The sequence below is a fragment of the Macrosteles quadrilineatus genome, unplaced genomic scaffold (genome assembly GCF_028750875.1).
Source record: "Macrosteles quadrilineatus isolate MER2022 unplaced genomic scaffold, UCM_ALF_1.0 Scaffold_8__2_contigs__length_117827958, whole genome shotgun sequence".
In the NCBI taxonomy this organism is placed as follows: Eukaryota; Metazoa; Arthropoda; class Insecta; order Hemiptera; family Cicadellidae; genus Macrosteles; species Macrosteles quadrilineatus.
The window spans coordinates 16,352,731-16,424,819 of NW_026542601.1; the positions used below are offsets into that span (position 1 = coordinate 16,352,731).

The following is a 72,089-nucleotide window of genomic DNA, read 5'->3' on the forward strand; positions in this document are numbered from 1 at the left end:
CTTTTTATAATATATAGCCTATTTACTAATAGTTAAAAGTTGCACATAATACCTGACCCATCCAAGCTCAACCTACTATTATTTATTGAAATGCTCAACCATATTATACATGTGAGAACTTCCATGCCAAAATTAACCAAATACACACTGTATACAACAAAACAATTGGAATAAAGCTTTTAAATTATTCATAAATTGGTAATCGAATAAGCTGTAACCACCATTGGCAGGACTCAAGATGACATTTGAATTAGAAAACTTTATTTAGTGAAAAATTGTTGTTTTTTTTTACTTTCAATGACGTTTTAATGATCACTGGACAAAAGATTTAATTGCAATTTATAATATAATATTTTATTTGCTACTACTATTTTACGCTACTATTTTATTTTGTGACAGCTAACTTTATTTTCTTTGATTAGTTACAGTCCTTTAATTGATCAAATTTGCTACTTTTTTCCACACAATTCTATTGGTAAAAGAGCACTGAATTTTCTTTAGAGTTTTTAAGTGCTTTTTACTTGGTTTTTTACTGATAGTAGTACTGCAGACTATAAAGTAAACCAATACCAATACCAACCATTACAATACTCAATAGTCGGTGGTAATATTGTAATCATTTCTTGCTAATCAGGTAGAATGTAATTAGAAGTACTAGGGATTTCGTTCAAATGAACCTTCCCAGCAAGGAAAACCTGACATGATCTTCTCTTAAAAATGGGTAGGACACGTATCCAAGATCGAAATTCGTTGTTAGTCTTCTAAATTATGAGAACGACTTATATTTATGTGCCTGTTTATTGTGTCAATTCAGTGCATTCCTATGTTTACAATTTTGGGAGGAGGATTTTGAGATACTACTCTGTAGTGCTGTTTATGGTAATATTATCAAGAGTTTGATGGATTCAATTTACTTCGAGATCTCATCTGCTTCCTATTATGGTCTCCCCTAAATACTCCTAAGGTACTCGCACTGTAGCTAAGTACCAAGGCAACAATACGCTCTTGTAGAAGTAGCTAATGGAGCAATAATGGAGGCATGTAAGATGTAAATGTTAATTGTAGTCTCTTATCCGACAACTAACTGTCAATCAATAAACAACATGTCAACCTTAATGTTTCAACGGTTTGGAGTTTTAATGTAAAATTACGTGACCTATTCAATTTTTATTATTTTTTAATTATTTAAATTATTTTTATTTATATTTTTTTATTAGTGGTAAATCCCATTAAATACAAAAGATAGAAATATTGGTACAGTAATAAACAATACAATACAGGCGTTTTTAAATCAATTTGGTATTAATTAATTCTTACTAGAGTTTACCACATCATTGATATTTGTTAGTGACTAAATATTAATAGTAGTATTAAGTTTTAACTAATAAAAAAGTAATAAATTGTTGTGATAAGTCAACCAAATTTCTCACCAGAAACTAAAATGAAAATAAAGTCTGTGCTGCCAATGAAAAAGGCGATTGAATGCCATGTTTAATGTTTAACCAAACTTACTTATCACTATGATAATGCTTTATTAGATCTTCTATAAAATGGTTACGCCTATATTGATACAGTAAACTGTTATGTAATACAAATAAATTCGAATAATTAACAGGGGTCACTTACTTTTTTTATTGAATAGGAATACAGTATTTAACTTGATACTATCATATTTTCAATTTGAAATGTAAAATTCCTTTGAAATCTATTTTGTAAAACAATAGCCATTGGTTCTTGATTGTCGCTTTTTTACCTTGGTATAATGATTATCATATTTTAATAAAAATGAATATGCAGATGCAAAATTAAAGAGCGAAAAAGAAGGAAAATTAGTTTGGACACAATGCAAAACAAGATTATTATTTGGGAATTAACTTTCTTGGCTTTAGGAACAACTATTCGTGAATTGCTTCGTCTTGAATAGCACAAAAATGATTATCAAACACACAAAACATAACCACATATTATTGACTAATCCTAATAGTATGAAGTTAATGATTTAAATTTCCTTCGCATTTCATTCATAAAATCCATACGAGATGACCAAAAAGTGTACCTATGTTGTTTGTATGTGAAGAACACGAAGGATAAATTGTTATTTTTGTAGCCACTTAGCTAAGGTGCAATGTCATTCACATTTACCAGTTTGTTAATTTCATACAATTTATGACTTACTGCCATATGTCATATTGACATAACTAGTTAAGTATACTTAGAGTAATTTGATTGTAGCCTCTAAGGTAACATGCACGCCATCTTATTATTCGAATGGTATGTAATGATATATTCCTGACTGTTATCCATCATCAATGTAATTTGGCTTTCCATTTTAGTCGTGTATGTAGTTTAGAGGTTATTTCTGTATTATTTGTGACCACCAACAACAATTTTGACATGTTAGTGTTATAATTTAATGTCCTTTTTGGGAGTTTTAAGGGTTATTTAGAAGGTTAAAAGGTTTGTAATTCTTATGTTGCCTGTTACTACCATCATTTTGACATATAAGTGTAAGTGGTTCATAGTTTAGAGGATGGTTCATCATGCAATTTAAGTTTTTTAAGAGTTTATTTATTTATTAATTCTGTGGCCACCATCAAAATTTCCATATTTTAGCGTGCGTGGTTGGAGCCTCAGAAAAATATGGGATATACAGAGATTATTTAGTATGTTATACAGTAGTGAGGTATATAATAATATGCTTCAGCCGTATGATGATTTACCCTTTATATTTCCTACGCTACATTATAGTAATATAAACCCGTAAATAATTACAGTCTTGCATACAACTGAATAAATTACGTACACATTTGTAAATCTGCTTACGTAGGTACTTTTAGCAAAGTTAAAACGTTATTTTTTTTCTTAATACATTTTCAAAAGTATTTGACCAATAATTTATTTTGATATTAAACTTTGAAAACTGTTTTTACAATCGTAAAAATGTATATCATGCAAAAGGAATATTTTCCCCACATTAAGGAGCAACCCACTAAAATTTACGTTAAGTTTTATTGCATTTATATATTTTATTTCTCGACAGCTCAATCAAGATACCAAGTAAGCTATTTTATTTGAACAGTTCTTTCTGTTACAATTTTAGGAAACATGACTTGAGAAGTTCAATGGATTTAATATTGAAACCTTTTAAACGTACTACCATCTTATAAATACAATAGAATTTTCACACGTCAAGGACTGCGAAACTATGAAGGTTAAATAGCAAAGTCATTATTTATATAAAACGTAGACACAGCCAAAAATTGTATTATCTTTTAAACTACTATATTATATACATTTTCCCTCTCCAATATACCCCGTCAAATGAACAAAAAGTCATCATTACTGTATTAAAGTATGGCTACAGAAAAAAAATTACCTATGTAGGGCTTAGTTTATTCAAAGATCTTTAATTTTGTTGGTCTTTTCGGATATTTAAAGATATTTATAAAAAAGATCAACCTAACACCTATTTTATTATTTACATTTGGTTATACAGGGTTAGGCAAAAGTCTGGAACCCCCCCTGTTAACTTTTTAACGCGTTGCAGTAGGAAAACCAAACTCGGCACATATTTACAACATAAGAAATTGCACTTTTTCATCAAAGTTACAACTTTGCCCCAGTCCCCAAAAGGGGGTATTTTGGGGAAGCCCCAAATTTTCAAATGTAAACACCTATCATGTGGTTTGCGCCATTCAATTTCTTTTGATAAACGCTTTAAAATGAGGAGACCCCCTGCTGCCTTGAAATGATAGTTGTGTTTTTTAAATATTGAATGGTGCTCAAAAGCTTTACATTTTCTTCAGTTTTTGCCAACATCTGAAAGGTTTACTCAAGACGGTAGTGGTTGTTCTTGGAAACGGACCAAGAAAAACTTAAAAGTATCAACTCCGGACCAAGAACTTATGTGAAAGTTCCTTATTCATGGATCAGTACTCTCGGGCATTGCTTTTGCTCAGTGCTCTTAAACCGTACACATTAATTGACTTTATCAAGAAAATACTTAGATACATCTACCCAACAAGCCTTTCAAAATTGAATTAAATTGGTTCCAAAGAAATACAAATTAAATGCTTACCAGCATGAATAAAGCCAATGCAAGTTCAACGTTCAGTTTGCAAAATATTTTTTAAATCAGTATTCTATAGGGTCATGCATTTAGAATTTATACTTTGATACAAATCAATGTGTAAGTGTTTATATTTCCTACTACGTTTGTTTTTTGTTAAAATATGGAAAGTAATTTACAGCAATGTTCCATAAATATATTTTTGGTGACAATATTTTATTTACAGGGACACGACAGAAACGCTTTTAGTTTACACCAAGTAAAAATATCAGCGAGTTTAAAACAGTGCCGACAACTGCCAACGCAAATATTCCCTTTGACGCTAACAGGTTGGCAAACTCTGACCGTCACTTATCCCTCTACATTTATCAATGTTGACTCAAATATATTGTGATGTTGGACTTTCGAATGACACTAGTGGTTTGAAAAAAAAAAATACTAAAAGAGATTTAATGCGATTGTTGGTTACTTTGGCAATGATATGGTTTAGTTTAGAGTTTAAACAAACATATACAAAGTTCTCGTCGTAAATTGTACATGTAATACACACACACACACACACACACACACACATACACACCAATACATTTACTCACAAAGACGCCCATATGTCTACCAGCATCTCCTTTACTCAGTATAGTTACTGTTGAACTACAAACAGTCTTTGATCCGACAAACAGCATAATACGCTTCAGCATCTGACCTCAGAATCGATAGAATATGTTTTTAATTATCTTAAGATCACGATAGTTGGATTAGTGTAAAGTATTAAGAAATTGATACTATTCTATAAGCAAAAACAATGTGTACCTCTCTTTACAACCAAAGTGGATTTTTTCTCAAACCCCAATAATAAGCTGTTTGTTAAGCATACACATTTGGTATTAAAGTTCAACGAAAAGATATTTCTTTGTATATTTTGAATTGCATACCAATTATAGCTGTTTGCTACGTATAAAAAAAAACGTGAGGAAATTTTTTAGAATGTAAAAACCGTACGTGAACTAAGCTAGAGATTAGCTAGGACTTAAGTACATTCTACAATAAACAATATAGGAGGATGGATTTCGAGATGTTTAATGACACTCAATCAAAGTATCAATCATATTAGACTATTTTTAGACATCAATGTACACCTACTCCAAAATAGGTAGAAAAATACAGATTTTTGAAATTAGTTTTTTTAGCAGTGTATAATTAGTTTTTTTTTTAAATGGTTGTATCAATATGGATATCAACATGCAATAAAAAGGCTACCACTTTGATCTGGAGAAGAACAAAATTACTTTGATAATTTGAAAATCAATCCGGCTGTTTATATAATCAGGCTTTTAGTAAATGGTCGTTGCTAAAGAAAGAGCGTTTTTTTTCAGTAACAAAGCTACACAAGACATATCATTCTACTCCACAGTTAAGTTTAATGTATAATCTTATACCTTCAGGTAATCTAAAGTTGGCAGCATTTATTTATAAATATTAAATGCTATGGTGAGAAACAGTAGTTTATTAAGAATCTATAACCATTTATCAAAATAAAAAGATAGTTCCTTTCTTTACCTTTGAGACATCAGTCAACACATTTTTGAAATGAAACCAACATTGTTTAAATAATCTCGATGACTATACTTTTTGTATTAACATTCTAAATGCACTTTTCATTTGATATATGAAACTTCTTCAAAAGTTCAGTATTTCATTATTGGATATTGGAAAATTTTGATAAGGTTATGGAACAATCTAATCCCGAGACGTTTGAAGAAATGTCAACTTCAAAAGTTCAGCTTTGGTTTAGTGTCACAGAGGAATTTAAGGTGAGGCTTTTATACAGTTTTTCATTCTACACCTTTTATTGTAATAAAAAAATATGTAAAATATAATAGGTAAACATATATTATTTTTAAGATGCCAATAATTTATTTCTGTTTGCAGTTTACTACATTGTTTACAACTTAAGTTACTTTTTGGATTGAATTTTAGCAAAACATATTAACCTAAAGTAAATCAGTAACAATAACCTTTATCATTGAATTAAATAAGATGTTAACAAAAAAACCTACACTTATCATTGGATTAAATATTTTATGATCAGGTCAATGTACAACAAAAAAAGGTTTATAGCAAAATATATGAATAACAAAGAAAAAATATTTGTAATTCTGTAAAACTTATTTACATATAATGGAAAAATAGCTTTGGGATTGAATACCAGTTGTATAAACAAGAGCGAATGGAATAATAAAATTATGCTGAATATTTCAACAATATGGCTGACCAAATAATTTATTGGTAACACAAACTATACGCAACAAACTCAAAATAGCACATATTCATTATTTGTATGTAGTACTCTTATATGCTTACTAAACAGCTTCAGTGAGTTAATACGAGTATATTAGTCTTATACAACAGTAATAAAATATTTTACCGTGGGATGAAATATTATATCAATAATAATAATGTTTAAATATTATATGACCAATAATGAAGATTACCTAAGAAACTTCATATTAATAAACTATTACTACAACTCAAAAAGACAACCATAATTAAACAGATTATCACCTACGATAAACGTTTTTGGCACGAAATATTAGTAATAGATGTAATTCACTACAATAAAAGGGACCGCTAGGGAAAAAGCGATTTGATTACACGAAGTATTACACGCCGATTATTGGGAATGAATGATGGGAAAATAATCAAATGAACGCCCGATTCATAGTAATTGAATTCCATCTGATTAAAGCCGATGGAGTGCGGACAATTAAACAAACATTTAATGCATATTTGATCTTATGCACACTGCTATTGTGTAATTTGTAAATATACCTCAGCAACTTCATACTTACGTCCTTTAACGTATAAAACATGGGATTGAAAATATATAAATTATTCAAATTTATATAAAATATAGATGTCGAAAAAACGTGTAGTGGTGAAACAGTAATAAAAAATTAAACTATACCAACCTTCGCCCAATTCAATGTCAAGATTGAAATTTCATTAATTAAAACAACAGAACAGGTATTGCCATCCGCAACCGATTTTGATACATGCTAAGGAATTGATGATATGTTAACGTTTCATGATACACAGTATTCGGTTAATTAACACAAGGGTGATGCAAGTTTCGTTAAATTATTAGTTTTTAAATAAATTTCAAAAAGTGCACTTTTGCTGATTTACTTTATCCACATTATTTTTGATTATTATTAACTGATAATAACAGCTTATAATAATATATCAAAGATTTTTTTAGCAATATATAATTTGTGTACAAAATTAACACATATTTTTTTAAGAAGTGTAAAAACAAAAAAATATTTTTTTAAGCTATGTGGAACAGAATACAACTAATTTCTCAGACAAAGCTTTACCAAAAATCAAAGAAAATTATATGTAAGATATTTTTTACATTAAGTTATATGAATGTCATCATTTAGTTCTCAGCTTTCATTTAAGAATTTCTGCTGACTCCTAGCGGGCCATCCCCCTGTGGAGGTAGCGCATCACTGAATAATGTGTTAAAACTGGGTACCAAGTTTTGAAACTCTACCTTTGTTACTTTTGGAAATATTTAACTGTCCTAGGACTTTTTCCCACCCAGTATACATCGTTCTCATCCTCCTGCTCAAACGTATAATCCAGCTTACAACGTAATGTAACAGCATTGACACATTCAACGTTTTGGAGATGCTTCAATGCCTTATAAATAAATTCATAAACATGTTAATGGTGGTTACTTGGATGTTACATGCCAATGCACAACCATAAAACTTACTGTTGCATAAAACCATAAACTGTTACATGCAAAACAGAAAACTCCCTTGGGTCCGTCCCAGTTTGATTAAAACTAAATTCAAGGTGTAAATTATGGCTGGCAAGGGAGAGGTTTGGTTTGACAGCAGTTAGGACTCATGGGAAATAATCAATCGGTTGTGGTTTGAATGGTGAATATGTAAATGAGATTTATCAACACTTTGGCTTGAAAGTAGAATTGTTTAGTACCAAGCATTTATTTTATGACACACAAATTATATAATATTATTTTAAAGGCATACACCTGAATTAAGGTAATTTTAAATCACAATTAACATCACAAATTCTTTTCATTAACTGTATATAAAGGACAGTTAAAGTGTAAAAAAAGTAAAATTATAAATTTTAAGAAAAAAATCCATTATGCTTTCACCAGTGTCTTGAAACAAACACAACTGTTCCAACCAAAACTGTATATAAATCAATTGATACTTAGGAAACCTAATAATCTGCTCAGGATAGAATTTTGTATTGAGACTGTATAAAAAATAAATTCGACCAAAACATACATCCACTCTATAGACCTTGCGCGGAACGACGCCAATGTACGCTATTTAATGACTGGTTTGCCCATAAACAAGATAAATGATATTATTAATGGCAGTATTATTCACAAATATTTGTATTTTTTACTACACAGTATATCTCATTCTAACCCGTTTAACATTTCTTTAAGCTCTTTAAAGTACATCTTTTTGGGGTTATCTTTGGGTACAAGCCCTCAACGGTTGGAAATACAATAATTCAAACTTGTGTTACTGCCGTATTAATTAAACATTATTAGGGTTGCGTCGTTAAGGAAGTGTTTGGCAAGGTTATCATTCAAGCGAGTTAAATTTTGAATTATAATGACATTAGTATGACGATTTTGAAACAGTATTATCCTAAGTGGCTTAGTTTAGTTTAATTTTTTAAGAAAGAAACGGATATGTACAGATGAAATACTAGTCAATTCTATTGAATAACTTCTTGATCAGCATTGTACACATGTCGTACAACACCTGTTACAAAATGGTGACTCACTAGGAATAATGGAGGATAGTCTAGATATTTTAAAGAATCGTAAGAGGGATATGTAATCAATGCTTTGGAAGAATTTTATATTTATAAGGAGAAATGTAAAAAGAAATAAGTTGATTAATGAACAAATACATTTTGATTCTAGTTGTACTTATAAAAATGTATGGGCCGGTGCTTCCGGTAGCCAATAGGGTATAAGTAGGGACGCCATTCAAGATTCTTGTCATTCGCCTAATGGATCTTATGATGACTGGAGTGTCCAATCGAAATCGAACACCACTTACAATCTTTTTTGTATATTTACCATCTTGTGAGTAACAGTATAAGCGTAAATATATGTTTTAAGTGTTATAAGACGTTTCGTTTATTTACTTTCCGTAACTCTATTGAGTTTAAAATTTCAATCTTCAAAACCAAAATCAAAATACCCCCGCCGCAGCAAACCTGCAGACCAAGCGAATTTCAATTTTCCTGGCTGGATTTCTACTAAAATATTTCCTAAAAATCGTTAGATGTATTTACTATTTAAAAAACATTAATTTTATTGTGTACGTAGGTTTGATGCTACAGGAAAGATATTGGGGTGTATTTTTTTATTGTAATGTTGATAGCTTAGTGTGAAATAAACAAAAATTTCAAATTTGGTTAAAATATATCCATAAACAAGCAAACTATAACAGTTAATTTATTCTCCATAACAATAACATCGGGATTTTTAATAAACAACATTTTAAATAATTATCTCCGTAAACGTTGGGCATACAACAACGCTTCAATATACAAAAATATTTCTTTTTTAAGCTTAACAAAATTATTTGGAGATAAATTATAAAAATGTTGTGTTTTTAGTGTAAAAAAGGGAAAAATTAACTTTAACCCAATAAAACCCTATAAACCCAAGTTCCCATAGTCTGATTATGCTGGTTCGTGAACTCGTTCGAATAAACGTAGATTTGAATAAAACCTTAATCTTAAATATGGTCCCAATTTATAATAAAGATTGACCTGTAATAGATACAAGACAAACATCCATTTGTGTCCCAAGGTCTCAGAACGATCCCTGCAATAGGAGACAAGGAAAATGGATATATCAATTTCATGCTTAAAGGAGGAGGGATTTGAATGTTACACTTGCATATCTAATATTTATATAAAGCTAGGTTTAATGACGTTTCATCAACTTGCCCATGCCAACAGAACAATGAGAAGATGGAGACCAACACACGGTAACACTGGACTAGAATGGTGGACATTACACAAGCAAGATTGTACGTATTTTGCACACAATAATGTTCGTCAAGTGAAACTATAAAATAAAATCCGTTAAAGAAATATAATTTATTCTTAAAAACATTAAACTATGCGTCACATTCAGTCGGCAAGCTGTCAGGCTATCTTTGGTGGCTCCGGTTTCCTTTTGCTTTTTCATAGCGTCAACCACTCTCCAGTTTTCTCGGTAGCTCTTGAAGCAGACGATGATAGAGTGATGTCGATGTCTTCTCCCGTCAAATGCTGGTTCATGCTACCTCTTGACTCCTTGCGATCTGCACAAGATGGTTTGGTTAGCTTCTCGTCCAATCTTTGCAGATCTTCATGAACAGCTGATCCGTGTTTTCTTCTGCAGTATCTTTGGCGCCAAATATTCTTTGACAATGTTGCTGCACCGCTCCATCCAGCCCATCCGTCCTTTCCTCCAAACATGCCTCCTCGACCTGCAGCTTGCCAGAAAGTTCGGCTACCTCACTGCGCAGACAAGGTAGTTCTTCATTGGCTGATATGGCGGCTTTGCTTGCACTGATGATCCGACCACTTCCTTCATCTTGTCGTTCAGCTTAGTGATGAGAGTGATGAGAACACTTACTGCTTAGGAGGTAGCCGGTGACGCAGATCTGACACATTAATTTTGATAATTTCAATCATATTCATCTTTAGGAATCCCCTCCTTTTCTGAGAAGGGAAGGTTCCAGACCACCAGCGGTTTGTGTTCCCAAGGCCCAGCGTACCTAAGGGATCTTTTCAGCTTGGGGCGGGGTGCTGGGGGCTTTTGGGTAGACGCATGCCAAACACCATACCCAATCCCGCCCACAACGGCTCCTACGTATGCAAAAATGCCAAGTTTTTGGAACAGTGTCAACTTGCACATTTTTATTTTTGTATGAAAAATAAGTTGGTTACTAGGTAATTTTAAATATAACCACTAATTTTAAATTTATTTTTTAAGTTTTCAATTTCTTTAATCTCTAAGGTTACCGACTCAACTTATTCGTTCATAGTTAATAGTATAAATTATAAATGTCACTATCCGTATTTTTTCATAAATCTAAATACTTAACAGCATCAATTTACCAGTATTTTGCTAGTTAATAACGAATTTTTATGAATAAATAGGAATGTGTTTCCTGTGGTGTTTTCCCTGGGATATGATGTTGTATACTTCGGGTTTTATCTGTTTATATTTGTAAATAAATACATTTTAAACCTACTAATAGTCAAGATCTCAGATGTTTAACGTCCATTTTTTCATAAAAGACAAATAAAATAACCAATTTACAGCATATCACATTTGTGTTACATATTTACAAATGCATAACCAGAAACTCCACAATACAATTGAGTCAATTCCAGTTTCAGTGAAACTAAATTCAAGGCATATATTTTGGCTGGTGAGGGAGAGATTTGCTTTGTCAACAGTTAGGACTTTTGGGAAATATGCCATTGGTTGTGGTTTGAATAGTTATTATGTACTAGATATTTACTAACGCTTTGTGTTTGAAAACTAAATGGATTGCTAAGTAATTCATGCATTTCTTTTAGTTTGGCACTTCCACTTACATTTGAGGACATATTGAATAGAAGTTACAATTTGAATTATAAGTTATAGTTTTAATAAACTGATTATAATGTTTTATTAACATTTTATCATAATTTTGTTTGCTTTGTATTTGATTTTTTATTTTAAAATCACAATCTTTTTGTTTTGTGTCTCCCTACACCAATGGCAAAAAAATCTGATTATAAAAAACGATTTACCTTATATAGTAAAAAGCATCCAATAAAAAGTATTGGAATGGGAAAATGTTATTGAGCTTGTCTTTGAAGTTGGCTAGAGGACTAAGACATTTGAAAACTATATTTTGTAACTATATTATGTTAAGTAGTATAGAACATGCTTAATTAAAAAGAAATAAATGTAGCATTTTTATTAATATGCATTACGTAAGCTGGATTTCTAGTTTAGTCTATTAAAGTTAAAATTACAAATTACAATTTTAAGAACTAAAAGATAACAACTCAGAATAAAGGTTGATGCTTATGGTTCCTCCATTAAGTATTAGTCGTCTGCATTTTTGACAAATTCTTTATAAAAGTTAGTTTAAAGGACTGAAGAAAACAGAGAATGACAGCAGAGCCCCAACTCAGAAACTTTGCCTGGAATTCTACTTAAAAGCAAGTTTCAGAAGCATGATGTGCTTAACTAATCCTTATTTTTTGAGCACATAATAAACCTTTTTTAAAACATAAAGTATATTATAAGAAGATACTGATGACCTTCATAATACTTAAGCCTGCTCTGGAAGTAGTTTTTATAATATACAGTTTTCTGTACCTCAAATATTCATTTTTAATTGATGGGTAGACTTGAAAGCTAAAGTCGCTTTCGAACTACTAAGATATGTGATTGAAATGTTTTCCTAACATTATTTATTTGTTACTAACATTATATGAGCCAAGGCTTTATGCTCATTGGAATATGCCTTGGTAAATTTCTAATATAATGTTACGATGAATTACATACTTACTCCATCAAATCGTTGATAATTCAAGCTACCACCCACCGTGAGTAAATCTACATGTTCTATAGAGCGTCAATAACTTGGTTACTAGCATATCGCACCAACGCAATAAAATTAATAATCAATAACAATCATTTGAGAGAATGTTTGCAAATTCATTTAGATTCTATTGGGCATCGTTAGCTGTTGCATAAAAAATGTTTTGGTTCAATTTTATTCGTACTATAAAGTGAAGTTAAACACTGTCAAACAAAGTAATTTGTATTCACGTGTACTAAGATTCAGCCACTAGCTGGCTTTATTATATAGTTGTGCACAATTATTAAACATATTGAAGTAAACCACTTTGGATGGAACAAGTAACAACTCATAATGTAACCAATTGTGACACCTATAACTGATTATTTCCAGGAATTGGACATCACATAATATATGACAAAAATTGACGTGTGAACACAATTAACACAACAAGTTGTAAAATCATATTAAATTAGGTTTTCCATACACACCCTACAACATGGATAGATACCATTATGAATTGAAAAATTACATAGATGAAATATGAGAGCATTCTAAGTTGAGTATATTAAATCAAAGGAAAAATTAAAATCAGTAAATATTCATCCATTCTATGTTGTTTTATTTTATATGAAACCCAGTATCTCAGAGAGCTAAAATTGCTTTAGATAATTCAACTGAACCAAGCACAATGGTAGATTGCATTCCTTGTTTATTGTTCTTATTGATGTCAAGTCTACCGTATATTTGAGATACAAATTTGAAATTTAATATTGTTTTTGCGTAGGCTACAACAAAAATATAGCTGCTGCCACAAATTTTGTTCAATATAATCTTACAATGTGTATGACTACTACATTTTATTGTTGTTGTATCGTAAAAAATGTATTGTAATTAATAGTTTGCACATTTTAAATGGCAGAATACGGCAGAACGAAAATAAAATCAAGATAAAATATAATTTATTTCATTAAAATTCGTTTTACAATTGGGTGGATAAGACGAGATATAATGTAGGATTGACTTGATACTTTGAAAGTCAATGATTGGAGTGATAAGAATGGCAAGCATTTTTGGTATCTTGATTTAGTGCTTCTTTTCAAACTTCACAGTTTCCATTTCATTCTATTAATGGCTTCGTTTAAAAAAAAAAGGTTTTATAGCATTTATTGTTTTTTGGCATCGTTATTAACGTAACAGGGATTCAGTTACAGGCCTACGTAATTTTAACTAAACAAACAGGTGGAAAAGGATAACAGGTTACAAGAAGCAAAGTGCGTAAAGAAGAGAATAGATTGGGACGTAAAACTGTAAACCCTAGTGATAGCTGACTTTGATATTGTATACGTGGTAAACGAGATGCTTTAAAGAAATATATTTATCAGAAACAAATGTAGTTTTCCTTCAAAATTTAAAATATTGCTAAATATATAAAGAATGAATTGTAATTTGATTTGTGTGTATTTTCCATTTTGAATTGTACGGGTTGAGACTGATTCATAATGGAAATTTTCTTGCTGCATTCTATAACGATAAATATGTATTTTTGTAGTTAAGTTCTGAATAATTAAAACTTAGAGATGTTAAAAATACATTAAAAAGTTATAATTATTATTTCTTTGTTAAATTCAGTTCAGGGAAACGATCATAGCTTATACATTCTGTAACTATGAATTTGGAGAAAAAATTAAGTAGCACTTATTGCATAGTTATTGTATATTTTGAAATGAAATAAAATTTACATTATAATCAACTCAAAACAGTGAACAACATTGCCTTGGTGAGTTCTTAGCTTGACGATCTTACGACGAAAACTAAGAATATACTTGATTAAAATGTAAATTTCAGTTATGATGTAAAGAGAATTGTCGACTTTATCTCTTTTAAACAAAAAAAATATTTAAGGCAAATACTTATGTAATAAAATATGTGATGTATGATACTGTTTATATTAATTATATATTTTCTTATGTATACATAATAAATTATGTTTATTATAAGTTCATACGAACTATTAAATAGGCCTCAGATTAGGCCTGACGACCTTAGTAAAGATAAATCACCATTAAAACACATTTTATGCTTTTAACCGCCTTAGATTTTCACAGTATAGTTTTTTGGGTGGATCAAAAAGTGTTAGAAGGCGAAGATTTGTCAGTAAAGGTTTTTTGTTAACAGCCTGGATATGACTGCCTGCATAAAATGTGATACTACCTCTTCTTATTACTGTCGCATGTGAAGCATCGTATTCGAAGGAGTCGTTGTATAGTCTGTGTTATAACTATTTAGGAAACTTAACTATGATATTTAAAAAAATACAGTAATCACTAAAGTTGCATTAATGTTGGAACCGTAATTTTTACAGCATTGAAGATATACAATTTTGTTTAGAGTTAAAGAATCATAACATACTAAATTTAATTTGATCGTTCGAACAATTTTTTATGAAAATCCGAATCTATTTTATGGGTTTTATGGGCAAATAACCGTAACAATCAAAATTTACCAAATATAAAACATCGGGAAAATAATGTACGGACAGAACAGATGTCTTTAAATAGTTATCTGGAATCAGCATCTGTTCAATTTCTTAAATAATTAGGGATTTATCGAGATTGACGTTATTATATTGCTCGACGGTTATAAGTCCAATACATTTAAGTCGCTTCATATAAAGATGACCACATAACCGCAAGAAGATAACATATCCGCATGGCTAAAAGAAATTCATAAACACGTTCTTATAACTCAATACAAATAGCTTACCTCCTGTTGCATTGTAGAGTATTTTTTGACCTAGGACGCTAGGCTCCAGCTAGAGATTGTTTCCCACATTACTTCAGGACAGTACCAGGGATTGTGGCATTATTACTTGTAGATAATATGCATTGGTGATTAACGGGATTTGAACCCGGGACCTCAGCAATGATGCCCAGCGTTCTACCACTAAACCAGTTCCCCCGAGCTAAAGTAGTAAGGTAAGTCATCTCATTCCTCATTCATTGAATGCGATAACCAATTTCCAACATACAAAATAAAAACCCTTAAATAAGCAGGGTATTAACAAAGTCAACTTGATTATAAAAGTAGTTTATAAGGGGCTTCACGATGCATAATATTTAATGTAATAACATTGTAATTACAGGGTACACAGAAGGCTGTTTGTTCAGTGTCTTATAACACACATATATTGCTGAACGTTATCATCTTGTGCGAACAATGGAACTTACGCTTACATAATAACTAATTTTGGTTGACAATACACTAAATCTAACATTTAATTATTTTAGCCGTATACAAACTTTAATATGTATTACAAAACTAACGAGGATTGTCTATATTAACCTATTTTTTACCACATACACTGAGTATAAACGTTTTAAAGATAAATATTTAAATTTTGTTTATTAGACGCAGCTTCAGCAATATGCTGCTATTTTACTGTTTTAGTTTAAATAGTGTTTAAATTTGTGCTCTTATTCTATTAAGTCGTTAGTTTCTGACAGTTTAGAAGTAAAACGAACTAATATTTTACAGGAAACGAATCAAAATATTTAGATTTTAGCCTGCATTAAATAAATTATTGGTTGTTCATCAGAATTTTTACTACATTTACCGTTTACCGTTTGTATTTTTGATATACTCTTAATAAAAGTTAGTTTGAAGGACAGCCGGAAACTAAGTAAGACAGCTGAGACCAAACTCTAAAACTTGGCTTAGAAGTTACTTAAAAGACGCTTTCAGATGCTTAACTTATAAACAACGTCCTGTTATTTGCCTTCTTCAAACCATAACAAACCTCTCAAAACGAAGTATTTAACAAACTACTATTTTATCCATAAAAAACAATAATACGTTAAAAATATTGTTAAATTCTATGGCATTTACTGATTGAAATTTTGCTAAGTAAAAGAGCTCTCTTCCATTAGGAGACATATATTTATTCTGATTGTTGAATCTATAAGCTAAAGTTGGATTTCAAACTACGGAAACATTTCATTACTAATAGCTATTTTACCGAGGCATCTAGTGTACAGTAGTTAAATAAATGTTTTCATGTTTAGAATACGCCCTCGTTAAGTTTCGAGTCCCGATTTTAGATAATGTATCCCGTTTATTCTTTAAAATTTCAAATCACTACTCATTGAGAGAAGACTTACATTATACTTGTAAATAATATTTGTAAATAATAATTTTATTGAGCGCTACTTTAGCTCATCATCTGGAGAATTCTCCTGAAACTATGAAGGATGCGGCAAATAAATTGAAAGTCTTTCTACGTTGATAACTGTGTAACAAGTGTAGAGGGTGAATATGAACTTCATCGATTTGTAGAAGAATCTCACATTTTTTGTCAAAAGCCATGTTTGAGCTTCATAGTTGGGCATATAACGTTTCGCTGCCAGAAAAAAATATACAAGTCTGAAGAAAAGAATATATATCTCTCAGACAACTCTGTACCTGTCTAGGATTAATGTGGGATGTAAAATCAGACGAGATTTACTGTAATGTGAATTATGTAAGCATTTTTGATAAACCAATCATAAAAAGAAGTTTATTGCCGTTATCTCATCGTATATTTGATCCAATAGGATTCACTTGTTCATTTATGTAATTTGATCCCCAAGATTTTACTACAAAAGGTTTGGAAGTTAAAACTGAGTTGGGATGATCAACTACCGTATGATATCTTGGAGCAGTTTAAGTGGATAAAAGACCTGCACTATTTGTCAAGTTGTAGGATTCCTGGAAGGTCCTTAATTGTACATAAGTCTCCATACATTCTGTGACGCGAGTAAAATATCATACGCAGCATGCATCTTTATAAGAGTTGAAGTAGGTGAACTTGTCACAATCCAACTTGTTGAAGCCAAATCCAGGTTGGGACCTGCAAAATCTCTGACTATTCCACGTTTAGAAATAACAGCAGCACTGATAGCGGGAAGATTATTTGTTTCTATCAAGTCAACCCTGAATATTCCTGATTGTAAATACTATTTTTGGACTGATTCAATGGTTAGCCTGACATGGATTATGGCAAAAGGGAGTACTTTTGTGGGAAACAGGTGGAATGAAATATCTCGAAATACCAATGTTGAAGACTGGCGTTATATCCTTGATGTCTACAATGAAGCAGACATTTTCTCAAGAGGCTGCAGTGGAAAATCTTTGGCAGTAAATGGACTTCGACGTCTTCAATGAACTCTCTCACCCGGCGGAGTATAGTTTAAGCAAGGAATGTTACGTGGATGGATAGAGGAAGGATTTGGTAGCATATGATAATTTATCTGTTCCTAAAATGATCCTCTGCCCTGGCCAAAATATAAGTTACAAGAAAAAATCCACTGACGCAAGCGAGAGCTAATGCAGTAACGTATTTGGAAACATTGTAGCCAAGATACCAAAGGTGTCTCTGTTGTCCCAACATAGCCTTAATTGAGCGGAGCGAGCGAAGCGAGCGAAGCTCTTATACTACACTCCTGCTTTTTTATTACAAATACTCCTCCTGAACGGCAGAAGCGATCTTCACGAAATTTAACACAGTTATAGTACCCAACCATGGGAAGGTATAAATCTGAAATGGTACAAATCGGACCATAGGAATATTCCCTACATGAATGCAAACTTTTAGAAATTTAACATGGGCCTTATGGGTTAATTGGTTGCCATGACATTATTTGCGAGTAAACAATAAAAAGTAAACAAGAGCCTCGACATATGTTAGTCAACAAATCTACCACATTATAAATACAGTACAAAAGAAAAAATCTGATGAATACTAAAGAGCATATTAGTTAATTGCATGTAATACGAAGTGATTAACAATCAGTCATATATTGAGTGATTAAAATCATGACGTTTATATTTAATTGTATAATCGTTCTGTTCTTTTTAACAACAATGAATAGTCAACTAATTAGGCCTAGGCCTATGTAGCGTGTAGAAGGAGAAGTTAAAACGAGGGCATTAAAAACACTATAACATAATTATACCGACAAAAATCACACTGCCCTTGATTTGCAAGTAAATTTGTAAAAAAATGTACCTGTAGCTAAAAATACAAAATAATTTTACGAAATGAAATCACAACCACTTGGTTTACAGATAAGGTTTACAACTAAATGGTGTAACTTAGACAATAAAATCCCAAAGGATTAACACTAATATTGCTGTGTGCACTTCGAAAAGAATTAATCATTAATTAAATTAGGACTATATGCTCCTCTGTCAAATTCATGAGAAGATGTAACAACGTCGTTTTAAACCAAATATGCCTACTGGTAGGCCTATTGTCTACCACCTCGCTTTACTCTGCGATACTAACTTACAAAATAGTTTTAAACATTGCCATGTAGTAGTCTAAAGTTAGGTTGGAAAAAATATATAGGTTCCAGCTACTAGGAATAATAAGGTTTCAAGTTAAGCAAACTGCTTATTTTGATGTCATTATAAATATTATGTAACGTACCGGTAAACCAATTCCTAAAGTTTTCACTTATTCTTTGTAGTCTACATTATAGTCGTATTGATAAATTGTATTGCACAAAAGGGAAAATTTGAAAGTGGTTGACAATATATTTCTTACTTTTAACTGCTGAAATAAAACTAGACCTAATTATATTATCGATTAGCCTATCTCAATTATTCGCTGTTAGGAAATTATTACAAACAAAAAGTTAATGTATTTATATAAAAAATGCATTCTTATCACAAAATTAAATTATAAATGTCTCAGATAAAAAAACTGATTAGTGAAGTTAAGAGAAAATCATATTTTAACAAAATCAGAAGCAAAACTTTAAGGCCGCCGAGGAGATTCGAACCTGGGATCTCAAATAATGCACGTTATTGCCTTTTAATAATTCAGGTATCGCATAGGTTTACCATGATTCATTTGCAGGATATAGAAATTATTGAGCAGAGCGTAGCGAAGCTCTTATCATTGACTTTATAACTTCTCTTATACTACACTCCTACTTTTGATTAATAGCATTGAGCATAATTTACTACGAAATGAATAACCATAAGGGTTGCCAGAATTAGGCTAATGCACCATATTGCGTTTGGATACTGTAAATAACTTTTACAGTATTTTATGTGAGCAAGACGTGTTATTAATGTAGACTTTGAATATGTACTGCAGTTCCTATTTGCAGTCTACAAATAGGAATTCCATTAAGGTGAACCAAATATAACACTCATAGTTTCGATACTGCAATTACACAATTCGTTGACATGAACCCGACGCATAATTGACTTTAAATACTGCACATAGACATCCCATTTAAGTGAAGCAGAAGTAGGCCTAAGCCTACCATTGACTTCGGATACTGCAATTCGGCATTTTATTTAAGTGAACGAAATAAATGGACCATGATTTAGGATACTGCAAGTAGACTATTCATTTTCATGTACCATTGAGTTTGGATACTACAAGTAAACAATCCGTCTACGTGAACCGGACGTACAATTGACTTTAGAATCTTTAAATTGGCATTACATTTATGCGAACCAAATGTATCATTAGCATTGGTTACTGAAAGTAGACATTTAACTTATGAGAACCAGATGAAACATATAATATGGTTCCTGCAAGTAGACAATTCATTCACTTAATCCTGACTTATGATTGACTTTCGATACCTACTGCAAATAGGCATTCTATTTAAAATGCGAACCAAATATCATTGACATTGAATTAATATGCTGGCTCCGCTCAATATTGCAAGCAGAAAACTGCATTGTACACCTAGTAGTTTTAACCTTTTGCTATTACACCATAATATTATAATGCATTCACACAATGCATTATAATATATATTGTAATTGAATATATATTGACTGTTTTCCTTTCTTCTCTGTAAAAAACTTGTTATTTGTTGCAGACATCCATCAAATGTTCAGATTTGCTTTATTTTTTCATATATTTATATTGTTGTTGTTATCTACTATATATTTATTGTTGTTATACTTATATATATTTATTTATACATATTTATTGTTATTGTTACATATGTACTTAAAATGTATTTAAATTCTACAGTCACTAAGATAAATATTGTTATGTCTAGTCTATAAAATTGGAGATGTTCCGTTGGTATATAAAATAAAATTAAAATAAAATAAACACAATAAATGGTAAATCATTACATAAATAGCAAACTTTTAATTTTTCCACGACAACATATGCTCCGATTTCTTTACAAACTTAATTCACATTTACAACGCTCGTATTTAATAAAATTATATACATTCATATCACTATGACAAGCAAAATAAAAACAGAATATTCATGTTTTGTATTTTCTTAAATTTATATATTCTTTTGTTGGAGTTGAAATACAAACAGGCTAAGGGGCCATGCCCAAAAGGCAACGTGCGCAAAGAAGAAAAGAAAGGGGCAGAAAAACTCGGGCCGAAACACAAAGAAAGAATAAATCACCTCTTAGGCTAAGGGATCATGTCCAAAAGACGCATAACAATGCAATAGCTTGCTTTAACACATTTAAACATATATAGAAGAAAAGATAACCTTCATATTAAAAAAAAGTTAAAAGGCCTTGCTTAACTAATAATGACTCATATCACAAACTATTTATTAAAAATCAAAATATTTCACGATTGTAACTTCAGACGATGTATATAACCACAAGTGTACACACACACGTCATATAGTGACGAGTTGTTACGTTGTATTTACTCTACAACAATCAAATGCAGTACGAGATGGATCCGACGTATAATTTACAGAACATCCTATGTTATGTGATAGGTTGACAGGTTAAGCAATATGTGGTCTAGTTCAATCTTAGCACTACGTTAATTAAATAATGCAATTGCTAACTCTTTTAGTATTTATGTATTTTTTTTTTAATTACACAGTATACGAGTATGTTAGTTTTAGAATATATTTTATATTTATATATATATTTTATATTTATATATATATTTTATATTTATATATATATTTTATATTTATATATATATTTTATATTTATATATTTTAGAGTGACATTTGTGGATTTGAACCTTAACGAGTGAGCTGAAGGTCAGATATTTAAATAATTGCCAATGTTATTTTTAAAGATATATTATTTGCACGTTATTTATTGATATTTATTCGATATTGTCATATATTGTATTGTTGTTGTGGTTACACTAATAGTTATAATTTATTCGACAATAGGAACTTTTATCCTTAAATAAATAACCACTTATTTTATATTCATTTTTAAAATGACCCGGAAATTTGTTCATTCCGTGTTAGACGCATCATCCCATTGTATTCTGCTTTTCAACAATATCAAGCAAGGACAACTTTTTTCAAGATGAGAGGCTAAAGTTTGGTATGTTCGGGTGGCAAAATTTGTAGCAAATCCTTTTCCTAAAAGATCTTTTGTTTATGAGAGTTTAAAGACTGTTAAGATGCCTGAGCCAAAACCGTGTACGCCGAGTCGAGAGAGAGTTACTGATTTGCTGGATTTACCAGCGATTGCACTACCGACTCACTCAGCTGCTCAAGAGTGGTCAACTCACTTCGCTTAACTTATTTACAAATCTGCCAGGCAAACCACGGCCGTGAGGCGGACACAAGCTACCCCTGGACCCTTAAAACACCATCTCACGGGCGCCTGTCTCTCTGGTTTGAACATCACGTTGTCCCTGTCTGGGTAGAAAGGGAATGTAGAGTAGATGGCCTAATTAGATATTGTTTTGTATGGGGGGGTCTAAAGTCATTTTTAAAAATCTACTTTAGTTTATAAAGTCGGGTTGGAGTAAAAAAGGTAAAACTAAATCATATAGGAATTAGAAATATTTGAATTAAATTAGAGTACTAGGCTACTAGAATACTAGGTGTTTTATCTAAGGAACACTTCGCTGGGTCTTCTTTGAAGGTACGCCAATGTCCCGGTATGTAAACGGGTGAGCCGAACATACAAATTTCTGTATTGCCATAACAACTTATATTTTTACTGGAAGGAGTAAGTACAGTACAGTAGAGGCTTATTATAAGGGTCCAAAGTACCGAAAAAGCTCAATTGTTAAACAAATTGTTGTAGCCTAATATCTTTGACTATTAATACAACTTCTGTATCTACTAGTCAATGCTAATATTTAATATACAAATCAACATTTAAGTATTATTATTATCTTTGTGTACAAATCTGCACCGTATCTTAAGAAAAAAACAGATGCATAAATATCTGCGAGAACCAATTCGATACATTAACAAGGCAAAGCCCTCACTGCCTCACTCGTTGCTAATTTTCCTACTTCCCACTCACCTAGAAGACTGAAATTTGGTAGACTGATTCTTTAGGCATGAAGTAGAAAAACTAAGTAGTATTTATTCAGATCTGAGCTTTGGGCTCCGCCCTAGTGGCTCTGGAGTTTCCCATGTTAACCTTGTGATTTTTCATCTTTAAGAGGAATTAATGAATCTTAACAGCTGTTTCAAAAAACAAGTTGGTTCTATGACATTCAATAGCATTATAACATTTTACTAACAGGGTTGCAGCTCTATTAACTTTTTGTTTGAATTTATGATAACAGCTAATTTGAACAAAGCAGCATAAAAAAGAACAAAATGATAACTTTCAAATACTAACAGTGGTTTGGTATTGCTATTGAATTGGTATTGCTGTGGTATCGTGTGAATAGGGTAATTTAATTTTTAAGTGCATAATTCAATAACTTATTTACTTTATTTTTCCATTTTTTTTTAAGTATCGTGTTTGTTTTTTCCAAAAATAATGTCTGGGCAATGGAGTAGCGTGTTTTAGTAGTAGTTTTAGTGATTTTCTGATCAAGTCAATGCCTTGGATGGAAGGAACTAATGTTATAGATTTGATTATTGGTAAAATTGTGGATCTACGAATATTGTACCTACATTATTAGTTAGCAATAATGTTTGGCAAAAAAACTTTTTGTAAAGTTTACTAAGGACAATGGCGAACAGTATCACCAATTATTACATACGGATATTTCAAAATGATAATTTAATATACGTTTATAGCACATTATGCTAATGTAAGATATAAGCTTGTTATAAATCACCCTAATGAATAATATTTTTTCCATCCAAAGCGTATTATGTGAATTTATGTTATGTTGTTTTATTTGAATTGAAACCTAATATCTCTGGGAGCTTGAGCTGCTTTGATTATTCAACTGAACCAAGTACAAAAGTAGATTGCATTCTTTGTTTATTGTTTCTCTTGATATTAATATCAAATACAATTTGTGATAAAATTTGCAATACAATTCCCTTTGTATCTCTTTTTGCGTCCAACAAAGAAATATTTATCATTTTAATCCATAATTTCCCATAATATTTTACTTTATATAAAGCTACCTTGTCAATAAAACTGTAGTTTTTGAAATTATGTTATAAAATAAAAATACTTTGTATGTTTGTTGAGAAAAATTTTAAAAACGTCTTAACAGAATCAGGGAAAATGGTGTGTCAGGATTTTTTTGTAGTAGCCAGTGAGAAATGAGCGCTAAGATCAAAATAAAGGGGTTAGCCTCAATCTTTTACCATATTAATGTTATACAAATTACACTGGGTTAGTATAAATTGCACAATATAACATTATATATTTATAAAATATTTTTACCTTTATGAAACATTTAATTTCGCACTATTATACGGCTAGTTACATGACTCAAATAGAAATTTATAGTTTTAGGTTGACATATTATTTGTTCATGCTATAGATTGAGGTAAGAATATATTATTCTACTGCAATATTAATACTGGAATGACTTTATTCAGGATACGTTTAGAAAGGAGATTCCACCATTTTAATCCCTTATTTTATAGTGAATCTTGAGTCATATACTTTTTATACTTTTTAATAGTGAACTATTATTTTTATAAATTGAAGAAATTTGATAATTGTGAAACATATATTTAAATTATTGTTTTTATTTTATTTGTTTAAGCACTCAATGATGTATTTATTTCTAGTTGTTATTATTGTCTTTTATTTCATAACTTACTTGATTTCCACCATGAAACATCTAGCAACAGATAAAAGTACAACCGTTCCAAAGGAGCAAAAGATATAAAGAAGAAAGTTAATTGGGGCTTTAAATTGTAGACCCTAGTGGCAGTAGACGTAGCACAGATTGCGGACAAAATTGACCTTGAGATGATCTAGGTGTAGATAGGGTATTCTCAGCTGATTAGCTGGATGTAATCTAACCACAGCGTATTAGCTGACGTCAGTAGGTGTTTGTATTAAATAAATTATTAAATTATGGATAAAAAGTGTTGGCTTGGCCGGGTTTCGAACTCGGTTCTTTTGAATGGTAGTCGGAGTCGTTACTATTTGAGCTACAACAGCAGTGTTATGGGTATAGGTTTTATATCGGTAAATGACACCTTAACTTATAGAGTGTGTCAACTTACAGGGTGTGTAAATATTGGAGGTTTAATCTTAGCCTATCATTTGGAGGTCTATGGGTTCAATCCTAACCAATTATTTAGAGGTTCACGGGTTCGAATCTAACCAACCACTAATGGTATTATAGTGAGAGGTTCAGGGGTTTAATCCTAACCCTATGCTAGAGGTTCACGGGTTCGAATCCAACCAACCCCTAATGGTATTATAGTGGGAGGTTCACGGGTTCAATCCTAACCTATCATTTGGAGGTCTATGAGTTCAATCCTAACCTATGCTAGAGGTTTACGGGTTTGAATCTAACCTAACATAAAATATATCATTGGAGGTTTATGGGTTTAACCCTATAATCTATGCTAGAGGTTTACGGGTTTGATCTTAACCTATCATTAGAGGTTTGTAGCGAACAAACTTAAACCAGGACGTGATTGAGCTATGCGAACAAGGTAATCTTGAAAATTAAGAAGTTAAACGGGGCAAAGCCCGCGGGTTACAGCTAGTGTATAATAAATGTGAAATAAACAGATGTTAAAAATAGCTGAAAGAGGGATTAAGTTTACCATTGAGTATAAAAAATGTCCTTTGTAAAGGCCACCAAATATATTATGTTAAATTTACATTTTATAGATGTTATGTATATTTGGGGTGTCTAAAGGGTAATGGGGTGTGTAAATGTTTTTTTCTAACGGTTGGTTGTGTATGAAGCTGTGTATGAGCTAGAGGTTTGCGGGTTTAATCCTAACTATTCACCAAATACCAAGTAACTATTAACAAACGTTTTATTTCTAATTGGGGTATTTTTAGGTATAGTGTTATAACGTAGTAGGAGTGGTGGGAGTCCTAGAGGTTCATGGTTTGACTCTTACCAATCACAAAATGTTTTATTTTCGGTGATATGTTGCTTCAAGGTATAGTTAACTGTTTGTATATGAGTCTAGGAGGTTTGATCATGTGATCTCTTGTATATGTAACATAACCTTACTTTTATCCAAACCAGTCTGTTAATTTACCATAGTTGATGGTATAATTATAATAATGATTAACTTGATATAAGATTCATCATAACAGATTACTCTGAGTTGAGGTATTAGTTTACAAATTCTCTACTAGGGTGCAGCACTAGTGCTACCAACTACTGTTAGCTGCTTATGTGATTTTGTATATGTAACATAACCTCACTTTTTACTTATTAATTTATTATTAAGTGTTGACAATATGTTACTTTGAGTTGAGGTATTAGTTTACAAATTATCCACTAGGTAGCAACACCAACGCTGCCAACTACAGTTAGCCGCCTATGTGATTTTGTATATGTAACATAACCTCACTTTTAACCTAAACAAGTCTATTAATTTATTACTCTGAGTTGAGGTATTAGTTTATAAATTATCCGCTAGGTAGCAGCACCAATGCTGCCAACTACTGTTAGCTGCTTATGTGATTTTGTATATGTAACATAACCTCACTTTATGTATTGTATTATCTGCTTTCCCGCCAATTTTTCTGCTGGCTGTTTTAGCTGGTGGACTGCTTCCCCTATTAGATGATGCAATTTAAAACCTGTTGGATATTCAGTTGAAAGAATAATGAAAACAGTTGTGAAAGCTAAATATGAATTTATTTATATATATATATATATATATATATATATATATATATATCAACTTATATTATTTCTATTTATATTATATACATATTTCTACAACTAAATACTTAACGCTAGCAGAGGAGGAGAGAGGCAGCTATCTGAAACAAACAATAAACATAATTAGTATATAATAATTATATAGTATATAATATTAAATATAATGTCTACATCTTATGTGGTATTGCATCATCCAAAATAGCAACTATCACTTCCTCTTGTGTACCACAACCGGATAACCACCTTTGATAACCACTTTTGTGGTATTGCATCATCTAAAAACAGCTATCACTTCCTCTTGTGTACCACGTCACCTTTGATAACCACATTTGTGGTTATCTTTGTCCCTATATAAACTCTTATCGCAACCCTGCCATTATTGCATCACTTTGCTCCCAGTGCTTCAAGATGATGGATGTAAGTAACTCTGCTCCAGTAGATTCCAATGAATCTATTGATAGTAATGAACCTGTAAATGTTGTAGAAGATTCTGTTGAAGTAATTGTCCCTGTAAATATTTTAGATAAACATGAAAATTATGTAAAGAGATTTAGAATTCATGGAATTAATACTGTTTTTAAGTTTTCTAACCCCCCACCAGAAACTAGTGAGATTGACTGGCTAAGACAAGGGTTTGGTCAAATTGTTAATGAAATGAAAGAAGTTTGTCAGGAGGGCGATCAATTGGGATTCACTCTGCGTTCACTTAACCTAAAAAGTAAAGAGCCGGGGTTTGTTGCTTTTCGCTCTGCAAATGAAGTTAACGAGGATGTTTTGTGGCAAATATTTGGGGGAATTGTACAATCAAATGCTGAATCAATCAAGTCCACAGATACGTTTCAAGTCGAATGTACCCGAGTTAATCTACCTGTAGGTTCAGGGACCTGTAGAAGACCAGGCTTGTACAACACCTTTGATGAAGAATGTAAAGCAAGAAGAGGGGTTGTTGTAATTAATAATAAAGATAACCTGTGTCTTCCCCGCGCTATTGTAGTGGCTATAGCTAATGCAACTAGAGATCCTGAATATGATTTAGTAAAAAAGGATAGGGCAAATAGGCAAACTGTTAGGGCTCAGGAACTTGTACGTAGAGCTAGAGTCGTGATGCCTGAGGGTGGTGCTGGCATTCCCGAACTTGAAAAATTCCAACATCTGCTTAAAGATTATAAAATAACTGTGTACAACTACAACGCTAAAGGCCGCGATGTATATTTTGAGGGTAGTGTTGAGAACCCCAAGTTTAAAATTAACTTGTTGTTTCATAACCGACATTATAATGTAATTACTAGCTTGACAGCAGCCTTTGTTTGTAAATATTTTTGTGAGGCCTGTCATATCCCGTATGATCATAAAGGAGCTCACAGATGCTCAAACATTTGTCCTTGTTGCCAAACCATCTCACCTCCTTGTGTAGAGGAGTATGGGGGAATTTTGTGTCCTAAATGCAATCTAACTTATAAAAACCAACGCTGTTTTATCGCACATCAGGTTGATAGGTGTAAACATGTGAAGAAATGCCTTGACTGTGGGAAACTAGTTTTGCTTAAAGAGAGGTCCAAGCCTCACAAGTGTGGGGAAGTATTTTGTAAACCTTGTGGGGAGTATAAAGATCCCAACCATAAATGTTATATGAAGCCCAATGAGGGAAAACCTAAATCTAAAGATTATGCTTTTATTTTCTTTGACTTGGAAACCCGCCAGGATGAGCCTCTGCCCTCTGACCCTGAAAGTAAATTGCATAAAGTAAACTTGTGTGTGTCTCAGCAATTTTGTTACCAATGTATTGAGGGGAAATTCTGTATTGCATGTAAAAATCGTACACGAGTGTTTGACTCTGACCCTATCAAACAGTTTATGAACTATGTAATGTATGTAAGGAAACAGTTTAAAAACGTCTGCGTAATTGCACACAATGGGCAGGGGTTTGACTTTCAATTTTTGCTAAAGTACTTGTTGGAAGAAACAAAATTTACACCAGAACTTGTAATGCGGGGAACTAAAATCATCCTAATGGAAGTCGACAATGTGAGGTTTGTCGACTCACTTAGCTATTTTCCTATGGCTCTGTCTGCTCTACCTAAAGCCTTTGACCTACCTCCAGAGAAAAAGAAAGGCTACTTTCCCCATCTTTTCAACACTCTGGCAAACCAAGATTATGTAGGCCCTATGCCGGATAAAAAGTACTACTGTCCCGAATCTATGTTTGAGAAATCCCATAATGACTTTGAAAAATGGTATAGTGACCAGGTGGCAAACAACTATGTGTTCAACTTCAAAAACGAGATCCTAGCCTATTGTATTTCAGATGTTGATATCTTAGCTCAAGCCTGTCTAAAGTTTCGCTCAATTTTCCTAAAAGAGTGTAATGTTGACCCGTTTCTCGAGGCTGTTACCATTGCAAGTGCCTGCAATCTAGCTTTCCGCCGTAATTTCCTGAAACCTAACACTATTGGACTCATCCCTAAGAATGGCTATCGATTAGTAGACAATCAATCAAATATAGCACTCCAGTGGCTTTCTTGGGTTGAGGAAACCAACGGGATTAGGATTGACCACGCAGGTCGAGGCAAAGAAGTCAAAGTCAATGGAATGAAAGTAGACGGGTTTGATGGCAGGAACATCTACGAATTTCATGGCTGTTATTTCCATGGGTGTCCTAAATGTTTTCCTTACAACCGTCACGCCCCCTTAAAAGAGGACCCTTCTGATAGCCTACATCTTCGCTATGAGCGAACCAAGGCTAAAAATGCAAAGTTTACAGAACACGCACTAGTAGAGATGTGGGAATGCGAATTTCGTAAACAGAAAAAAGATGAAAATCTCAACCATCTGGACAGTTTGCCTATCTTAAACAATCTTCCACTTGATCCGAGACAGTCTTTCTTTGGAGGTAGGACGGGTAATGCGAAATCTTACCACAAATGTGTTGAGGGGGAAACTATACAATATGTCGATGTTTGTTCTCTGTACCCTTATGTTTGTAAGTATGGGAAGTATCCTGTAGGTCACCCAACCATCTATGTAGGAGACAGGGAGTGTCGTGAAAGAGGTATGGGTGTAGAGGGTTTGTTAAAATGTAAAGTATTGCCGCCTCTTGATCTCTACCATCCTGTACTCCCTACAAAAATGAATGATAAATTGATGTTTGTGTTGTGTAGAACATGTGGGGAAATGATGTATCAGGGAGAATGTAATCATGATAGTGATAATAGGGCTCTTGTTGGGACATGGACTATGGACGAGATCAGAAAGGCAGTAGAGAAAGGGTATATTGTATTGGACATGTATGAATTGTGGGAGTATCAGGTAGCGACTTATGAAAACGGGGGTTTGTTCACCGATTTTATCAATAAATTTCTTAAGATGAAACAGGAAGCTTCGGGCTATCCGGAATGGTGCAAAACTGAGGAGGACAAAAATAAGTATATTGCAGAGTATTTGGGACATGAGGGAATCATGTTGGAGAAAGATAAAATTGTTAAGAATGGGGGTTTGAGATCTTTGGCAAAATTAATGCTAAATAGTTTTTGGGGAAAATTTGTTCAGAGGGAAAATCAAACTAAAGCTACTATTGTTAGAGACTCGAAAACATTATTTATAATGCTCTCTAGCCCCGAAATTAAAGTAAACAGAATTCAGATTGTTAATGATGAGGTTGTGGTAGTTTCATGGGAGTATTTAGAGGAAGTGGGGGAACCTCTTAGTAATGTAAATGTTTGTATCGCGGCCTACACTACCTCACAGGCGAGACTCAAGCTCTATGAACACCTTGAGGCCCTAGGAGCTCAAGTATTATATTATGACACAGACAGTGTTATATTCTACCACCGCCAAGGCCTGTATAGCGTTCCTACAGGAGATTACCTCGGTGAAATGACTGATGAATTAGTAGAGTATGGACCTGGCTCTTATATTACTGAGTTTGTTTCTGGGGGGCCTAAAACTTACGCGTACCTTGTCTGGTCAACCAATCAACAAAAATTGATCCCAATATGTAAAATCAAGGGCCTCACCCTTAACTTTAAAACATCAAAAGTTGTAAATTTTGAAAAATTAAAAGAGATGGTTCTGAGTGAAGCAAAACAGACTGTTGAAATTGAAGAAAGTAGAATCAGAAGGACTAGAGACAGAGACATCGTCACCATCGCTGAGAGCAAAGTGTTTAAAATAACTGGTCCTAAAAGAAGGTACGAAGGTCAATATGACACTTTACCTTTTGGTTACAGAAAAGTCCAAAGGGCCACATAAAGTGTATTGTAAATGTAAACTTCTTTGTAAATAATTTTGTAATTTTCACTGTATATTAATGTATATAGCTCTCCTAGTAAAAAAAACAAGTCTATAGATATATACTTATGTAACCTGACCAAGGTGTGAGTGTGTGTGTACATTGAGTAGTTCAGATTTAGAAGAACCTGTGCTACTCCTTGTACTTGTGTGAATGTGTGTACACTGAGGGATTCAGATTGGATAGAACCTGTGCCCCTCTTTGTATTTGTGTGAATGTTATTGGTCACTGGCGCGGCCAACTAAACAGCCCGTAAACCATGAGTGAAGGTCACTGGCATGGCTGACTAAAAAGCCTGTAAACCTTGATTGTTAACTTTCTTGGCAGGGTTATATAACTAAATCTATAGACTTGACAAAAAAAAGCTTTATAAATAAAGGAGAGGACGTTAAACGACATCAACCAATATAATATTATATAATATTATAAACTGGTATATAATATTATAAACTGGATAGGTTGTATAACGTTTAACTTGGCCTCACTTAATGAGGGGATAGTCTCAAACCCTATCCAATATAAAGCTAAAAGAGGTGTAAGAATACATCATTTCCACCATTAAAGAACTATACCAGATGTAACAGATCTATATTACTCGTTAAGCTCCTTATATTATACCACATAAAATACTAACATGACCGGAAATTAGAAGATTTGAACCCTAGTCTCATATACAAACATAAAACTACTATACAACACTAAAAATCACTCCAACTTGATATAATACAAATGGTAGCTAGTAAGGATCGAACCCACAAACCTCTAAGAACAAGGACCCACACTATGATACAATACCATACTAAAAACACCCCAACCAGAAATTATCGGTGATTGGTAAGGATCGAACCCGTAAACCTCTGAGATCAAACATGCATACACAAACAAGAGACTACAACACAACATCATACAAAAAAAACCCCAACCGGAAATGAAACGTTTGGTAAGGATCGAACCCGTAAACCACTGAGATCAAGGACTACCACTAATAATACAACACCTTACCAAAAACCAATATATCACCCCAACCGGAAATGAAACGTTTGGTATGAATTGAACCCGTAAACCTCTGAGATCAAGGATTCACACTATGATACAATACCATACTAAAAACACCTCAACCAGAAATGATCGGTGATTGGTAAGGATCGAACCCATAAACCTCTGAGATCAAGGACTACCACTACAATACAACACCTTACCAAAAACCAATGTATCACCTCAACCGGAAATGAAACGTTTGGCATTAATCGAACCCGCATACCTCTGAGATTAAGGACTCACGCTTCTCTCACTACAATACAACACTATACCAAAAATCAACATATCATCCCAACCAGAAATAAAACGTTTGTTAATTGGCAAGAATCGATCCCGTGAACCTCTAGGACCATAGGTTCATATAAAAACGGTTAACTATAATACAATACCATACCAAAAATCAACATATCACCCCAACCGGAAATAAAAATTAGTAAGGATCAACCCGAGATAAGGTAGTCTAGAGAAACAAGCAGGCAAGTAAAATTTAAAAAGTTATGTCTCAAACCGCAAATGTTACATGAATGATGACACTATGTAAGACACAACCAACAAGTTGGTGTTATAAAGGGAATATGATTTTATGTTAAAATTAAATACATGTTATTAGGATATTAAAATCTAAAGATGCTCTTGAAATAGTTTAAAATCACTAAAACATCTAATTTTATCCTATGTGATTATGTATTAAAAATTAGAGTTTTGTCTATACATTGTTCAAAATTACATAATTTTTGGTTATTTTTACGATATATTGACCAACCAATTTGTGTTATCATAATTTCTATCCATTGTAATATGATACCACTACTTTGCAAATTCTGCGCTATTTCGTAAAGTTTCTTTTAATATTTACCATTTATAAAATATTCATCTGTTCGGAGATCTATGAAGTAATAAACATCTGTTTGGATGGATTTATTTTTTTTGTCACTTATATTTTTATATTAAATGTTGTTTACACATAACCGTTACCAAACATGTTTTGTAAGTACACCCAAATGAGATTAAAAACGTTTTTTCTTACGTTTAATTAATCACAAGGGCTATAACGTGTAACCATAAATGAAATTTCTATGCATTATTTGGGTTGCCAATTGGAGATTCTGTGTTTATCAAATTGTTTTTGAGCTTAACCAGAATACAGAGTTTAGCCTACATATCCGGAAAAATGCACACTAAAATACAAAAGACTGTTCCGATTGTGAGAAGATCAACATGATTCCATCCGTACAAAGCTATTTGTACAAAAAATGAAGATAATTGAATATTTTAGGAAGAGAGAGAGCTCAATTAGTTTGCATCCAAAATGAATGCATGCTGCTTAATGAGTATGGTCACAAAGATTACACTAAAAAGACAATTTAAACAATTCAATGTAATTCAAGTACTAAGAACCTTCATTTAAATAAAAAGCTAGACCCAAGAGCTATGTAAATTCCTATAATACAAAGATTTACTAATCTGAACGCCCCACAATACAGTAGTTCTTTCTAGGCTATATGTATATACAGGGTGTAAATTAAGTCTGGCACACATTTTTTATCTTTTTTTCTATAGTAGATAGAAGAAATCAATTTGCGGGAATGATTAATAACAAATGTTAGGCACTTTTTACAAATTTTGAAAATAATAATTCCCTTAAGGGCAAGGGGGGGTGGGGGGTAACTAAAAATTTTCAAATAACAACCCCCATCTTGTGACCCCTCATTTTAAAGATCATTGGAAGACAAATCCAAAGATGTGTCTAAAAAATTTTTTTTTGCACCCTATCCAAGATGGCGGTTTAAAATGTACTTAGGGTTGAATGGGTAAATTAGGTATGGCACACATTTCTTATCTTTTTTACTCTTTGTAGATAGAAGGAATTAATTTGCGGGACTGAGTAAGAACAAATGTTTGGCACTTTTTCATAATTTTGAAAAAAAATCCCCTTAAGGGTAAGGTGGGGGTGGGGGGTAACTAAAAATTTTCAAATGACAACCCCCATCTTGTGACCACTCATTTTCAAGGTATTTGGAAGACAAATTTAACGATGTGTCTGAAAAAAATTTTTTTGCATCCTGTCCAAGATGGCGGCTTTAAATGTGCTTGGGGTTAAACGGGTGGGGTCTGGAACACAATTTTATCTTTTTTGCCATTAATAGATAGAACTTATCCACTTGTGGGACTGAGCCAAAATCAGGCACCTTTTTATTTATTTGAAAAAATCCCCTAATGGTAAGGGGGGGGGCAACTAAAAATTTTCAAAAGACAACCCCCATCTTGTGACCCCTCATTTTAAAGGTATTTGGAAGACAAATTTAACGATGTGTCTGAAAATGTTTTTTTTGCATCCTGTCTAATATGGTGGCTTAAAATGCATTTAGCGTTGAACGGGTGAATTAAGTCTGGAACACCTTTTTTCCTTGATACTCTAATGTTTGATAGTGTAAAAATTGATTACCAATACAATAAAATAGAATACCAAATAATTACAATAATACTACAACCCTACAACAACAAAAACACAATAGCAATCAAAATTAATAGAATTCCTAAACTAAATAATAAATGTAATTGCAATAATCAACTTTACGTACTTGTTAATATTCACAAATGCTCAAACTGATGCCCAAGAGAAACTTGACAGAGCCCCAACCGATTGTAAAATTCGTTTACCACCCTGGACAGCGTTTCTTCATTAATAGATCGTGCTTCCATTATTATTCTTGCTGTGAGATCCTGGATGTTTTCTGGGCGGTTAACAAATACTCTACTTTTTAGGTGGCCCCACAAAAAGTAGTCTAACGGCGTCAAGTCGGGTGATCTGGCAGGCCATTCAATAGCTCCCCGCCTCCCTATCCAACGATCTGGAAAAACTTCGTCCAAGTAATTTCGGACTTCAGCATTATAGTGAGGTGGTGCGCCATCTTGCTGAAACCAAATGTTCTCGTTGACAACATTTTCTTCGTCTTCCGGAGGAAACTCATGGGCAATGGCAGGTACTATCGACTCTCGCAGTAACTCCAGATAACGGTTTCCGTTTAGATTTCCTTCGATCACGAATGGCCCTATTAATTTGGTCCCGACAATGCCTGCCCAAACATTGACTTTTTGGGGATTTTGAGTATGGCATTCTTGAGCCCAATGAGGATTTTCAGGAGACCAATACCTATAGTTTTGTCTGTTCACGTGACCATGAAGACTAAATGAAGCCTCATCTGAAAATACAATTCTATTTTTGAACATTGGATCCAAAGTACACCGTTGCATCATGAGTTCACAGAATTCAATCCTGCGGTCAAAATCGTCCTCGTTCAATTCATGTATTAACTGAACCTTAAAAGGATGAAACTTCTCGGCTTTAAGGGCTTTGTGGACCGACATGTGACTTATCCCAAAGTCATTTCCAATCCTACGTGTCGATGTGTGATGATTTTCTTCAACGCTAAGAAGTATATTCAGTCTAGTTTCTTCAGTGAGTACAGATTTTGGCCTACCACTTCTTGGTTTACTTGCAACATCCCCCGTTTCAGCAAACTTATTACATATCTTAGATACTGTAGCTCGATTAATTTGGCGATCAGGGTACAAGTTGTTAAAAATATCACACGCTTCAAGTTGAGTCCGTTTTTTATCTCCATAGCCAACAATGACAAGTATTTCTATCTTCTGTTTTGTTGTTAACAACGCCATGTTAAATAAAAATAATAAAAGATGTACTTACGACTACTCCAAAGAAACTACCTACACAGACTGAAGGGGAATAAGGAAAAACTGATAAGATTGTTACCTGATTAGCCTGCAGTCTTAAGAAAGAGGATAGGAATTCCAAGTGAGTGCAACGTCCAAACCTGGAATCTCAATTATCAGATTTATTTACTAAGTGATAAGAGCTACATAAGTTTGTTTATTGCAGTTCGTCCTATTGTCCAAGTTTTTCTGATATAAACTATCAAATCTATTATAACTTTATTTTTGGTAAAAAAAAAATAAAAATGTGTTTCAGACGTAATTTACTTGTTCAACCCTAAGCACATTTTAAGCCGCCATATTGGACAGGGTGCTTAAAAAACATTTTTAGACACATTGTTAAATTGGTCTCTCAAATACCTTTAAAATGAGAGGTCACAAGATGGGGGTTGTCATTTGAAAATTTTTAGTTGCCCCCCCCTTACCATTAGGGGATTTTTTCAAATAAATAAAAAGGTGCCTAATTTTGGCTCAGTCCCACGAGTGGATAAGTTCTATCTATTAATGGCAAAAAAGATAAAATTGTGTTCCAGACCCCACCCGTTTAACCCCAAGCACATTTAAAGCCGCCATCTTGGACAGGATGCAAAAAAAATTTTTTCAGACACATCGTTAAATTTGTCTTCCAAATACCTTGAAAATGAGTGGTCACAAGATGGGGGTTGTCATTTGAAAATTTTTAGTTAACCCCAACCCCCACCTTACCCTTAAGGGGATTTTTTCAAAATTATGAAAAAGTGTCAAACATTTGTTCTTACTCAGTCCCGCAAATTAATTCCTTCTATCTACAAAGAGTAAAAAAGATAAGAAATGTGTGCCAAACCTAATTTACCCATTGAACCCTAAGTACATTTTAAACCGCCATCTTGGATAGGGTGCAAAAAAAAATTTTTTAGACACATCTTTGGATTTGTCTTCCAATGACCTTTAAAATGAGGCGTCCCAAGATGGGGGTTGTCATTTGAAAATTTTTAGTTACCCCCCACCCCCCCTTGCCCTTAAGGGAATTTTTATTTTCAAAATTTGTAAAAAGTGCCTAACATTTGTTATTAATCATTCCCGCAAATTGATTTCTTCTATCTACTATAGAAAAAAAGATAAAAAATGTGTGCCAGACTTAATTTACACCCTGTATGCATCATAATGGTTAATAATGCTAACCAAATAGAGTGTTATTTATACCAACTATAAAATACTACATAGTTCATAGAATGTTTTGTCAGTTAGAAGGTTTGAGTGTGTTTGGCGGTCATTAGATACTGCTATCTCATTTCCTGTAGATACTGTTGCATAGTCCTTAAATTACATCACTTTCTTGCTCTGTATTTGAACATGTTTTCTGTCAAATATTTATATACGTATCGGTAGTTAATTAAAAAACCTACATTTAAATTACCGATCACCAATAACATATTACTGTAGTACAACGATTATAGCTAAATCTTGTAGATTTATCTAGAAATTTGTATGCGCATAATAATATGTGAGATAGTATAGTCATCATAAAAACATCGTCTTTTACAGTCACGAAAACGTAGTCTCCCGCGCTCGCAAAAACGTCATCATTGCCTTCGGTGTCTGATTTTTGGAGACATGTTTTTTTATTGATTAAATTCTAGCTATTAGGCATTTTCAATAACCCTATATCCATCCTGAGTCTGGTAAAAGTATGTTTGTATCAGCCAATAACCCCAAAATTAAATACCAAATTCTATTTATTTATGTACCTTTTCTAAGCTACAATTAATAGTTTATTCCAGGTTTTAATAGGTGGGCTTTTAACCCGTCTACCATAATGGTTGTGAAGACTATTATAAACATGTTTTCTTATAGCAATCTCTACCCAAATGTTCCATATTGCTCCTAGCTATGAATGTAATGCAATACCTATTGTCTACGACTCTTTTAAGTTGACACTGTGTTGAAAAAAACTTAATGTTAAGTAATAGTTTTAATGGAGATGTCTTTTAGATTGACATAAAATAGATACACTTGAAGTCCTAAGCTCCTTTTACTGTTATCAAGATTCAACATACTGTGAATAAATAAAAAAAACCTGTTTTATGACACAAAAACTACTGATATTCAACTTATACTATAAATATGTAAAAACTGCTAATCAACTAAATTACCTAACACTCCAACATAGTGACCAAACTACATCCACGATACGTGTGGCTACGTAATAATTGTATGATAAGACCTCAATTACTCTAAGTCAAATATACCTTCCAGTTTAGTGTTTCTGGTTTGTACTTATGTTTGTTATGACTAATAGTATAATTACTGTGTATGCTTACTTTGTTATACATTTACAGACATATGATCTTTACCATACATTTAACACTAAAAACAATAGTGTAAATGTTTATCATTATTAGGGTGTAGTTATGCTTATTATAGTTCTTGATTCAACCTAACCCTACACTCATCTCTAAAAACCTACATTTGTATGGTTGCTATTTCAACATAATATCACTAGAAAAGTACAAAGTTACTGTGAAATACCATACTTTAATTATAACATTAAAGTGACAAGAACGCTGTACTGCTTTGAGTGCGTTTTGCATAGGTTTTATTTAGGCCGCTGTTTTCTAAGGAATCCCAGCATTTCCGCTCTCATGCTCTGCGATGAGAAAAATACGCTAAACTCTTCAGAACGATACAGTAAATAAATATCCTATCTCATAACAGAATTATTGCTTACATACTTGATTTCAGCATTAAGCTCTGTACTGAATTATGATGGAACTGCAGTTTATTAGACAACAAATGAGACACCAAGTGTAGGAGAATATACCTTTCAAAAACATAGAAAGTTTGATGGCGGAAAAAAGCAAAATCAATTTTAACAGTGTGATTAATTTTTCATAATTTGCAAATAATCCAATTCTGCGCTATTTTGTCAAAGTTACCTTAATAATTTCACTAAACATTTTAATCTAGTTACAGTACACGCAATAAAAGGACTGGTAATTATTTTTATCCAAACAAAAGATCAACTGCTTGTATTTACATTATGTCTTATAACCAGTGGTTTGCATTTTCCTGATTAAAGGTTGTTTGTTATACAAGAGCTAACACTTAAGGATGATATTTAAAATTATCAGTACTAGATAGATTTTTACTGTATGCAGTTTATATTCAAACAAGTTACTACAAAAAACGGTTAAGAAAATTATTTGTATTGCATAATACATATCATTTTGCCGTAATTTAAATGATTGTATGAATAATGCTTTACTTTTTTTAATTTTCTTAGCTATTAAAATGTTGATACATGTTGTCTAAACATACATTTTAACGTTAGTTTGTACGGAATCGGCCTAATGACAGCATTTAGAAATTAACCAAGGATTATAACAACCACCTACCTACGTTTGGTAAAAGCTACCTGTTCACTTTACATCTCATTTCAGTCATAACTTAATTGGTTACATAAGTATAAAGTTCAATTTAGTAATCAAGACCATTTATGTAATTCTCTTTTTTATAAGTTAATAAATTTATTTGTTTTTAATGTGTTAGAGTAAGGTACTATTTTTATCAAATGAGTAAAATAACGATTGGTTTTATGTTAAGCGATATTTTGAATACATGGACAGACTCTTTAGACATCTCCTTTTTTTTCTACAGGATAAGTGGTTTTTAAACTCCTTGGTACTATTATATATCAACGCTAAATAAAAGTGTTTGGACACCTAAAGCGAACCTGTAGATATATCAATGGTTTAAATGGTATTTTTAAGCTTTTTAGTTAAAGGCCAGTTGTTGGTGTTCAATGTTTTATCTATGAGGGTGATAATAATTAAGATGCATCTAAAGTCTACTATGGAATACAACACTTACCAGTCCTTCACCTCGTGAGCTGCTTAACTTCAGGTGTGCAACCATAGACCTCTGCCGTAGACCTCTGCCATAGACGTCTGCCGTAGACCTCTGCCGTAGACCTCTGCTGTTGACTCTGCTGTAGACCTCTGCCGTTGACGCTTGCTGACTCTGTCATAGAGTTTGCATCTGTCAAACACATAAAAGAGCATTAAACTCTAAGCTTGTTAATTGTAACAAAGACCGTTTCCTAAAAATCAATAGAATATATTTATCAATGACTGTGTTAACAAAAGAGCATAGCAACATTTTTAAACTTTTACCCATTTTTCCAAGTATCTAATGAAAAACCCTGTTAATTGTTTGTAGACATTATAGGCTGATTTCTAGATAAATCCTAAAGTACCCATGGACCTTTGAAAGAACCACACCCTTACAATTAAATTTAGAAACCTTGTGCAAAACTACCCATTAAGGCGGTGTAAAGTCGTGATTCCTTAAATTGCATATACAAAATTTTAAAAATACCTCAGTTGTACTCAACTTAATAAACTCAGGTGTCATTATTTGATTGTTTCACTGTATACTTGAAGCCCAATGGTAACAACAGTTAGTATCTAGACTACTATATGCTACAATCTTAGAATATTTACAACAATCAGCTGTTTGCATAATAGATCAAACCCAAGAAGTTAAATTTAATAATTTATTATTCACATTATTTTTTTTATTTTTTTTTTACTTTTAGAGGTACTATAGCCCAAATTTGTAAATGTGTAATCTAATTCATATGTTTAATTAATAACTTACCTATTGGATCCCAGATGTATTTCCCTCACCGGTGTTTCAAATAACTGGCCCAAAAAGAAAGCTAAACTTAAACGTTGACCAAGAATAGCTATTTATTAATGTATCCTCACTAGTAATGTTAAATGACCAAAATATCAGATAACCACAACACAGTTAATATATTTGTCAAAGACAAGATATAATTTAAGAAACAATACCAGTATCCAAGAAAGAAGACAGAACCTACACTGAATGCAGCCTGAGCATACCAAAACGTCTAAACTGAACTAACTACAACCGCAACAGGCTTCTCAAGCCTGAGAGGAAGGGTGGGGCGCGTTGTTATCTCCATAGTTTTTACAACACTGTAGAACAATATTCCTGATCAATTAAAACATAAATTTTCTAACTTTTATACGGATTTTTAATTAAGAAAATAAAAACATATTTGGGATCTACATAATTTACGATGTCATAGTACTAGATATATAAATGCTAAATTCCAATCAACATACATGTAAAACCATAGTACCTAGAAGTTGAGAATTTGCATACATATTCCTCTCATAGTATCAAAAATCAATTTTACACAATTAACAATGGGTCCTACTATGCGGGAGGTTAAGGTGTTAATATAAAAAGAATAATTTGGTTTTTTACATTATCGTAGATGAGAAGTATTTGAAAATTGCTGTAATGTATTTAATCAGAGTTGTTAGAATAAAATTAGGTTTACTAAGATAATTTTGACCATACACCAAAGTTGTATAGCATTGAAATCATAAAATAAACCTAGTCAGCTTCTAGAATGTGAGTAGAATTGAGTCTAGTTTTTTTTTCCTTATAATAGCTATTTATAAGGATAGGTATTTAGGATAGCTATTTATAAGGACCTATGGTATAGTTATGTTAATATTTTTTAGTTGTTTAAACCTTTCACACTATTAAAAGGTATTATTGAAGGTGAAGGTGTGTGTTGGTATAGACACTAAAGTTTTAACTGTGGATTCGTGTCATATAATATCGTTCACATCGAAGGAGCTTAAGTATTTATTCACTATCATCTACAACAAACTATAAAACTGTGTTCAAAGCAATTGTTGTAGGGAATTAGAGCTACTTTCCAAACCTACAGCTGTAACAGAGACCTTAATTCCTGGAATACTTGTATGACAAACAGTTTACCTGTGGCGAGTCGTGTGAGCTTTTACAACTATTCATATTTGTGTTTATTGTTAAGGTGGGTTATATGTTGGGTTTGGTGATAAACATGATCCCATATTTAATCAGGTCCTGTCTAGCAGGCATTTTGACATTTTAAAGTCAAAAAAAGAATAATGTGATTTATTTTACGGATATCTGATGCTTGTTTAAACCACTTTTAAAGTTTCCACTAGTTTAAATATATCATAACCATAGTAATCTCTAGAGATTGTACTAATAAATGTGAAAGTTTGTATGTTTTAAGTTCAATCACGCCCTGGTTAAATTGGGTTAAATTTTTGTATGATAATAGCTCACATTCCTGATTAACATATTTTTACCACAGAAATCCTTTCCCAAACGGCTCTATAGCCCCCATGTTGGACTTCAATATTCATGTTTAAAAGAAACTAGCAGTTACCCTGTTGCTGCGCTGAACAATTATTATTTTAATCGGTAATTAGTAAATTACGTCAAATAATAGAAATGTATACCAAAAACAGAAATAAAATATTTATTTTACGTGATTGTCTGTGGATAAAAAGATTTTTCAGGTATATTTCAGATTAGCACCTTTTACGTATCGGTCACTTGGAACTATGATTCAAAAAATAAAATATATTATTTACCGAAGATGTTTTCTCCTTTAAACTTACCACTGATATTTTTAGCTCCAATCAATTTTGGTGACATTTTTTAAATTGTTAGTGTAGTAACGTTGCACAGCTTCGGCGGGTTTAATTTTCACAAAATTGAAATTCCTTCTTTTAATGGTATTAATGTGGTGGGTTAAAAGACAAATTGAGAGGCATTTGAATACCTGAGGTAGCACCCACGGTTATTATTCACTTAATAATTTAGGTTAAGTTATATAAGTATGGAACAAATATTAAAGCAATTCCATCACTTTGATAAAGGTTTTTACATCTTTCTTATTATTTTTTTTAATATTGAGGAATTTAAGCTTTGTTGAGTGCACAAGTGTGCTGCGGTTGTACATAACCAGAAGTAAAATAGTTTTATACTGTGAGAACATTGTGATACGATTTCAAATCATGACTATTACAGAATGATGCAATTATTCAAACCTAAAAAACATCTAGTAAAAGTAAACATCTGCTTTAAATTATTTATAAACCTTGTAGTTACTAAAGTCCGACATTGGAGCCCTCTTGACAAACCTACACAAACCATCCTTAAATAATGCCTAAATAATTCATACATTCTGTTTTGGAATCCATAACATAGTTCCTATTTTATAGATTAAAAAGTTTTTCCAGCTGTTTCAACAATACAAGTTGGTTCTATCTATAGGTTCAGTTGTTTAAAAAGGTTTACCTACACAAATAATTACTTTTTACATTTATTACAACAGTTAATTTGAACTAAACAATAACAAAAAGCATTAAGAACATTGCTTGTTTAGGTGCTATAGTTTGGATATATTATTGTATAGCAGTATGTCTATCATGTCTTTCAACATATTGCTTAATAATACTAAGTGGGGGTATTTGCATCATAGCGGTTATCAAGCTTCCGGTAAGGACATCGTGTTATAATGTGTGTGTTTGGTCTCCACTCACTACAAAGCTGAATAATCATAAAAACTATTACATACATACCTTGGCAGAAGATATGAGTAGTCGGGGTCAACACTTTAACATGGGCTCTTATGGGGAATAGAAACCTAACATAAATAAACTGCTATTTTTATCCCTGCATAAATTTTCATCAGTAACTTTGAGTACATGTATAGTTGTTGCTATTTATTACCACAAGGATGACAATATACTTCTCCACATAAAAATGCTACATTTAGTTATATTTAAGTGGACATTAATTTTTCCACAGCCCCCATCAGAACTGAATTGTTTTACAGATTTGTTTCTGGTGGATAATTATTTTTGGAAAAGTGACTAAAATTTCTTCTACACAAGGAGACGAGATGTGACAGCATAGACAGATACAACACTCACCCTCATTATAGAAATATATATTATTATGTTAAACACTTCACAAAAGTATACTAAGCTTGTTATGATGGTGCAACAAACAAGATTTTCAGCTACATCAAAACGTTCTAACCCATAATATACACGACACATGTGTTCTATTAAATTATACCTAGGTACCGCACAGTTATTTGTTTTTTTAATATAATATCTACCAGCTCATAAGTACTGAAGATATAATTCATCAAATTCCTATAAAAGATTACTCAACCATTAGACATAGGTAATTTAACTATTGGCTTGTTACATGGTTATTTCTCTAAGTGTACCAGAAGTTAAAAGTTGAGGTAGTACATAAATATTGTTTTCATAAAAAAGTCAATAAAAGCTACTCCAGACATCACTCGCATATCTAAAGTTGGTGTAATCCATTATAGTGAATCTTCGGTTAGCTAGTTACAAGTAAGTTAGTATATACATTCATACTATAAAATAGTTTTGTCAGGTGATCTGCAGATGTTGTGTTATTCAATACATCAATAGAAATTGCCTAAGGCATATTTCATTGACACTAGCACTCCGGTATCACAAATATAAATTAATAAACTCGTTTTATAACACAGAGAGCAACTTCTTGATGACAAGTAACTTATCGCTGCACAGGATATGGTTAGATAAGGATATTTGAATCACAACATTTTCCTCGGTTTTGTTATCTTTCCTTTGGGATAACAGGATACATAGGTTACACATTATTTCTTGTGGATACCGCTAGCTAGCTATTTCCATTCATTTAAACTCCATTAGTTAGAGGCTATCTTGCCCCAGGCATGAGACATGAGGCCACTTTTTACCCATAATCGTTACCTCATCCATAATAACATAAGCTATTAGTTGCGATCATAGCTCAATAGCTAAGACAATTTGACCATTACCTTAAATATTAAGGTTTGATACCCGATCAAGGTACACACTTCTATTCATAATTTAATATTTAATTTACGTACATAGGTATGATTATGTTACTAAAGCAGATAACAGCCCCTAGGTAATATCATTTGGCGGAAGGGTTACATTATCAGATGATAACTCCTATGTACTTAAATAAGGTTATAGCAGAAACCGTTAGCGGGAAAACAGACAACATACATACAAAGTACATAGAGTGAGAATATGTTAATTGCTGGAATGCATATACAATACAAGGTCATGAAAGTCATATAACCAACTAGGAATCGAACCCATAAACCTCTCACTACAAGAAAAAAACCCAAAATAACTCATTTAACATATGATATTTAGTAGCCTTTAATGGTAAAGTTAAGCCTTCTTTCAGCTGTTTTATATTTATTATACACTACAGCATGCCAACCTCCAATGCTACTACAGATTTGGTATAATAGTCTTTTATGCTCAATGGTAAGGTTTAAACATTATACACTATATAAAGTGTTTTTTTTACAAATCCTACTGGGATAGGTTTGAACCCATGAACCTCTAAACCAGGTGACGTCACATGATTAGCTAATAAACAGCTGTGATTAGATTACATCCAGGATTGAACCCATAAACCTCTAATAACATAATTTGTGATTGATTAGATTCGAACCCGTGAACCTCTAGCATAGGTTAGGATTGAATAACCGGAAATGATATATTTTATGTTAGGTTGGATTCGAACCTGTGAACCTCTAGCATAGGTTACGATTGAACCCATAAATCTCCAAATGATAGGTAAGGATTGAACCCATAGACCTCCAAATGATAGGCTAAGATTAAACCTCCAATATTTACACACCCTGTAAGTTGACACACTCTATAAGTTAAGGTGTCATTTACCGATATAAAACCTATACCCATAACACTGCTGTTGTAGCTCAAATAGTAACAACTCCGACTACCATTCAAAAGAACCGAGTTCGAAACCCGGCCAAGCCAACACTTTTTATCCATAATTTAATATTTAATTTAATAATTTATTTAATACAAACACCTACTGACGTCAGCTAATACGCTGTGGTTAGATTACATCCAGCTAATCAGCTGAGAATACCCTATCTACACCTAGATCATCTCAAGGTCAATTTTGTCCGCAATCTGTGCTACGTCTACTAGTGGCTATGTGTAAATTGTAGACCAGAAAAGCGGTGGTTCATAGATTAAATTATAAACGTTTATTGACCCCAGGGTGTTTGTCAGATGTAAATTTGATTTTTTGTTTAAACTAAAATTATCATTGCAGACGTTAAAACTATTTTTTTTTTACTGGATATATATTTTCGAAGTAATTGCATGGTTTTAAACAAAGGTAGAGAAATATTTATTATGGGGTTAATTTGCTACCCTTGATGCTGATTAATATGTATTGTATTTTAATTTTTTACCTACATTGTAATAATTTTAATAAATGAAACAAATGAAATTTTAAACTTATTATAAGAAATTAAATTGTGGTTCAGCTTTGATCTATATACACTGTCATGAGAATAAATTATAATTCAAAATACAGTTATTGTATTATTAGGTAGTGAAATACAGTTGTGAGTTGTATATAACATACTCACCTCGTACTGAACGCTTCCATAGGTAATTTCCAACTATTTCTCTATTGGGTGAAGATTTGTAAATGTCCAAGGGAAATTTTTCTTTTGATAAATTATTATAGAACAGATTAGCTCACAGAATGCAAAGAGGTATGCTTAGCAAACTTTAATAATTGGAAATCATAAAGTGTATAAATATAACTTTCATAATAAATATTAAATCTACATTATGTTTCATGTAATACCTTATTGCCATCCCTGAATAGGCTAAGGTGTATAACATTGCGTTAATAGTTACACATGTACCATATGTACAATAAGATGCCAATTTTCCTGTTAGTTTAGCTTCACTCATTCATGTAAAAGACAAAGCAACGCTCAACAACCAATCAGATGTTTAGTTAGTTTCTTGCACAGATTTGTTTAAACCAAGGTTATATAAGGCCCTCTGCCACGTGCTGCTGTCTCTTTTACAGTCAGTTTTTCATGAGTAAAGTTGTTTTAAATTCAGTGATTAACCCCATTTTGGGTAAGTTTTTCTTTTTTCTAAATTTAGTTTAGTTTTGTAGAAGTCTCCAAATTAAATAAATGCCTTGCTTTCTCTTATTTAAATTCACATATTAAAATTATACATTTTGTTAAATTCCAGTTTAAAATCAGTAGAAATCCATCAGTAGACAAAGAACTAAAAGATTGTTTTATTTTCAGGGTTTTTGATAATGTTCACTAAAACATAAATGATAATTGAAGAATGAGAAAATTTGTTAGAACAATGTCAAGTAAAATATAATTATTTAATACACAAGATCGAAGCAAGATGTTAATTTATTTGTTTATTCCTTAAAGCTAAATTGTGCCTATTTATGAACTTTAAAATTAAAGGGTACACACAATAAAGCAAAGTCTTTGGTAAAAATAAGAAATAAAATATTATTTTCAATAACCTTTGCCAAAATAACATTACTTGTATCATAATGTAACATTGTAAAAGACGCCTTCGTAAACTAAATCCGTGAGTTATTTTTAAAGTGGCGCATCATGGTAAAATATGTGTTGATATCATATTCAAACCACTAACTAAAAACTATAAATGCAACAAAAACATTCTCATTAGAGGATATATACGTAAAATAACTCCAAAATATTAATCCCATAAACTTTTTTTACAATTCCCGTATTGTTTTTTTTTGTGTACCTAGTTTTGCAACATGTATTTTAATTGTTCATGTAAACTATTGTAAACTTCTGTATACATTTCACCAGTACATCTGGAACATATTTTAACATTACGGATTGCTATCAGTAAAAGTTAATATTTTAACTAGTGATTAGCAATGTGTATTTGTAAAGAGCCCCTTTTAGTAGTATTTGATAAAGTATTGATGCCGGTTGACAGTTGTTGGCAGTTGTGGCAGTTGTCTTTTGGATTGATTTATATAAAAAACCGCAAACCTTCAATCAGTTTACATTATGGATAAAACAGATGCGTGAAAAGCATTCTCAGAATATACAATAGGTTGAGTACCTAATTTCATAAGGTACTGTAGTAACGATAAACCCAATTGGATGTTTTGCGTATCTATTTACGTTATTTAATAACTTTGAACAAAAATGACAAAAACAAGTAAGATTTTACTCAAGTCACTGATTCGTATACAAATATTTTTTTGTAAAAAGTACAAAACTATAAATTGAATTTATAGTCAAGTGTTTGTTAGACAATAATGTTAAATTTCGTATGCGTGTATTTATTGTATTTTTATGTGTACAGAAATGTTACGAACTTTAGAGTTTGGTGGGGATAATGACGGGTTTAATTCTTGAGCATCTAAGCTACTGAAAGCTTAGGATTATTTTCAAAAGTATATAAAAATTGCATATAAAATATCGAATATTCGTAAATAAAATATATACACATCATTGTCTTACATTCCACGTTGTACAAGCTTCAATAAGCTAGGCTTAGTAAGGGGTTTGATGAAGCTTACATTTAATGTAATAACAGTGTAATTACAAGGAAAACAGAATGCTGTGTGTTCAGAGTCTTACAATACACATATATTATCAAACGTTCGACCGAAGGAAAACAAGCTTACATAGAAAGCTAATTTAAGCCGACAATAGTGACGATGTGCTAAGCTTTACATAAACAAATGTTGGCAATAAAAACTACAATACTTATAAACACCGAATGTGAATTATGTATACTGACTTAATCATCAATTAATTATTACATAAGCCGGGTACATACATTTTATAAATATCAATATTTTATATTTTCTCATAAATCTGAAAACAAACTTACTATAAAAAGCAATACTACTGCCTGAGAAATGTAAATTAAATTAATTTAGAATTATGCTATAGTGTTGTTGAACTTATTTTACAGCGATTAATTTTTTGTTCTGATTCTCTTGATGGATGTTTTTTCAACCTGTAAGTTATAAAATGTATTACAGTAGAACCTTGATAACAAGACTCTCATGGGGATCTCACACCCTAAAATAAGACTTGTTATCAAGGTTGACTTCTTATCGAGGTTTGTAAATAACATGAAATGAAAATCCTTCTTTATTGAGGCAAGCTTAGGACCTCATGGTCCTTTCTTACAGTTATAACAGTTATAGTTTAATAACCTCTAAACATGTGATTTAACATTTAACATGTGTGTTAACATGAGTAAGGGTAAAATAGTTTTAAGGGGATTTGAAAATGACACTTGTTATCAAGGGCAACTTGTTTTCGAGGGTCTTCTTATCAAGGTTCCAATGCATTATTTTAAAGAGAACAGATGAAAAGTATTTTGATTCTTACCTGCATCATAGTAAGGCTACATTGTGCTGAAATTTGATTTTTTCTCTTACTGACTTATCAAAAACGTAACATAATTGAAACTTAAAATTTACTTTAGGCTTAGCAATCCAAGGTTTGATTAGAAACTAATACGGTATACCTAGTAATTTATACACAGATATTTATGTTTCCAAGATTTTCGTTTATTGTAAATGAAGTAAATGAATCATGAAAATAAGTGTAATGCTACTATAGTAGTCCTGTGCTAAACGGGCTTAATATCTGTAATATGTAGGTAGGCTAACACTTTTTAACATTAGAAACGTATAACAAGTATACTGAATTCCTTGGGCCTGTTAAATTTATAAGAAGGGGATTTTGATGTTAAAATTGTGAATACAATGCTTTGGATAAGAATGTTGTAAACAAAGTTTTTCTCCTTTGATAAACTTCTTTCACCGGTTAAAGTCTCTATTTTTTTATAACTTCTTAATATGAGTTAGTTTGAAGGACTGCCGCAAACAAATGCTGACAGCTGAGACCAAACTGTCAACATTTGCGTGGAAAGTTACTTAAAAGACGCTATCAGGAGGATTATTTATAAACAAAGTCCTCCTTATTTACATTTTTCAAATTACAATAAACCTATTGAAACGGAAAATATTTAATAAACCTGTGAAATGAACTAATACGATGTTACAATTTATTGTATGATATTATAGATTATATCTAATAAATCCTGAGAAATGAAGTATTTTTTCTCCTTCTTAGTGAAACTTATTTATTTTGAGTTTATTGTCGAAGCTGGCCTTGGCCTCCAAACTACTGGAACTTTTCATTCTAGCTTAAAGCCTTTAGCTCATGGCTTTATTGATACTAAGGGTGAAAAATATGCCTCATACGTTTCTAATCCTTTTCGATCCTAGGTTGCAATGACGATATCAGATTCTACAATACATTGAATCACTCATAATCACTCCTCTGAAAGTAAATCTAAGAGTTCTGTTGAACGTCCATAACTTGGTTATCGCCTTATTAAGTTTAATACAACACAATATAATTTAACGAATAGTTGAAACGTTGTATTTAGCACGAAAATTAGAGCAGCAACTAACTGTAATGATCATAAACGTAAACAACATCACTGACCCTAAAGTAAACAGGTTTGTAAAATTATGAAACTGTCAAAAATATTTTCAATATTATTATTTTCAATATTCAATATTACTATTGCAGACACTTGAATCAGTGACGTAATTAATTTATGTTTTATCCATAGTTCTATTCTAATATTCAAGGTATTTACTCTACGACAATCAAGGGTAGTAGTTGATATGTCTGACATGGAGTTTACAGTACATCCCATGTTATGTGATGGATTGACAGGTTAATCAACACGAGTCTAACACAATCCTAGCAGCTCTTGCTAGTATTTGAATAGTTCAACTGCATACTGTGTGGTATTTATCTCAATATTTTCAAAGGGAAATTTGTTTGATAGGAGTACGAAATTTTTGGAAAAAAGTGGCAACGATACTTAGTTACGTATCACGACCAAGGTGAGGATGAGGAGAGAAAAAGAAGACCACTTACCTGGACCGTCACTATACACAAAATTAGATTCAGTTCAATGCAAATTTTCTTTTATCATCATGCAATAATGGTTTAACGTACTTCAGCCAATCGTACAAATGTTATTCCGAAAAACAGTGGGAAGGTTTATGCAGACACCATTCTCTTAGGTAAATGCCACTTTCTGAGAAAGATTCGTGTTTTTCATACCATAGCTTTATCAAATCCATAGCAACGAATTTATTTCACTTCAACTTTTACGGTTCGGGGTAAACTAGCCAATTTTTGTTAGCTCCACTACTAATTTAAAAATAAAACCACAGAATCGTGAAACAAGTTAGTGCGCAACAAAGCTGCATATAACAAGCCTGCTTTCGAGCCAATAAGGGAAGAAAAGAAAAGAAGCACTGCAGAAGACTTTCATCTTGCAGAAGACTTTTCACACTCTAGGACCTAAATGGAGAGAGTCATTAACTTCATTTTGTGAGTATAACAGCCAGCAATTGAATGATTGTATGGTATTATTTAGATGTGGTACAATTCATATGTGGTTTTCATATAATTTAACAATGTTTAGGAAAGGGATAAAGGCAAACTAGGTTCACTTCATCACTTCACTAAAGAATGTTAGAAAAACAATCTGATAACTTGAATTATGTGTCTATATGTTGAAATTATCTTCTCTAATGATAAACGTAGCATTAACAGCAAGCAAACATTGAACGTTTTGTTTTATTTCATGAGTTAATCTAAAAGAAATGTTTCTAATTAAGAATGGTAACTCAGTTATATCCACCACTTTGATATCGAGAAAATGTACTGCTTCAAACTACATTTTCTCAATGGAAATCATAATGGGTGTTACTTTTTAAAGTTGATTCTTGAGCATTTTTTCTTTACTAGTTACAGTATTTGAAAACATTGACTAACTTTAAAATATGATTATTAAAAAATATTAATAGATCCTAATGAATTGTTTATTGCAGCACACCTGGTTGTGCATAAATGAGCCTGACAATGACCATGGACTAATAGCTCGTTCAAGGGCCATTAATTATATTTAGCTGAAATGATTATAATTTTACATTATTCTATATGTTATTTTGGTTATCATGAAAAAGTAGAGATTATATGATTGACGGGGTCTTGGGGGTTGGAATGTTATGTTGTATCTTGCCAATTATCTCATGGGTAGAATAATATACTATAATTGTTTGGTAAAACTCAATTTTTATTAATGAGAGACTTTCTATTTGGTTGTAATATTAACAATAACACAATAATCTTTTTCCAGCGACCATCCATTTGTCACGGGGGCTGCTGTGGTAGGCGCTGTCACTGGCCTGTGGTATGTCATCTGGGGGAGACGCCCCCCTCCCCCACCAGTTGAACCACCTGTCCAAGAGGACAATATTGACCGACGTAAGTACAATGGTGTAAAAAGTATGGTTAGTAAACCTTATGTACAAGGTTTACTTATTTACTTTATTTAGATATCTAAATATCCATGAACCGTTGATAACTTATATAAAATGAGAGTTTAAAATTTTGCTCAAGTAGTAGTCAAGGGTACCTTAGTTACTTAACTTATATTTCAAATTGTTTTGATTAAAGATTAAGTTAGAAAAGTTTAGCAAGTCAACAAAGATGATGCCGGATTGTTGTTGGTTGGCGGTCAACTAAACATTCTAGATCCCAATAATTGATCATCCTAAGTAAAGCAAGGAGCATCCCTTAACGTAATGGTTTTCAATCCGAAACGTATCTTGGTCAAAATGCTTGACCCTCCATACTTCATGCATATTGCGTAGTTATTAAGGTGACTTTAAAAGATTTTAATCTGATTTTTTAATAAAAGTATTAGACGGAATTGTTCTTTATGGTACAGATGCAACAAAGAACTAATTTACCTTATTGATATGAAAGTGACTAATGTTACAAATTGAAGGATAGTTAAGAACAATGAATACTCAAATATATTGTTAATCCGAAACAATTACACAAATTTATACACATGATTACTCAAGTTACAAACACAAAGAAATTAAAATTTTATAATTATCATAAACAAAGAATTGCATTTATTTAACTATTTTTTAACGATATATTTCTGTTTTTCAGAGGCAGATCTTCGATTTAGAATTCCCCCCCTCAGAAGAGTTAGAATAGTTAAATAAATGGAAATCGTGTTTGAGCAAACATCGTATTTGTGTGAAAATATTTGGATTAGGCCTATTTATGTTCTACAAACATTTTTGTTTAATAAAGGTTCTTTAAAACATGCTCTTTAATTACAAATCACTATGAAAGAGTTTCACCTGTTGTTGATATTTTCTCTCTCTGCTTTGTCAAATCAAAGGTTTTGTTATCTGAGGTTTTTACCGCAAGGGTTCATCAGTTTTTACCGCATTGGGGGGCTTTAAAATATCCCCACCACAGCAAACCTGCAGACTAAGCAAATTTAATTTTTTTTTTCAAATTCATAGTCTACACCCGTGGTGTTTAAAAAGAGCTGTCAATTTGGCGTATAGTAGTACACAGCTAGCATTTTTTCCATTTAAACTTACTTTAACTTTTACTTAAACCTACGACAGCAGCTAATTGGAACCAAACAGTAACAAAAGCTATGAGAACGCAACCCTTTTCTATTGTTTAAGTGCAGTGGTAGAACATTATGGTTATGTTAGATGTGCTATAGAATAGCATACCGTAAATTATAGTAAACCACATTATCTTAAAACGTATCCTCTCCCATTTTCAAACACAAAGCACGAGTATAACTGAAATTAACATTTTATACTATACTATAGTATTTTATACTTATACGACAACCCCGTATGAAGGACGGGTACTCTTCTAGTTATACAATAAACATGAATGAGTTCGTAAACGAGCAAGATCGGGTAATATTAACAGAGTGTTATGAGGCTATAATCCAATATACAGTTGGAGTAATACCAATATCTTTTGGAGTAGTATACAGGGTGAGCTTTTAAAGTGATCCAATAGCTAACTTTTTAATTATAGGACTTAGCACCTCACTTTAAATTTGAAACTTGCTCAGTTTTAAGTTTCACTCAAGAATACGATTTCAGATTTTTTCATTGTGGCCGCCATTTTCCAATATGGCTGCCAACTTTAAAATTTCTTATGGAACACCCTGTATTTTATTTTGTTTTTAGATTTTACTCTAAAAAATAAAACATTTTTGTTCTTGAGATTTATCTTTAGTCTATTTAAGTCGCATAATAATAACAAAACACATACAAAGTTCACACACAACTAAACAGTAACAACACTTAAAACTAACATTGTTTTAAAACATGCTTTAGAATTCATGCAACTTTGTATGAAAACTTTAAGTCCTCGTAGCTCCTTAACCGTTAAAGATATTGAAAAAATCTCAAGAACAAAAATGTTTTATTTTTTAGAGTAAAATCTAAAAACAAAATAAAATACAGAGTGTTCCATAAGAAATTTTAAAGTTGGCAGCCATATTGGAAAATGGCGGCCACAATGAAAAAATCTGAAATCGTATTCTTGAGTGAAACTTAAAACTGAGCAAGTTTCAAATTTAAAGTGAGGTGCTAAGTCCTGTAATTAAAAAGTTAGCTTTTGGATCACTTTAAAAAACTCACCCTGATTACTCCAAAAGATATTCCATACAATAAAAAATTGCTTAGGTCCTAAGTTTGCTGTGGTCGGCAGGGGTATTTTAACTATTCTGATTTATGCCGTGTTAACTAAACTTTTAATCTTGAATTAGGTGATTACTATATGTGTTTGTACCAGGCCCTAAAATAATCATTGTATAGGAAATTTTTATTTAATTAAAAAAACTAATGAAAAATTTCAATGAAATATTTAATATTTAAAAGACTAAAAGAGCAACTAAAGAGGACGCTACAATCAAAAAAATATATTTTCATGTTCAACACTTATAACAGTTTATGTGAATTCACAATTCATTTTGTATGATAATATTTGTTTATTTCTAAGAGAAAAATTTACTTTTCTTACATTTATATGAACTAAGATGTAACAATTTTTTAAAGGGACAGTAGTGTAAAATTCATTATTCAATTATGAATCTACAAACTTGAAATTGAAAAAAACCCGGATAATTTATCACTCATATTTACAGTTTGCAAGAAAGTAATTAAAATAAACAAAACCGTATTTTATAATAAACGTCTTGAATACATATTTTTTACCTTCAGGTTTAAAGTAAACAATTCTGGGGGGCGTGATTTATAAAAAAAACATTTTGCTGTACCTCCTACCAGGAAGGTTTCAAAATAAAAAAAATACTTTAGATACCGTACGCACTTTTGATCATATACTGTAGTAAGATATCTATTCTGAGTCAAAGTAGTGGTGTTATGGATGCAACTATAAATGTATGTTTTCATTATTGTTGATTTATTTAACAGTCAAAAGCAAAATTCCATGATAAATGGACACGACTTTCAACTCAAACTATAAGCAGCTTGGGGCAACCACAACTGTCCACCGCACATATAAAGCTGGGTTTGGAATGTTTAAAGTAAAGCTTTCCAGTTTCAAACGATGTTAGCTGTAATGAGACATTTTGACCTAAATAAAACTAGGGCCATTAAAATATACTGCTGAGCACTATAAAAATATAATGTTAGTTCAAACAAAATTTTGTATTAGGTGTGTGTGTTGAATAAATTTTAAGGGCGGGCATTAATTACGCCAACTGACATGAGTCAGGTAGTCGGATATCCTGAATTGCGCCAACTACTCCACAGAGCCACCCGTTAAGTTCATTAACGAGGTAGCAAGTGGACCCTCTTTGACTGTATACTTGGTTAGGTTAAGTTAAGTTAGGTTAGGATAGGTTAGGATGACAGGTTAACAAGTTTATTCCTTCTGCCGCAAATAACCCCTATTTGGCTTGGGCTTGGCGCAACTAAGGAGCATTTTTTGAGACCCAGAAGGTTTGGTGCAATTAAGGAACTCTTTGGCGCAGTAAATGTACGACCCATTTTAACACATAACTTCTCAACCGCCTTCTAAATACTCAATACTGCTAGGCGCAGAATGGTAAGGACATAAACGAAGAGGTAGGTATTAGTAATGTTTTAAATGTTAAATGCTTAATTCAAATTTATAAACCAACACCAAGTCATATTTAGTTTTAATAAACTCAACTGAAATTTAAGTTTTGAAAGGATTCGAAGCTCGAAGCTTTATAGTCAAAGGTAACGTGTATGGTTTGAAAGTTTAGTTTTAAAGCGTTTCACTGTAGCGAGAAATAGCTGGAGGGAACAATGCAGAACGTTAGATCAAAAGCTGTTTGTACTCAAACTGTAACAATATTGAACAACTGTAACAGCCTTCCCTCGCAAACGTTCACGCTGCCTGGAACAGATTTCCTCACGTCTAACGTTTATAGGGGTGTAGACTGGCTTTGACTAGGTCGAATAAGGTTATATTACCTTACCTTCTTGAATATTGAATCCCAGACTTCCAGCATACATTGACACAAAACCTTACATAAATTGGCCTACTTACACACGCACATACTTATATTGGTACTATTTTAGTGAATTTCCCATAGGAAATAAGGTATTACCGTAGGTCTCTTGGTAAGACCTGAACGCGGGATCGATTTCCTTTTTCGTTTTGTTATCTCCAGAGGCCAGGATGGTTGTCACCGTCCGTTCTAGTTAATATATATATTTGTGTATGTTAATGAGATAACTCCAGAAAAAATCACCAAACTTAATGAAATTTGGTACAAATACGTTTATTCGAACGAGTTCGCGAACCAGCATGATAGGCTAATTGGAACGGGGTTTCGTGTATTATGGGATAAAAGTGGGGTTTTTTAATTTGTTACCCTAATTCATGAAATTTCATAATTTCTCTCTGAATCATTTTAACGAATTAAAAAACAAAACAAATGAGCGTAGCAAGGATACATATTTTTCCCTAAAACGTTATATTAAATTTACGTTGATTAGCGTGGACCTATCTATTTTCTCATTTAAGAGTATTAAATTATTTTAATAATTGTTACAAAGATCAAGGAATTAAATATTTTATCGTTATACGCCATTTTTACAGCGAGTTGTATAGAGATTTTCTTTCTTTTTCCAAAAGACCTATCTTTATATTGCAAAATAAGGTACCCTCAGCTACTGAACTACCTATTACACAACTCTGTTAGATGACTTTCCAAAACCAACTGGGATCAATTCCGCACCACTATCATTACACTAGCAGCTTAAAGCAATGACAATTAGTGGGTTTTAAACACCGGATAAAATTCCCATAGTAAACACCATTCTCTAACCCAGTCGTGCCAAGGAATTGAAACCGTTGATTTTGTATGTATTTGAATCTGGATACACTTCAGCATGCAGAAGTCAATGTTAAATAGTGTTTGCGGTAGATGATGTTTGTAAACAAAGATGTGAAATGCAAGTCACGAGCCAAATGAATAGTAGTGTAGTAGCGGTTAAGAAGGGAAGTTCAACTGTTTATGTGTATACAAAAAATTCCTTTTTCTTAGTTGACTACGTGGTTTTGTACACATTGTTGACTACTACATGTATTTGTTTTATTTATTGAAGCTAGACACACTCTGTAAGCAAATTTTTTTTAACGTTTTGGTATGTAGAATGTTTGCCACAAATATACAGGAATTTTTGGTCCATTCAGGAACGAAAATAATACTACCATACCAAGACTATTTGAATCAAATGAAATGAGCTAATAAACACAGGTGAGATGCATTTCATATGCTATGTAATGTAATTTATTAGTTATAAAATAAAAACTTGAATAAAGTAGTGAATCAACACAGTCATACACAGAACTATAAGCGGCTTAGTAAAACCACAGCTGTCAACCACACTTCCAAATCTGGTTTAGAGTGTTTAATTTGAAGCTCCAGTTTACTATAGCTGCAAATCAGCTTAAGGTAATATTGAAAGTTATATTTATCTTTCCGCCATATAGTAAGTAAATGCAATAGTGATGCATGGATAATTTTAAGCAAAAAGGTGATTTGTCAATCATACACTTTTTCAAATGAACAGTTGAAACATTTTGTTTGTTTTCAGATGAATGTACATTATATTTGTTATATGTTTTGAAATATTGTATTCATGGCGTTTAACTCAAAAATGACAAACGTATATAGACGCTAAGAAGTATTCAACTTATTTTTTTTAAGCGAAAAAGAACCATCTAAATGGTGACTACAAATGAAGAAAATAAAATTTTATTGATAATTTTCGTACTAATTTTCTATATTAAAATAATTTGTTATAGGACTCAAATTTTAACAATTAACATTTTATAACGGATATATTTTGAGTCAATGTATGGGATTTATAAGGTACATCAGTTTCTTCAGGGTGTAAAGAAATTTCAAAATGTAGCCATAAGATATTTAAAACCGTGATTAAATTAATGTTAGGTCTACAATCATGCAACAGATGTAGCCTATGTATTTAAATGTGCCTTAAAAGTAATTGTAATACATTATTCAAGATCTTAAATAAATAACCGCACGATTAAAAACGTTAGTAAACTATATTAATTTACTATACAATTTAATATATCAAAAAATATTATTCAGATACACCATAAATTTGAAATAATGTTGGTCATTGACCAACTGTACAAAAGGGCAAATTACACATAATTACAAAATAATTTATTTAACACTATGTGAAAAATTTATATAGTTTCTTCATCAATAACTCATGTAGGCCTATGCTAATTTTGTTTCTAATCTTTTTGATAAAAGCTGCAATGTTATTAAGACATCAAGATTTTATGTCAAAACGTGTCTTAAGCAATTTTACAAGTTACCGCCATTTATTGTAAAATCCATCGTTATAAATTGCCGTTGAGTTTTACACAGTTGGCGATGTTTGGTTGTAGTTACTGTTATAGCTGGCGGGAACAATATAGAATGGCAGATCAAAGGATGTTTGTACTGAAACTGTAACAATATTGAACAACTGTAACAACCTTCCCTCGCAAACGTTCACGCTGTCTGGAACAGATTTCCTCACGTCTAGCGTTTGTAGAAGAATATTTTGTGTTAATTAATTTTCCAATTTTTGTCATAGCGAAATGTTGCTTACTTTTTTAACTTCCTTAATTTGTTAAGCTTTGTAAGGTAGACAACATTGTGGATGACACTTTTGGGTAAAATTCATCTACAAAGTACTCTCAATATAACTACTGATCTACCATTATGTTTGTTTATTTATTGGCTTAACGGGTACACAATCTTTACAAAGGCTGCAAGATTCAAAGATATGTAACGTAACATTTTTTCATGGAAGCAAGACTATTAATAATATTATCAACAATTAAAATGCAGCAATAGTAAGTAGCAATAGCAATTCAAAGAAAAATACTAGCTAGGTAACGCAATAAACATATATAAAGAATTTCAAAGCCTGATCAACAATAAACCTTTTACAGAAAATAAAAAAAGATATCAATAGTAAGGTTAATAACAATTTTCTGAAATATATATTTCATAACAATCTAAAACGCAGTTGACAGTGTTTAATACATAGAAACTAAATACAATTAATGTAAAAGAATCACAAATTTTAAGACAGACCAGCAATAACAGAGCATAATTGATAACAAAATTATTTTCTAAAATTTCAGGACATTGGTTTTGCAGGAAGAGATGGATGCACCAAGGAAGTTCAGCTGAGCTATTTCACTTCTGGTTCTAAATATAATACTATAACTAATATATTTAATGTCATTGATCATTACATTAAATACCAGCCTTAAAATGTAAAATTAAAAAAAGTACCTAGTGATTACAAAGAAAGAGTTTAATCCTGATTAGTGCCCTAGTATTCCCATAGTGAAATGTGTATATGAGCGTCACCTATTACTGTAACAAAAAAAGATAACATTTTGGTATATTTGACATGTGTGTACCTGTCTTCGCTTAGTTTTAGTCTTAGTGTGAGAAAAGACCGTGTTGCCCTAACTTTGCCTGTTAAAATAAACATTTTTTGTTTCATTTCATAAATCGGAATTATATAAAAACACTGCATGATTCTAAGCACAGCAAACTAAAGACTTATTTAACTATGCATAGTTGCATGGATGAAAAAATCGTCATTAAAAAATAATGAGACATATCGTCTTGCATAAACGGAAAATTTTCTAAATGTTAAAATGTAATTTTATGTAACTGTTATAAAAACGGCCTTAGCTTATGACACGTATAAAATAACCGCTCGAATTTCCATTTGTAGGCTGCAAGTAACTCTAAAATAAACAGCCGCTTGGGTCAACATTACCGTGTTTACATTTAATCATTACAAAAAACTCTTTTCGCAGAATCTCTTATTTATTAATAACAAAATTTCCATTTACATAATAATGCAAAAAAAATAAATATAGGTTAATGTACAAACTATACATTTATAAATGCTCATTTGTATGCAATATGCTAGAATTCCCAGAATGCAATATGCAATATTGAAAATTTCCTAAGGAAAAGATCGTATAATTTTAAAATCATTTTTGACATTTTAAAACATATTTCCTCAAACATATGAAATACAAGATTATGCAATGTAGATGTGGTTTTAAAATCTTTGTTTATGATACACAGAATCTCGTAACATATGATAAATTTTAAGAGTATAACCAATATAATAACCACTTATTTTAAGAGAAATAGGAGAGGTCTACCGATATTCGAGACTACAGTAACCACAATATCATAATCATAATGACGTCAGCAAATATCAAAGCTAATATCCTGACCACCATATGTGGCCTACCACCATCTGTCTCTGTCATATCTGTTACCATTGTGCATCTCACAAGAGAATATAATAATTAATACTATATATTCATAATTTTATTATGTTTTCTTGTCTGAACTGTGCTTAAAATTTAACTGTCGTTAGGTAAATCTAATGTTTAATTCCTCCGTAATAATAATTTTTACATCGACGTATTTCCGTAAAATAAAAAATATTTTCTTAAATGTTTTAAAAAAAGTTGTCAATAGTGTATAGTAAACTCCAATACAGTGACAAATCCTGATAAAATGCATTTTAGCTGTGCCAAATTGGTTGACCATATTGTTTCGAAATACTACAATCTTTCGTGTTTCGTGTTATCTTAAGGTCACGTTATGTTAATAAACACATTCAATCACTAGGGTCTAAAGAAACTCTTTTGAAGAAAGCTTTAGAAAAAAAAATTATCATTGAGTATTCGAAGGAATCACATAGGCATGTGTGATTATCAATAATTTTCTTCATCTTAAACCTAAAACAGACACAAGTAAACTTTTTCTAATTTTTTTCTTATTCAATTAGCTCCTAAACTGTTTTCGATTCATCTTGGAATATAAACACGAATAGATTTTACTGGTTAGGTATTTAAATGCATTAGCTTTTCCACCAAAACAAAACAACTAACATTTAAATAGGTGAGCATTGCATTTAGATTATTCGTCAATGAATATGCTATTTATTGCAACAAAATATAAGATGTTACAACATTATCATTAATACAATCATCATTATCATCAACACGATTGTTACATAAAATATTGACCATCAGTACCATTTTCTTTGTTCGGAAAACCATTAAAATGTATTATTACAGACTGAAAAATTCACATCTGTGTTCTTGAGTCGATAGGAAAAAAAATACTACCTCAACCCCACAATAATAGCAGTTTATTACTGCAGTTTATTATACAACTACGTTTTGTCATTGTTGGATATTAAATTAATTTTGCTAATACATAACCTTTATTTCTCTAAAAGTCCGCCTTTTGCAACTGGGTGTCCACTCATGACAATATTTAAACTGAAATCCAAAGAGGCTGCAAGATTTAGGTATTATTGTCCTTACATTAATAACCATCTAGTACAATTTTAAGGAAAGTGAGAGTCTTAAAGTATTATGCGTTAATCCGTACCAACATAAAAATGTTTTATCGATACATTTAGAATGGAATTTTAATCAATTTGACTTGCTACCAAATCGTTTTAATGGGTCTTGCCGATTTTTCTCGAGAAAACAACACAATATCAAAATATCATCAGAAAAGTGTGTTGGGGATTACCAATATAGAGAAAAAAACTACCCCACTAGTAATTATGTAAAGGTCTATATTTAATAATCCCACTTCAATGATAATCGTTTAATTTTCCTTCAAAAGAGTTCCCCATTGGATTTTACAGCAAAGATTGGTACTGGAAACACATACGACGAGAGGAAAAGTGTCAACATTTTCTCTTTTGACAGATAAATACTAGTCCTGTCGACTAGGATTAAGTAGAAACTCGAGAAGATATATATTAAAGATGTCATTCCTCGCTGTGAGATGTACAATCTTCCATCAAATACTTATATTTGAAAAGTAGTGTAATTATTATCAGAGTTTTAAGTTATAAGGGAAATGTTTAGGGAGTGGATCCTATTGTTATTCTCTGACACAGTAGATTTCTACATCTGACAATATGTTCTTCCTTATGTTATGGAAAGAAACACAAATATATATATTCAACGTAAACGGTTTTTGGCCAAAAACTAATTTTAACAAATGAAAAGGTTTTAAAAATAAGTTTACTATCCACAGCAAGTGACTACTTAATTATGGTTCTATTGACTATGTCATATTAATTGCAGTGCAACGACCTACGATTTAATGACCATAGTTGTAGGTTATCGAACAACCCATCCCATTGTAAATGTAATATTGGTTAAAAATAAAATTTTATGCATTACCAAATATTTACCATATTTGTAGAGGAGCAAGGCTTACACCATTTCTATGGTAATATAACATTTAATTGAGATTCAATTGAACTTAAAATGTAATTCAATAGGATACAGACATACAGGTAGAAACATGACACAAGTAGAGCACGTGACCACAATTACTGGGTTGATGATAATGTGTATAGCTGTCAGAAACAGGACTCATTGGCCTAATGTAATTGATGAATAATTAAATATATCCATACACAAGTCTTGAATTTTGCTGTAGGTGTTAAAATAGGCACACTAATGATATGAGTTAAGTCATTGGCGGTTCTAGAACCTGGTAAAATGGGGGGGGGGGGGCTAATAAAGGTGTTCCGAACCAAAAGGGTCCCGGGAGTTCTTCTTTCTTTCTCTGGCAAACTTTCTATTTTAAAATCATTTATTGACTATTTATACCCATTTTAAACGTCTAGAACCATGTCCAAAAACCTCCAGCAGGTACGTTTTTATAACGAAATGTATAATTAAATTGACATGTCCATGGTCCAATGGGGAGGGGGTTCTTAGCTCCTATGCCACCCCCTTAGCAATAGGATGGGCGAACCCACCTTACAAGAAATACCGTTAGTTAAAATATGTTTTTGGTACTTTTGTATTATACGCATACCACATATTTTACGTTGGGTTGGGTTATCATAAATATGTTTGAAACGATGCCAAATGAGTCATACTTGATATTAATGATAGCCCAACCTAGCATAACCACCGCAGCGCGCTGTATAAGGATGGTTTCCGTGTAATACCAAAGTACGCTTCAAAAACAGAAAATTTTGATTTTTTTTAATTTTTTTATTATAAAAGTTTTTATTCGTTTAAATTGTATGATTAAGTATTTTAAGGAATCAATTTTTAGCAATATTATAATACTGATGGTCAATTGTAAACCAACAAGCTTTTAAATTAATCAATTTTACTGTCGAATATTCTATTTGTCCGTATTGATTATATATGTTATTAACATAACATAAATTTATCCTGTTATTTAACGGAAACTATTTTAGTGAACGAATTTTAACTGCTTTCCCCAATGAATAAGTTGTAAAACTTACACACAGTCAAAAAAAATCATACCAACCTTTTAGTTGGTTCAAATTATAATGTGTCATGACAATAATTGTTATTAATTTTTATTCATTTACGCTGCCATTACAATTTAATATTCCACTCGTTTTTTTTCAAGGTTTGATAATAATATGCGAAATGTAATTTTTTTTATATTACAGTAACTTTGGTTTCTTGTAAGGGATCTTTCGGTTTTGACTGGATTGGAATAATTAAAATCATCGTAATTATTGGAATCATCATCATTAGATAGAATCTTCGTCATCTTTACCAAAAACACATTGGAATCATTACATACTTACCGGCTGATAACACTACAACCGCAATTAATTGCAAGTGCTGAAATAACTTTGTAAAGGTGTTTGGTTTGTTACAAGATAGCCTTTCTTAGAAAGACTTAACATTTATCATGACAGAATTGTAAGAGATATTTTGGTAACGGGGAAAAGGGGCACTAATTTGAAACTCGTGCAGCTTATTAAAGTTGTTAATGATGTACTCTGGTGGAGAGAATGCAAAATTCGTGCTTAAATTCCAAAGCTCCAGAGACGAAGACGTTTTTGTCCTATTTTCATCGTTACGTCTTTATTCTAAATATACTTTTTCCTTGTGTGGCGATGTTGTTATTGTTGATAACGATTTCCCAATAAACAAATTTAATAGTAATATTCATTAGTTAAAGGGGAGTTGGTACCTTTTTGGGGTCAAAAAATCGATTTTTATTTTTTTATTGTAAAAAAAATCTCCATTTAATTCCCTTTAAGAATATATATAACAATCTATGTGTAAAAAAATATTTTTAGTGTAAAAAAATAAAAATAAAATGTATGACACCATATTTTTAGACCGATTTGCAGAGTAATATCCTTATACACTTATAGTTATATGAGTTTTGCTACAACTTGTGGTTATTTTATTTCCTTGTTGTCTGTTGGTAAGCCTGCAAAAATAACAGCTGAAAGCATGCAATAGTAACTGTTGCTAAGCATTGTTTGTTGGTTATTTCATCTTGTTTGTATGCATTAGGTTATATTTACCAACTATTTGAAACAAGCTTTGTGGTATGTTTGTTTTTAGAATTGTTTATTTTTATCCAGTGTAGTTTGTATAGTGTGGTTGTAATGCCTAGAATTAGGAAGTTTTGTCCCAAAAGAAGCTTTAGAGGAAATCAGTATACATCAAGATGTGTGGCCAATCCTCCAACTGCTGATCAGACTCCTAGGCCTAGGCCTAATGAACAGGTTACACTGAAACAGTCATCTGCTTCAAAGAAACTAAAAAATTCAAAGCTCCCAAATGAGCTGAGATATGATGAATCTCAGGTAAACTTAGTTGTTGACTTAGAACTGATTTCAGGCCTCATAAAATCTTTTACACAATGCAGATTCTGCGCCAACAGTAACTGTGTCGAACTAGATATTGACCCAAACTTCCACGCGGGGTTGGTTCACAAGTTAGTGATCAAATGTACCAAATGTGCCAATTCCTCAAATGCCATGTCATCCAAAGCCATTCACAACATGTATGAAACAAATGCAAGGTTTGCGTACGCCCTAAGATCTATCGGGAAAGGCAATGAATCAGCAAAAATGTTTTCTGCCGTGATGAATTTAGCACCTCCAAGTACTAAATTTACTAAATACACAGCTAAGCTTTCAAGGGCTGCTATTGAGGTTAGTGAGGCCTCAATGAGAAATGCTGCAGTTGAAGCCATTCAACTAAATGATGGTGACAACAATATTGCAGCCGCATTTGATGGCACATGGCAGAAGCGGGGCCATACTTCCCTAAATGGTGTCATAACGGTAACCAGCTTCGACAGTGGCAAGGTTTTGGACACTGAATGTCTTACCAAATTTTGCACTGGTTGTGTAAATAAAGTAAACATAGAAAACCCAGAAAAAATGGCTAGACATAAGGAATTAGGTTGTAAAGCAAACTACACCGGCTCGAGTGGTGGGATGGAGGTGGAAGGTGCCAAAGCATTGTGTGGTCGTTCTGAAGAAAAGCTGGGCCTCAGATATAAAGAATATCTTGAAGATGGGGACTCCAAAGGGTTTTCAGCAGTTTTGGAGAACAATCCTTATGGAGATGAATTTGAAATCTCCAAACTGGAATGCGTGGGCCACGTACAAAAACGTATGGGTACCCGCCTACGAACATTGAAGCGGAACTTCAAAAAAACTAAACTTAGCGATGACAAGTTTATAGGAGGTGCTGGTCGCCTGACAGGGGCTGAAATTGACCAATTGCAAACTTATTATGGGAAAGCAATTAGGAGCAATTTGAGCAGTGTAGCGGATATGCAAAAAGCCATATGGGCTACTCTCTATCACCGGATGTCGACGGATGCCGAGCCTATGCACGACTACTGCCCAAAAACGAATGATACCTGGTGCAAATATAATAAAGCTAAATTGAATGGAGAAACTTATAAGCACCTACACCCCCTACCTAAGGCTGTGTGTGAGGTAATGAAACCTATATACCAGGATTTAACAAACAAAGATTTGCTTTCTCGCTGCCTCCATGGCCGAACGCAAAATCCTAACGAGAGCTTTAATGCTACCATATGGCAAAGGTTACCTAAAACTGTTTTTGTAGGCCTAGATGCCCTTAGGCTAGGAGTTTGCAGATGCTGTGATTAGTTTTAATGAAGGAGCTGTAGGAAAAGCCAATGCATTAAAAAGGCTTCAGATCAATCCCGGCAAATTCACGGTTTTGGGCCTGAAACGGATCGATGCCGAACGTATAAGAAAAGCTGACAAGGAAATAAATGAAGAAAACAAGAAGAGAAGGGTGCAGAGAAGAAAGATGAAGAGAAAATTGGAGGACAAAGAAGAAGAAACCTACTGTCCTGGAGGTTTTTAGTGGTTGAGACGTATGTGTTATGTTTAAATGCGAATTCCCGAAACTTGTGTTTTTCTTATCTTAGGTACATTTATTTTAAAAACGGTTAAAGATACATCAGTGAATTTTTTTATGCATCTTGTGGACTACCTAATGGGATTACCCTAGCAGTTTAATAAAGGTAGGTTGCATGAAAACAATTTTATACCTGTAATAAGAAAAATATATATAATAATTTTTACGAGTAAATTTTTATTTTATTTTTTTATATAGAAACATTTGTATTGGAACTATTATTTTGGTACGGCATGTTTATAATATCATAGTTAAAAAGTGGTAAAAATTTGGGGTTGGTAGCTCAAATGGTTGAGGAGATAATGGTACCTAAAGTTATGCTTGTTAGCCCATTTAATTAACATTGGATTCGCGAAAGGTACCAACTCCCTTAGTTTTAGTTGGCTGCAGTTAGCTAGGAACCATTCTCAAACTATGGATATTTTATAATATTAATACAGGTTTTAATTTAACATAATGATAAGTATACTTAACAATGCATACACTGTTATGGAATTTAATTACGCGGTTAAAACATATACCTAAAAATAACTACATTTCAAATCATGGCAGGAAATATTTTATTAAATTCAATAATTAAGTAAGTCGAGTATAGTTTTACTAGGGGTGTGACCTTTGGGAGAGTCAGTAGCATTTGTAATGGTCGAAATTAGAATCAGCCATCTTTGCTCAGTTAAGTCGGGGTTTCCTAACGCGGAAGAGGAGCGCGGAGGAAGGTGAGCGGAGGGCGGAAAAGAGATAAACATATCGTTCTTCTCCAATTCTAGGAAAACAGGAACCTTAAATAACCTAAGACAAGAGGAGTCCGCTCTCCACGTTCCTCTTTCCGCACTTCGCTTTCGCGCCTAGGAAAACCCGGGTTTAGCTTCCACTGAATATTCAGCTGATCCTGGGTCAGTACAGTGGGTATGTAACTAGTTAGTACTAATATATGATATTGTTTTAGGATTTCCCAAAACGCACAACGTCTTTTCGTTCATACTAAAGTAGTTTATATATTTGGGATGTGTGTATTATGCGATTTTTTATCATATTTTCCAAATAGGTATTATAGTATTCAGATGGTTTGTAATTTTAATAATGTCTCTGACTGCTACTCATAATTTTGACATGTTAATATACTCAGCCTCTTGAGGTCTTATGGGACAACATTAGGTTAGCTACAACATTTGTTATTACCATATTATTGCCTCATACAACAAACTGTCATATTGATATAGGTAGTATAACTGGTTGGTACGAAGGTAATTAATAGGTTGGTAATTTATATATTACTTGTAGCCACCATCCATCATTTTTGCGTGTCGGTGTCATTGGTTGATAGTCTCTCAGGTAATATGACATGCCATGTAGGAGATTAAGAAATGCATTAGTAATTTCCATATTTTTTTTAGAATTAAATGTTAAACTATTATATTGGCATTAGCTTGAGTCTAAAATAAATAATTTATTCGAAAAATGAGTAACTGAGAAGTTGTTTTAAGATCTAAATGCAATATTTGTGATTGTTAGGGAAGCTGAAAATAAATTAAAGCTTCATATTTGTAGCTTGTTTTGTTTTTTACTTATGTTTCTTCAGCTGACACCTGAATTAAATATTCACATACACGGAGATAAACGGTTGGTTGCTATAATCTCTAGTTTTGTTTGTTATCCATATACGAATTCTACGAAGAGTATTTTTGTCTTTATCTAAATTTACTACGGGATATAGTTGTTTTTAGAATCAGTGAAATTAAGTTTTAGAAAGTTTAAAATTTACAGTTTTATTGGAATTTTCATTTTTCAAACGTAACTATTTGGCGTACAATAATACTTCATTGCAGGTCTATTCAATATTATTTCTTAAGCTCCTGAAAATGGTTTGAAAAAAATTTCATAAATTTATTTAGTTTTGAGAGTCAAAATGGGAAAACAAAATTTTTAACCTAGAAAATCCACCCCAAAAACCCACGTTCTCTTACTCTGGCAAAGCTGGTTCGGAAACACGTTCGAATGAACATAAGTTTAAACGTTTGTATTGCATTTCTTAATAATCGGATCATTTTCACTCGACTTATCGTGTTAACTCGCACACTGAATTTGAACGAATGTGTATTTTGGTTTCTTGGGACTTTATTCAGCATTGCCTCCAGGATTGATTTATGACAGTATAAAATAGGTTTACGTACCTACGTATTTGTTACCTAGGATTACGTATACAAGCGACTTGTAAGACTAATTCAAGCATTGACGACGTAAGGTACGTAACCATATTTTACTGTCTTCTTGGGACATCAAAATGAAAATTAAATCGGTCCTGGGTGTAGTTCTTCCCATGAAACCTTCGGGAATAGGTTATTCGATGTTTGGGAAATTTTATAAAAAACAAGAGTATACGTTACGCCTAAATTTGTTTGCTTTACCAATGGAATCATAAGTGAAAACGTTGTTTTCTATTCTAAACACATTTAATAGAAAGAACTATCAACAACTTACGATTAACATTTTGATTATTTATATTAGTACTAAGCTTAATATTGTACTCTACCTTTTAAAAAAAAAGTTTGACTTAGAACAAACTATCCCACTTATAAAAACGCATCAGTGAAATATTTTTAATAAAAGAAAATGTTACATATATTTTAGCTATACAACCTTATATTTTCGACTATAAAACAATAAAAAATTACTGTAATGTGACAAATAATGCAAAACTATACATTGAAAACTGTTTTGTTATGCTCAGTAAAGTGTATGTTACCCAAATCAAGCAAAGTGGACTATATGGACTCAAGCCAAAGTTGCATTTGCTTAATAATGTCTAGAGGATTCATGGATGGCAAGAAGCACAGTAGAAATAAGCAACAAACGAAATTAAAGTAATGAATAAACTTTTTCAAATATCAGGTCAGAGTTTGGTCTAATCTTCCTAGACCGTATACATTTTTATTAATACAATTTATGTAAAAACCTGGACATAAATTATATAGGTTCTGATTTTATTCTGAAAACTGGGTATAATTAAATAGCAAGTGTATTCCGACTTAGTATATTGCTTTAATTTATACGTTTATGTAATTTTGGAATTAGTTACGGAAAATTTTAATTTGTAAAACCTCATATCTGGGATTCATATTTAAACACATTTTTATGATAAAAATATTCCAAGGTGTAAGGGTTAAGTGTAAGGTAAAATATGTCTTTTAAAATTTTTAATTGGTACTTAGATATTTAAATTTATGAATCACATTAGTGTAACGATTAAAAACAATTTATGCCATGGATATATTTTATATCAATTAATTACTATGGGGATGCCACCAAGTGCAAAAAAGCAAAACCCATTTATTAGTAAATGTAAGTCATTCAAGTTAAGTTAAAATACATTCTAAGAATGGAATATTGAAAGAACCTCTGTTACTCCTTAAATATAACAAAATTTAACTCGCCCTTCACTATTTTCGTGTTGATAATGACAGGCAATGTGTGATTGATAATATGCCAAAATAATTTAAAATTTGATTCCCTTTCATTCCTTGGGTTGATTCATTCTTTTATCGTGGTATTCAAATTCTATCCAAAACATCAGGTTTAGGAAATAATTAGCACAACAAGTTACATCTCAAATCCAAACAAAATTTAAAAAAAATTACCAGTTTCTACTAAAACAATCTTTTTATTGTTAGAAAATACAAATTTACATCAAAACTAAAAATAGAAAACCAGAAGTAGCAGGAACTATTTCCCAAACTTTACTTTATGAAGACTTTGACTTAAAGGAAGTTTATGTTATTAGTTATCTTATTTTAAGTTATCTTATTTTGCATGAATTTATACAGTACCTAAAATAAGTACCATTCCAATAACCACGTTTTCACTTTGTATTTTCATTTTAGTTACATATTAGTTACATATCATTTATACCCAAACATATTAGTAAATTTGGGTATAAATGATAAACAATATATCATCGTCCACTAAGTTAGATCATCACACATACATAAATTACGTACAAATGTTATCGGTGTTGAATATAATAACAAAAGCGAAGTATTAAACATCTGTATGTCTGTAGCGGAGATTGGTTTTGGAGAAAGGAAATTAATACGAGCTCTACAAACAACTCAACATGTGAATGCAATGAATTATCTATTGTCACTGTTAATCGTGATGATTTAATTTTTTAAATATGTTCTGCATATCTGCATTATACAGGTGAGTTTTAAATGAGTCCCCCCCCCTACTTTTTTCTACATTTCTTAAAATATCAACTCCGGACCACGTCAGATCATTGTAGAGTAGTAAGTACTTCATTTTGACTGGGTATAAATTTTTGGCCGCCATCTTGGATCCGCCATATTGGATACAACGTTTTTTTTCAAATGTAAAGGTAGGATTGTGACCCATCGTTTTAGACTAGATTTTTATGATGAATACGATGCTGCAATTCGTTTTTAAAAATCTTGATTCATTCTAAAGTTATGAGAACTTTTTATAACATTATTTTTAGCCCATTTTAACATTGTGCATTTAGAAACTAATAACATAATCGCAAAATAGTGCTAGATAAAGATGAGTATACACCACATAATATACATAAATCTTTTTCTAGCACTATTTTGCGATTATGTTCTTAGTTTCTAAATGCACAATGTTAAAATGGGCTAAAAATAATGTTATAAAAAGTTCTCATAACTTTAGAGTGGATCAAAATTTTTAAAAACGGATTGCAGCATCGTATTCAGCATAAAAATGTAGTTTAAAACAATGGGTCACAACCCTACCTTTACATTTGAAAAAGAAAAAATGTATCCAATATGGCGGATCCAAGATGGCGGCCAAAAACTTATACCCAGTCAAAAAGAAGTACTTACTACTCTTCAATGATCTGACGTGGTCCGGAGTTGATATCTTAAGAAATGTAGAAAAAAGTAGGGGGGGAACTCATTTAAAACTCACCTGTATAAACGACATTCCTAAGTATAAAGCATATATCGAATAAATATTTTATCTAAAGACCTCTTTAAACAGCTATTTAGTTTGATTTGCTTCTAAACTAAAATACCAACTTCAAACAAGCCCAATGAGCAGTTTCTGGTTAACCAGGGAATGTAGATTTAAATAGAATGCTTTGGTGTTAATATGCACATAAAAGTGAGGGGTGTAATAGTAAGATATACTTCCTAAATTACATATAGTGCCATAACTAACTGAGCAGTGACTTTAAAAATCTTATTATTTATATTTCATTATACTAAAAAAAAACAAAAAAACCTCACAATACTATTTGCTAGACGCCATGATATGTTAATGGTAGAGTAATAATGGTACATTCGATATCTTAAAACAAATATAATGTATGAAAATGTAAATGGGGGCGGGGCCCATTTTTCCTCTACAAAAACATTTGAACTAGTAACTCCGTACTAGTGGTAAAACATCGTTTAAAAATTATATTCAAAACTTTACGTATTTTATATAATGGATGCCAAAATAATTTTACAATCTTACATACTATACTAAAGGTAATAAACACAAACTCTCCCTCAGTAATCCGGCGACTGATAGGTGTGACGTCACAGGATCAGCGTCAAGCCGGATAACAGTAAGACCTTCTCCGTGACTTGTCTTGAAAATCCTCCAGATGAGAAAACCTGCACCAGAAAATTGTGAGTAAGATTAAAATGCTTATTTAGTTAAGAAAATAAGGTCAGAATATTTAATGCCTATATAAAATGAAAAAGGAAAATTATGTAAAGTATGGTCTTGATCTAATCAATA

The 72,089-nt window shown here is 32.1% G+C and overlaps 1 long non-coding RNA gene across 1 annotated transcript; it reads right to left on the reverse strand.

Annotated features, from left to right (window-relative positions):
• Nucleotides 1-26,778: 26,778 nt before the first annotated feature.
• LOC129000866 (uncharacterized) lies at nucleotides 26,779-40,615 on the reverse strand. The gene is made up of 3 exons (XR_008491365.1): nucleotides 40,475-40,615; nucleotides 39,686-39,853; nucleotides 26,779-26,876 (listed from the first exon to the last, which is right to left on the reverse strand). It is a non-coding gene; the product is annotated as an uncharacterized LOC129000866 (long non-coding RNA).
• Between the last annotated feature and the right edge of the window lie 31,474 nt (nucleotides 40,616-72,089).